The sequence below is a fragment of the Homarus americanus genome, unplaced genomic scaffold (assembly GCF_018991925.1).
Source record: "Homarus americanus isolate GMGI-L3 unplaced genomic scaffold, GMGI_Hamer_2.0 scaffold39541, whole genome shotgun sequence".
In the NCBI taxonomy this organism is placed as follows: domain Eukaryota; kingdom Metazoa; phylum Arthropoda; class Malacostraca; order Decapoda; family Nephropidae; genus Homarus; species Homarus americanus.
The window spans coordinates 13,941-85,211 of record NW_024748840.1 but is presented as its reverse complement, the minus strand read 5'-3'; the positions used below and the strand labels follow the sequence as shown (position 1 = coordinate 85,211).

General features: G+C 37.7%; 13 protein-coding genes and 1 long non-coding RNA gene across 19 annotated transcripts; 10 read left to right on the top strand and 4 right to left on the bottom strand.

Annotated features, from left to right (window-relative positions):
- The first annotated feature begins 8,111 nt into the window (after positions 1–8,111).
- On the top strand, positions 8,112–9,076 carry LOC121880447 (neuropeptide-like protein 30). The gene is made up of 3 exons (XM_042387636.1): positions 8,112–8,156; positions 8,449–8,684; positions 8,923–9,076. Exons 1-2 carry the CDS (start codon positions 8,142–8,144, stop codon positions 8,680–8,682), a joined length of 249 nt encoding a protein of 82 aa, XP_042243570.1. The 5' UTR covers positions 8,112–8,141; the 3' UTR covers positions 8,683–8,684; positions 8,923–9,076.
- A 2,312-nt stretch (positions 9,077–11,388) lies between these two features.
- Positions 11,389–12,004, top strand: LOC121880445 (neuropeptide-like protein 31). Its single transcript, XM_042387635.1, has 2 exons — positions 11,389–11,465; positions 11,766–12,004. Exons 1-2 carry the CDS (start codon positions 11,454–11,456, stop codon positions 12,000–12,002), a joined length of 249 nt encoding a protein of 82 aa, XP_042243569.1. The 5' UTR covers positions 11,389–11,453; the 3' UTR covers positions 12,003–12,004.
- Positions 12,005–14,839: 2,835 nt separating this feature from the next.
- On the top strand, positions 14,840–19,630 carry LOC121880444 (neuropeptide-like protein 31). 2 transcript variants are annotated; one of them, XM_042387634.1, is made up of 3 exons: positions 14,840–14,916; positions 15,340–15,578; positions 19,485–19,630. In XM_042387634.1, exons 1-2 carry the CDS (start codon positions 14,905–14,907, stop codon positions 15,574–15,576), a joined length of 249 nt encoding a protein of 82 aa, XP_042243568.1. In that variant the 5' UTR covers positions 14,840–14,904; the 3' UTR covers positions 15,577–15,578; positions 19,485–19,630. The 2 variants fall into 2 exon arrangements, with proteins under 2 accessions (XP_042243568.1, XP_042243567.1); XM_042387633.1 differs by lacking the exons at positions 14,840–14,916; positions 15,340–15,578 and adding exons at positions 18,493–18,569; positions 18,869–19,107.
- A 2,781-nt stretch (positions 19,631–22,411) lies between these two features.
- Positions 22,412–22,829, top strand: LOC121880450 (keratin-associated protein 19-2-like). Its single transcript, XM_042387640.1, has 2 exons — positions 22,412–22,441; positions 22,598–22,829. Exons 1-2 carry the CDS (start codon positions 22,430–22,432, stop codon positions 22,826–22,828), a joined length of 243 nt encoding a protein of 80 aa, XP_042243574.1. The 5' UTR covers positions 22,412–22,429; the 3' UTR covers position 22,829.
- Positions 22,830–24,189: 1,360 nt separating this feature from the next.
- Positions 24,190–25,425, top strand: LOC121880437 (neuropeptide-like protein 31). The gene is made up of 2 exons (XM_042387624.1): positions 24,190–24,273; positions 25,228–25,425. The coding sequence occupies exons 1-2, from the start codon at positions 24,190–24,192 to the stop codon at positions 25,423–25,425; spliced, it is 282 nt and encodes a 93-aa protein (XP_042243558.1).
- A 3,962-nt stretch (positions 25,426–29,387) lies between these two features.
- LOC121880442 (shematrin-like protein 2) lies at positions 29,388–30,082 on the top strand. The gene is made up of 2 exons (XM_042387630.1): positions 29,388–29,441; positions 29,648–30,082. The coding sequence occupies exons 1-2, from the start codon at positions 29,430–29,432 to the stop codon at positions 29,975–29,977; spliced, it is 342 nt and encodes a 113-aa protein (XP_042243564.1). The 5' UTR covers positions 29,388–29,429; the 3' UTR covers positions 29,978–30,082.
- A 4,139-nt stretch (positions 30,083–34,221) lies between these two features.
- LOC121880448 (keratin-associated protein 19-2-like) lies at positions 34,222–35,375 on the bottom strand. Its single transcript, XM_042387637.1, has 3 exons — positions 35,270–35,375; positions 34,721–34,956; positions 34,222–34,378 (listed from the first exon to the last, which is right to left on the bottom strand). Exons 1-2 carry the CDS (start codon positions 35,279–35,281, stop codon positions 34,723–34,725), a joined length of 246 nt encoding a protein of 81 aa, XP_042243571.1. The 5' UTR covers positions 35,282–35,375; the 3' UTR covers positions 34,222–34,378; positions 34,721–34,722.
- Positions 35,376–37,284: 1,909 nt separating this feature from the next.
- Positions 37,285–39,411, top strand: LOC121880436 (neuropeptide-like protein 30). The gene is made up of 2 exons (XM_042387623.1): positions 37,285–37,374; positions 39,214–39,411. Exons 1-2 carry the CDS (start codon positions 37,285–37,287, stop codon positions 39,409–39,411), a joined length of 288 nt encoding a protein of 95 aa, XP_042243557.1.
- An 8,399-nt stretch (positions 39,412–47,810) lies between these two features.
- Positions 47,811–51,658, top strand: LOC121880454. The gene is made up of 3 exons (XR_006091541.1): positions 47,811–47,862; positions 49,365–49,779; positions 49,914–51,658. It is a non-coding gene; the product is annotated as an uncharacterized LOC121880454 (long non-coding RNA).
- Positions 51,659–53,969: 2,311 nt separating this feature from the next.
- On the bottom strand, positions 53,970–54,451 carry LOC121880451 (holotricin-3-like). 2 transcript variants are annotated; one of them, XM_042387641.1, is made up of 2 exons: positions 54,419–54,451; positions 53,970–54,292 (listed from the first exon to the last, which is right to left on the bottom strand). In XM_042387641.1, the coding sequence occupies exons 1-2, from the start codon at positions 54,428–54,430 to the stop codon at positions 54,065–54,067; spliced, it is 240 nt and encodes a 79-aa protein (XP_042243575.1). In that variant the 5' UTR covers positions 54,431–54,451; the 3' UTR covers positions 53,970–54,064. The 2 variants fall into 2 exon arrangements, with proteins under 2 accessions (XP_042243575.1, XP_042243576.1); XM_042387642.1 differs by having other exon boundaries at positions 54,422–54,450.
- An 834-nt stretch (positions 54,452–55,285) lies between these two features.
- Positions 55,286–55,825, top strand: LOC121880449 (glycine-rich cell wall structural protein-like). Of its 2 annotated transcripts, none has more exons than XM_042387638.1 (2): positions 55,286–55,375; positions 55,502–55,825. In XM_042387638.1, the coding sequence occupies exons 1-2, from the start codon at positions 55,364–55,366 to the stop codon at positions 55,730–55,732; spliced, it is 243 nt and encodes an 80-aa protein (XP_042243572.1). In that variant the 5' UTR covers positions 55,286–55,363; the 3' UTR covers positions 55,733–55,825. The 2 variants fall into 2 exon arrangements, with proteins under 2 accessions (XP_042243572.1, XP_042243573.1); XM_042387639.1 differs by having other exon boundaries at positions 55,345–55,372.
- A 2,137-nt stretch (positions 55,826–57,962) lies between these two features.
- Positions 57,963–68,182, bottom strand: LOC121880435 (shematrin-like protein 2). Its single transcript, XM_042387622.1, has 7 exons — positions 68,077–68,182; positions 67,735–67,950; positions 61,666–61,888; positions 60,850–60,989; positions 60,319–60,426; positions 58,535–58,579; positions 57,963–58,408 (listed from the first exon to the last, which is right to left on the bottom strand). Exons 1-7 carry the CDS (start codon positions 68,086–68,088, stop codon positions 58,196–58,198), a joined length of 957 nt encoding a protein of 318 aa, XP_042243556.1. The 5' UTR covers positions 68,089–68,182; the 3' UTR covers positions 57,963–58,195.
- On the bottom strand, positions 61,566–62,106 carry LOC121880452 (holotricin-3-like). 2 transcript variants are annotated; one of them, XM_042387644.1, is made up of 2 exons: positions 62,015–62,106; positions 61,566–61,888 (listed from the first exon to the last, which is right to left on the bottom strand). In XM_042387644.1, exons 1-2 carry the CDS (start codon positions 62,024–62,026, stop codon positions 61,661–61,663), a joined length of 240 nt encoding a protein of 79 aa, XP_042243578.1. In that variant the 5' UTR covers positions 62,027–62,106; the 3' UTR covers positions 61,566–61,660. The 2 variants fall into 2 exon arrangements, with proteins under 2 accessions (XP_042243578.1, XP_042243579.1); XM_042387645.1 differs by having other exon boundaries at positions 62,018–62,045.
- LOC121880443 (holotricin-3-like) lies at positions 64,106–64,707 on the top strand. 2 transcript variants are annotated; one of them, XM_042387631.1, is made up of 2 exons: positions 64,106–64,204; positions 64,328–64,707. In XM_042387631.1, the coding sequence occupies exons 1-2, from the start codon at positions 64,193–64,195 to the stop codon at positions 64,565–64,567; spliced, it is 252 nt and encodes an 83-aa protein (XP_042243565.1). In that variant the 5' UTR covers positions 64,106–64,192; the 3' UTR covers positions 64,568–64,707. The 2 variants fall into 2 exon arrangements, with proteins under 2 accessions (XP_042243565.1, XP_042243566.1); XM_042387632.1 differs by having other exon boundaries at positions 64,155–64,201.
- Positions 68,183–71,271: the final 3,089 nt, after the last annotated feature.

The following is a 71,271-nucleotide window of genomic DNA, read 5'->3' as shown; positions in this document are numbered from 1 at the left end:
CTCTTACAAAATCACACCACACTCTCTGTCAAGCACACACACTAGCTCTCAATCACACACACACACTGTCAAGCACACACACTAGCTCTCAATCACACACACACACTGTCAAGCACACACACTAGCTCTCAATCACACACACACACACACACACACACACACACTGTCAAGCACACACTTAAACTCTCTCTTGCGTATTAATAACTCCTCAGTTTAATCACTCCAATAGGAAGAGTCTTTTGGGAGGGAGGAAGGGAGGAGAGGGAGGGAGAGGGAGGGAGGGAGGGAGGAAGGGAGGGCGGGAGAGAGGGAGGGAAGGAAGAGGAGGAGGAGGGAAGGAAGAGGAGGGAGGGAGGGAAGGAAGAGGGGTTGTAGTTATGATTACAAATCTTATCATTATGTTTAAGGACTGTAGGTATAGTAACAATTAATGACATAATCTTTAAATTAACTTTAAAATTAAGTTAAAATTCACGTGTAAATCATTCAATTCATCTATTGTTAAAGAGTTAAAGATAAAATTTAGTAATAAATCGTAATTTCAGACTTAAAGGTGAATGACGCGAATGTTATTAAGAATATACAGATCATAGGTACAGGGAAGCTGAGTGGATATAGACCTCGTCTTTTATACTAATGGTCACTGGTTCGATCCCAGGTCACATCTATATTAGTACACATAAATTCTACAAGTTGGAGAAGTAATGGAATTTAGTGTCAGCCAAGCAGCCTCCTTGGACACTGAAGGCTTAGTATACAGTGAGTTATATCTACAATATCCTTAACGGGCCGTCATGCATATGGGTCTCACTCTCAAGGATAATCGTAAATTTATATTGTGGAGGATAAAACCAAGTCTCGGTGAGCGCTGACATTATCCTATTGTCAGGAACCGCAAGAGAAAACAGTAATCATTGAGAACAAGAAAAATACACCCCCCAGAATTTTTTTTCGTCGAGTTCCTTAAATCCTGAAGTATGTGTGTGTGTGTGTGATAGTGTCAAGCTGTCACGTTGTCTTTGTCACCTAGAATCGATGACGCAACTTGTCCTTCCCAAGAAAGAATCAGTGACGCTGTGTTGCTTTTTGCCTTGGTCGTTCGTGCACTTCATTTTACCGTATCGTAACAGCAAATGCCTTTCCAATTCGGGTAGAAACCACTAACCGCTTCACTACGGGGACGCCACTTTTAATGTTTTAGCGATTTTACTCAGCTCAGAAGGGAACCACAAGAGGTTAAAGTATCTTAGCAACTTATTCTAATCTAACCAGAGAGAGAGAGAGAGAGAGAAAGAGAGAGAGCTAGTCGTGTATGAGCGAGAGACAAAATTTGAAAAGAAGAGAGAAAAAAAAGAACCAGGTATGAGAGGAAGAAAGAAAGACATAAAGTAACAAGTAAAACAATATATCAGACTAAATAACGAAAAGAAAACAGCCACTTTCCTCTGGCTTCCCAGTATAGAAATGAAAAGTTGTACCGGGAAATCTAAAACGCTTGACCCGGGCCTATCTTACGTCCCCAAAACTCACGTTCGAAAAATGTCACGTCCGCCTTCGTAACAATTCAGATATTAAACAAAAAATCATAAAAAAATTATATAACAGAAAGTCGGAATGAATGTATTTTATGGCGATTGAAAAATAGAAAAAAAATCCTCAACTGAAACGAAAAACAATAATATATGTATTATTTTAACTGTCGTGTCTCGTTATTATAAATTAAAAATATATATTATATTCTGACATATAGGCAAACAGCAGCAAATCCATTTTTATCATCTCCTCTGTCTTGAGATTCAAAAATAGAAAGAAAGAAAAATTTTAAAGAAAAACATAGCTCTAACTTCCAATAAAACACCTCAAACACAGGCACAATTCTCCTCTATTTAACTGCATTTAATTCCTCTAAATCTCGTAATCATTCATGCATTACTGTAATATTTCTCCGTGATTATTAATAAATTATTTTTTTTGTAGCTACATTAAGTATAGCGTTTGAAAAGACGTATATTTTTTACTAGTTCATATTTATTTACCTAAGCCAACATATATATATATACAGTACACCATCGTCTATGTGAACTAAATCTCTAAAATCTACCTGGGTCACCAAAAACAACAACAAAGTCAAAAACAAAAAGAACAACAACAATAATAATAATAACAATAAAATAATGCCCCTATATAAGTTGTAATATAAGTAGAGTGAAAGCGAGTGAATTATTATTAAAGTACTCTATATATTTACTAACTCGCTCCATTACGCCTGAAACTCTGCCCTGAAATCAGAAATACACACAAGGCAAATAGCTGACGTCACGGGGCAATACTGGTGAACGAGGGAAAACAAGAATTAAAATATATGCAAAATTTGGGTCTCATTTGTTCGTGTTGTCTTTGGGGGAAGAGAATGACTTGTCTTGGGACCGGTTTGTGGAGATTCTGGATTACTGGAGATTCTGGATTACTTGAGATTCTGGATTACTTGAGATTCTGGATTACTGGAGATTCTGGATTACTGGATATTCTGGATTACTTGAGATTCTGGAATACTGGATATTCTGGATTACTGGAGATTCTGGATTACTGGATATTCTGGATTACTGGTGATTCTAGATTATTGGAGATTCTAGATTACTGGAGATTCTGGACTGATGATGCTTCGGAAATTAAGATGACTTACCAAGTTCGTGTATGTTAATTTTGACCATTAAGTGACGTTAGATAAAAAAAATTAGTTCATGTAAAGTCTCAAGTCGATTTGGAAGCCATTTGGGACATGGATGTACCTTAAGTTAAGTGAGGTCTTGCGTCTTTACTTTCAAGGAAATTCCAGCCACAGACAACAAGAGGGAAGGGTCGTGACATTATCAGTCTCCGAGGGTAATGGTATTTGGATCACTTGAAAATTAGGCACCCTAGTTGATCTCACTTAATGATTATACACTCGAAATCTAACCTAACTTAACCAAACCTAACCTAACCTAACCTAACCTAACCTAACCTAACCTAACCTAACTTAACCAAACCCTATCTTAGCCAACCGTTCCTAACCTAACTCCCCTCCCCCCCATGATACGATTAGAGTGTTGAATCATCAGGTAAAATAAGCTGGGGTATCTAATCTTCATGTTAGGTTAGGTTAGGTTAGGTTAGGTTAGGTTAGGTTAGGTTAGGTTAGGTTAGGTTAGGTTAGGTTAGAGGGTGGGAAATACTGGGGTGTCAAATATTCATGTGTTTATATTTGTTTTCCTTCTCTCATTAAGCAAACCGTATCTAATTATGATACCCTAAAGTTTCAACACGATAAACACGTCATTTAGGCCAGCATTTCCGCTTCGTTGGTTATATAGAGCAGGTGACAGGGTCCTCTCACAGGCAGGTGAGGGGGAGGTAAAATTTGGATCGTGCGAAACGAAAAGTCTGTCTGGTGGTCTCCGGCTGGGTAGGGTGGGTGAGACTGCAGGATGTCTGGTCTGACTTTCTTACGCAAATGGTGTTACTGTTTGCTTACGAGAATGAGGTTATGTGTGTAGTGAGAGGAAGGAGGGAAGGAAAGGCTGTGTGTGTGTGTGTGTGTGTGTGTGTGTGTGTGTGTAGGTGTACTGTGAAGTAGGTATATAAGCAGAGGGGTTTCTGGTTAGGTTAGGTTAGGTTAGGTTAGGTTTAGGGTGGTTAGTCTTTAATGTGATATAAACTGGGGGATTAATCTTCACGTGACCCCTTACATTAATTACAAACAAACAGGTTTGGTGAATATACCAGGTTAGCAGAGAAGTATTAATCCACCTGTGAGACACCTGACACCTGTACGACATTAACACACACACACACGCACACACACACACTCACACACACGCACACACACACACTCACACACACACACACACACACACACACACACACACACACAGCCATTCTCACAAGCAAACAGTAGCCACATTTTGCGTAACACAAAACAGAACCAGTTTGTAGAGTCACGGCACCAGTGAGGGCAGCCACCACCTCCTTCCCACACAGTGCCAGGCCGGGCCAGTCTCACGCTGGAACAACAACAACAGTAGTGTGCTTATTATATAAACACATATTTCCACTCTTTTATTGACATAACCCCGAAACAAAACCCACATCACTGTATTTTATTTCGTTTTCAATCACCCTGCGACACTCTACTTGAAACAGCGAGAAAAATAAATTTTCCTTGACTTTTTTCACTTATTATCACGTGTGAAATGACTCACTGTACGTGCTTAACATACTTGGTTGTTGAGGAAAAGAAAGACATTAAAATATCTAGTAATAATGATAACACCGGAAAAACTTATATGCAGGCTTTACAGTTATTGCTCTGGCATGACTCAGCACCACAGCACACATCATGATTAATCACACAAACTCTCTGTTTCCTTACATGAATTGTGTATTATATTAATGTAAATACAGTATACATGCATACAGTACACAGTATACTTCTTGTATTACCATAGAGTATAGTACAATGTTTGTAATGATTTCGAACATTTTTTAACTTTTAATTATCCTCTAAAATATATTTCTAACATTTTTTTTACATTATGGTGTAATAAACGTTTCTACAATATAACTTTAATAACATCATGTAAATATATATTATCAAGATAACGTAATATCATTTCTACGATATCTGTAACATTTTGTACTTGTAGTAATATCTGTCACAAACTGTACCAACTTTGTATTTTGCCAAGAGGTATAATTTGTATTTTTAATCGATATAATTCTTAAATATCCATGCAAGTACCTAAAATATTATTGAGGACATAATTTTGATCACAGATTTGTTAAGAACTAATGGCTCACCGCATGAAGGCGAGGGTGACTGTAGAGCAAGATGAGTGTTTGTGAAAAGACGAACCTCACAAGATATATATAAAACTTAATAAAAAAACACTTAAACCAGCCAGCCAAGACATCGATTATTAAACTGACTAACATACATGACAAAGAAAAAAGAAATCAAAGAAAATATAAATAACTGGTCGGAATCCCTTCAGTCAACTCAGTAGTCCCTAACTCACTGTCTATATCTTCCCTTCATTTAACACTCTAACAGTTGTAGGTTGTAAAGATTCATTCACTATTATTCACTCATTATTCACTCTGTCTCTATTTACTGTAACGTCCATTCACCCACCATTCACCCACCATTCACCCACTATTCACCCACCATTCACCCACCATTCACCCACCATTCACCCACTATTAACCCACCATTCACCCACTATTCACCCACCACCTTCACCCACCATTCACCCACCATTCACCCACCATTCACCCACCATTCACCTCATCATATTCCTCTTCCTCCTCTATCATGGAGTCCCCTTCACTTCTCACCAGCCACCAACAACTCATATACCAAAGCTCTTATAGTTACGCTCCCTCCTACTATCTGATGAAGTACCCTGGTAAACCTAATTGGAATATGGGGTCACTTGTCGGCTATAATGTTTTAGCAGATATTAAACAAATGAAGGAAAGAAGAGGCGTTTGTGCGTATTTTTGGCTTTCGTGTTTATTATTATTATTATTATTATTATTATTATTATTATTATTATTATTATTATTATTATTACTACTACTACTACTACTATTGCGTCTTGTCACCAGTAAGAGAGTTAATGATACGTCAGGAACTACAGTACAAAAAGAATGATTCACGAGACTGAAAATAACAAGCGCTGAGTCATGACAGGGTGGCGAGTGACCTCCAGCGGGTCAGAGCCACACCTTAACCTCTTCTTAATATTTAACTGGAAAATATATCTCAAGGTTATGTACTGTTAATCTTGTCTTTTGATGAAGTTTTTATTTTGTTTTTCTCTCGTTTTATTATGTTTTTTTTTGTTTTATCTTGTGTTTTTTTTACGAATTTATTAATGTGTTTGTTTATGGAGTTTGTTGTGTGTGTGTGTGTGTGTGTGTGTGTGTGTGTGTGTGTGTGCTTGTTTGTTTTGTTTGAGAATGTTATGTGACAGGGATTTAGAGGTTCATGGAAGGTGTAATTACGTTTTGTGTGTGTAGAGAAAAATATGACTCAGTGGTGGTGGCTATGAAGGTGGACTGTGTGTCTCGAGGTGAGTGCTACTGCTAATACTACTATTAAAGCTACTACTATCACTACTACGGCTACTACTACTACTAATGATTGCCCCTCATGTAACGAGGATGGTCGGACCAAGGGCCACCTAGGCGTGAATTTGTTTAAGGTGTAGAAGCTATCGCCAGTCACAGCAACCACGCCCTAAGCTAACGGGCTGCATGTCGGAGAAGACCGGACAACTCGCCAACTGCACTGGCTAACCATTAACCCGGAACTCGATCCGCAAATCGATTAACAGTCAGGTAAACAGAGGCAAATGGCATAAAGAAACGGACCCTGGTCCGCTCGCTTGCGAGGCGAGCATACTGACCATTACACTACAGGTCGCCATATTACTACTACTACTACTATGATAACTACTATTACTATTTCTACTACGTCTACTACTGCGTCTACTATTACTCCTATGTCTACTACTATTTCAGTATGGTTTCCAACTTACCATTATCGCCATACTTTTGCCACACATTACATTACTTAACTATACTCATGCAAAAGTATGTACCTATGCGTCATTCAGTGTCTGTTGCCCCAGAATCAGCGACTGTTGTTGGTTTAGGGGCCAAAGATCTTGTTCCCTGAGGCACAGCAAAGTAGACCTGAATAAAGAGAAGGATAGGCGACACTTCAACCAGACCACGATGTAACTTCGTGGTTGTTGCTGCTGCTCTGATAACATCCCAGTCAGTTAGACATTGAAATATTTTGCACTAGGTCCCATTCCGCCCGATGCTGTTAACACCAGAGCAATGAAGCTGCCTTGATCCACGTTCTGGTTTCTCTCTGCATTTATTCTGTTCTTTTCGTTCTCGTTTTTTGTGTGTGAAATGTCAAGAGCCAGTCATGGAGACATGCGGCCAGGGGATCGATTATCCTGATATCAAAGAAGGCTCGTTGCTCCCTCGTCCAGAATCCTCGAGCACCTACGTCCACAGGGCATCACTAGTTGTGTTGACAATCCGGTGAAGGAAACGCTCCCCATCTAGTGATAGGAGGGTCGGTTCTACAGTGACGTCGTGGCATATCTCCTTCAACATATTTGCTATGAGGTTCTTTATTTCATTGTGACTCATGGAAACGAATGAAACTTCCCTTCTTGCACACCATGACATTTTTTTTTACGTGTCCTCCAGCCTCCCCCAATAGCCACACCTTCGCCGCCATTTTATTACCTTAAAATTAACTATCCTAATACATAAGTAGCTACCCTGGCTGTGTTGAGTTAGTTGAGCCGCAGATCTATGTGGCATTCAGTGACTGTTGCCTCGTAGTCAATATCTGCAACTGTTGTCGGCTTTGGGGCCGATGCTCTAGTTCCCCTGAGGTAGAGCAAAGCAGACCGAAGGAGGTATCTCAACCAGGCTGTAACATAACTTCTGGGCTGCTGCTTCTGTTCGGATAACACCTCCGCGAGTCTGGCGTAGAAACATCTTGCACTTGGTCCCATCCCACCAGAGGTTGTGAACACTAGAGGAGTGAAGCTGCCTTGATCAACGTTCTGAATTCTCTCCCTATATGCCCTTATCTTGTCGTTCTCGTTCCTCCTGTGTGCAGCATCGAGAGCTAAGTTACGGTGACATAAGGCAATGGGATAAAAAATCCTGATGTTGAAGAAGGCTCGCTGTCCCCGCGTCCAGAATCCTCGAGCACTGACGTCAACACGTGCTTCGTTGGATGTGTTTGAAGTCCTATTTTTTAATTAAGGCAATACATTTGTTTTTTATTCTCTAACTTCTTTCAGATTTTTCAAGCATAAAACCATAAAACTGACAAAATATAAAGTTAAAGAAAATCAATTGTTTAGTCTCTTTCCATCAGTTCATTTACAATTATTCAAAGTCTGTGTCAGTGTTTGTACCGTGGTGAAGGTCAGAAAGGAAGGTCCTGTGTCGAGATCACTGATGCATTTCCTCCCTTCACTGCCAGATGTCGCTAGTGCTGGGTTACAGTATATAAAGTCAAGCACTTCACATGTCTGGTCATATCCGGAGCATTCATAATGGCATTCAAAGCTGTGAGTTCCTGTAAACATTACCTGGTAGACCGAATCTTACTACACTACTGCAATTTGTCGAGTCACTTAAGCATGTACTGTATATTCACGTTCATGTTTGTTTAAACTAATATGCTGTTAAGACCGGTAGTTTAGTTCAGTAATTCTCTCAATTGGGCTGCTGTTGTGCCTTAGAGTAGAGAGATATTTGTTACATTTATGAGAGAGAACACACACACACACACACACACAAAGCTGTATTATGTAGACTGTTAATGAAGCAACACAGGTGTAGCATCATGTTGTGTTTCAGGTGATCGTTGTGTTGTCCGTCTTCCTCCTTGTGGCCGCTGCCATGGCCAGCCCCATGCCCGACCCTGGCTATGGTGGCTATGGTGGAGGATATGGCGGCTATGGTGGCGGCTATGGCAGCGGATACGGCTATGGCGGCGGATACGGCCATGGTGGTGGATACGGTCATGGAGGTCGTGGATATGGCGGCTATGGTGGTTACGGCGGTGGATACGGTTATGGTCATGGTCGTTAAAGGTGAGGTTAATTTATTAGTGAGTTACTGTGGACTTCCCAGGTATCTGTTGACGAAATAATAAATCATTTTTGTAAAGAAATTAGGAAATAAAACTAGAACCAAAATCACACAATGAATCTAGCAAAACGAAACTTAATATTAAAATAAATTACAATAAGATCTTTAATAAGTATTGATAGCGTCTATATGCAGAAAAAATTATGAATTAAAAAAACTAATTTATGTTTTATTTTTCAGGTCAACAACAAAAGAAAACACAAAATCCTGATAAAAAATTTTGTTTATTTTATTTTATTTTATTTTCTCTATTATTTCCTCTTTTATTATTTATCAACTTCCTCATTTATTGTAAGACTCGACTTTGTATATGTGAAATAAAAGTCACTGATTATACTTGTGTTTTATGCCTCTAAGACCCAAACCCAACAAATACCCAAACAAATATTCTTTTTTTTTTTTATAATATTACAAACTCTTACTTGAAAATTTGAATATTTGAACAGAAATGATCACAAAACTTTATATATGAAAGACTACTATAACAAGACCATAGCAATTCATGTAAAGCTTCTAAGTTCTAAATGCCAACAAATATAAAATCACAGACCATAATTCTATAATAATGTCATATTTTTGAGGCGGCCATCTCGGTCACTGTATGATAGATATATACACAATACTTATTAATACATATATGGTGTCTCCAACAGGTATACAGTAGTGAATCGTTGTAATAGATGTAACACGTATATAGTGAACCCTAACATGTATAGTGACTTCTGAAGTAACATTACAGGCGTGACACTTATATAGTATACGATTTTTTGTCAATAATACATTCACGATATAAATACTATAGAGACAAATGAAAGTTAAAACAATACGTAAACATTAACCAAATTAAATAATCTTCGATACTCACTTCATGTTTAAAATGATATAGAAATAATCTAATACAATTGAAATATAAAAGAAACTAATATAAAATGAAAAAAATTAAACATTCAATTCAAAACAATAAGATATTAGTTATAAAATGACTTAGTATTAAAATAATTTACGTCAGTTAATGGTTCAAACAGTGTGTCAAAGATGATATGCGTTAAATGGCTTTTATACTGTATCTCTCTTTGTAATCGCTTGTTTATAATGTGTATATTTTACTCATATAGAAAACGCGCTTACAGACTGTGGGGGCGGCCAGACGATTTTATTCAGCACAGAGTGACCCGCCCGCCCGCCCGCCCCCGCCCCACGTACTCAAAAAGTTAAAGCTCAGTGATACATTATACCAACAACCTTATCCCTGATTGTATATTCATTAGCCATTAAGATAAAAATATGATGATTAGATAGAAAATTTGTAGAGAAAAACCTTATATCTATCAGACAGGTGTGTAAAGGTATATGGCAATAAAGTTAAAGTAATGAGTAGGTGGGAACGTCAAACTAGAAAGAGATTGGATTCTACAGAAGATTAAACACCTAGGATTATTTCACCTGATGTTTAAATACCCGAAAGGTAACCTAACATAACCTAACCTAACTTCGTCTAAACTAACCAAACTTTGCCTATCGTAACCTAACCTAACCTAAACAAAACACGCCCAAAACCCTCTATTCAGATCTAAATACAAAACAAAGACAGTCGAACAATGAATTCAAGTGTTTCTCCTTTGACTTCAACGATAAGAAACAACTATTAAATAGATTGACGAAATTAGAGGCCTTGCAACGTTAGTCATTTGGCAATAAAGGTTTAAGACGGAAAGAAAACTTATAAATAACTCTCTTCTAGAAATCTGAATCATGTCTAAATGTACTAAGTTTGAATTGTCTTCGTACTGAATGGTATTGAGAGTGGCTTTAAGCACCAGATTTAACATGACTAAGCCAACACACTGTCATTGTCTGGTATATTTTCTTAACTAACACGTAAAGTCTTTTTTGTTTACAACAGTGACTAATACATTCTGGTCAAGTGTATTCAGATCACAAACAATTTATTCAGCTTGAGGGAACAAGACTTTTATATCTGGTATAATCTAACCTAACCTAAGCTAATCTAACCTAATCTAAGCTAACCTAAGCTAATCTAACCTAACCTAAGCTAATCTAACCTAATCTAACCTAACCTAAGCTAATCTAACCTAACCTAAGCTAATCTAACCTAATCTAACCTAACCTAAGCTAATCTAACCTAATCTAACCTAACTCAATAGAATCCAAAGGAATTATTTTTTTTTCGTCTTTTTGTCAGGATTTACATTTCTAGAAAGTAATCAAACAACAAACGCTATTGCTGAAGATCATGGAAGCGTCACCATTCACTCATTTGGTCTCACTAAACTAGAAACATATAATTATCTCAAAAGTTCTTACAAATAAAACCTATACAACATAATAACAATATTTTCTGAGAGATAATGTGATAATATCGAAGAATATGAGGAATGCATATTAAATGGTTGTATAATCTACTTCATTTCAACTTTCTTCTCAGTAAGGTCAAATTATTGTTGTTTCCCCACAGCTAAGCCTAAACTGGAGTCCCTGAACTAATGCTAAAGTATTTCCCAGGTAAACTTTTGTTCTACATCACGATATTGTTTCTCTGCGTCCCAGGTGAAGGTCAGGAAGGAAATTGTTTGTTGATATTGTGAATGATTTGGTTTCCGGCGAGGTGTCAGACGTCGCCATTGTTGAGGCGGGTATATATAGGAGGAACCTGGCGGGGTACACTCAGTCTCACCCGGAGCTTCAACAAGATGATTAAGACTGTGAGTTTTATTATGTGTTGCTGAGATACATCATGGACTGATCACCCGGCCAAGTCTCTCTAATATACATATCTATTTATATTTCATGTTCTTAGAAAAAGTTTACTGGATTTTAAATTCTACTTAGGTTTAGTTAGAAATTCTCTAACGGATCAAAATCTTATTGGGTAAAAAACATTTGTAATATTAAACATTTAAAACTTGAGCTTAATTAAAGTTACCTGTTGTAAGGTTTAAGACCATAATGTTGTGTTGACTGTTAATGAAGCAACACAGGTGTAGCATCATGTTGTGTTTCAGGTGATCGTTGTGTTGTCCGTCTTCCTCCTTGTGGCCGCTGCCATGGCCAGCCCCATGCCCGACCCTGGCTATGGTGGCCATGGTGGAGGATATGGTGGAGGACATGGTGGCGGATATGGTGGAGGATATGGTGGTTATGGTGGCCGTGGAGGTGGATATGGTGGCTATGGAGGATACGGTCATGGTGGAGGATACGGCTATGGTGGCTACGGCGGTGGTTATGGATATGGGCGTTAAAGGTGAGGATAATAATCATTACTATAATTTTTAGCATCACCTTCATACAACGAGGAAGGAAAAAATAATCACAACTCAAACTAAATAAGACTTTTATAAGATTATTGATATATGAAAGTAACAAATCTCTTCAGTTCATTACATAACATTGACAAACTTGACCATAAACACAAAAATGTTTTTATTAAACCTTAGAATTAATATATTTATCTATATTTTAGTTTATTAAATTTAAGAATTTTTAATATATACAAAAATAAACCGATTTAATGATTGTTACTTTTTTTTTCAGAAGAACAACGATAATCTTGGAAAAATAAACACATTAATCTTTATTATTCCAACGATATTGTCTCAATTTCTTCGTCTCTTTCGTCAAGTTCTTTATTGACCCATGTAATATAGTTCAAGACTTTTATATGAAATAAATATAAATAAAAAAGGTTGTTTTATAATAATGAACCAGAATATATATGTGTATTAATGTGTTATGGGAGTCACTGGTATACAGTATATTCCATTAGGTTAGGTTTGGTGACTTTAACAAATATGATGATATCAACAACTATGGTGACCTCAATACGTATGGTGACCTCAGTACATATAGTGACCTAAACAAATATGGTGACCTCAATAAATATAGTGACCTCAACAAATATGGTGACTCAAAAATAATAGTGACCTCAACATATATGGAGAATCAATATATATAACGAATTAAGCAAATATAGTGATCTCAACAAGTATGGTGACTTCAACAAGTATGGTGACTTATAACTTGTAGAATAGTTCCTCAGTAGGGTGTTAGTGAGGAGATACTTTGTACAATACTCAACAAGCTTTATGGTGTAACTCATTCATGTATCTGACTTGTTAATGATAATACGAGAAATAGATGTAAAACCAAGAGAGAGAGAGAGAGAGAGAGAGAGAGAGAGAGAATTCATGAGTATTTTCACTTAAAAGGTTTTTTTGGGGGAGAGACTCAAAGCCCTGACAAAAAATGCAGACTCGGATTACCTGAAGACAAGACACTCAAGCTCATTTCACCTGAAGATTAATCACCCTAACGCTACACGGGGATTACTTAAGTTAAAGTTAAGTTAGATAAGCTTGGGTTAAGTTAGTTTAGGTTACATTAATATTGGGTTCATTAATCTTCAAGTATGATAAGTTGGGGTGACTTAAATTAAGGTGAAATAGCCTGGTACCTAATATAAAGGTAATCCATAAAGTGAACAGCGTACTAAACAATAATAATAATAATAATGGCTTGATTAATCAGATATAATTCCTAAACAACTCTTAATAACTTTACAATATAATATGGACCAAACATAAGCACTTTATCGATTCTTTATGAAGTGAGACGACATGACGGGAAGCACCAAAGTGTGTTCTCACCACGAGTCATTCTACTAGAGAGATATTACTCAATAACATCGTCAAACAAGTTATCAATGATTTAGTTTGTATATAAACAACAGAAATAAACAATAAATATAGACAGTGAAAGTAAACAAGTTATTTACTAGACAGTGATGGTAAACAAATGATTGGTAAACAAGAAGTCGAGGTGATTGTTGTCTGGGTCGGTTGTACTCCAGACTAAGTGAAACATTACCTAATACTGATGGTAAGTTCTTTGTCAGATGAACTCAATTACAAACTTGTCAGGGCGGATATGTTCATTTCTCTTGTCTAAACTTACTCCTTATTACTGTGTCTGGTTTAATCTATCTATCCTTCACTGTTTTCTCTCACATTTAAATTATTACCAAAACATTTAACGTGATGGAGAGTGAATTATACATCTGCTTAAGACTTACGTATGATTCAGACTTCCAACCATAATAATGTTCTTTGAGTATTGGTCAATTCATTCGTTCTGGAATTACTGCCTTGGCCTGGGGTTCGAATTTGGGAACTTTAAATTTGTACTGAAGATCAGTTCCCTCTCCACTTAGCCATGATCTTCACAGTTCAATATTATGATCTAAAAACCATAAATTAAACATTTATGATGATTAGATAAACTTTTCATGGTCATACGTCAGTCATGGGTGTTAACAAACATTAGTAAGTTGTAAAGGTTTAAAATATTATGACAATTAGTAATAGAACTTAATATACCTTCGCTGTTCTAAATGATCAACATAAACAGGTGACATAGTGTTCTTGTTCCTCAGTAATGAACAAAGTGAGTCATTCTCGACACTAGACATTTGTGAATGATAAAATACCACCGGGATTATTTTATAAAAATATAATTTCAGCTTAAGAAACTCGAAAGCACAAATGCTCAGGTATTTTATTAATACAATATACGGTTCAGTATTTCTTTCCTCTAGAAAAAAATGTCGTCGTAGGCTGGAAAAAAAGTATAACGTGTCTGAGAAAATGTATTAATACATTCCTAAAAAAATATGTACAAACTTCACCAAATAAATATATAAAAGTTTGTTGTCGCGTTCTGACCAACACTTAAAGATCATGGCAATATTATCAACACCAGAGAACGTTTCAACACCTCAGGATATTAATTCATATTAGATATATTGACGTAAATGTGTATCAAGTTGTTTCTCTATTTCTTATGTTGATATTAAACATTATTTTAACTTTCTTCTCGTTACGTTCAAATTAACTTTAGTCTCTCCACTCTTAAGCATTATAGCTGTAGTTCTTGATCTATTCTTTAAAGTATTTCTCAGGTAAGCTTTTGTTCTGCTTCACGATATTGTTTCTCTGCGTCCCAGGTGAAGGTCAGGAAGGAAATTGTTTGTTGATATTGTGAATGATTTGGTTTCCGGCGAGGTGTCAGACGTCGCCATTGTTGAGGCGGGTATATATAGGAGGAACCTGGCGGGGTACACTCAGTCTCACCCGGAGCTTCAACAAGATGATTAAGACTGTGAGTTTTATTATGTGTTGCTGAGATACATCATGGACTGACCACCCGGCCAAGTCTCTCTAATATACATATCTATTTATATTTCATGTTCTTAGAAAAAGTTTACTGGATTTTAAATTCTACTTAGGTTTAGTTAGAAATTCTCTAACGGATCAAAATCTTATTGGTAAAAAACATTTGTAATATTAAACATTTAAAACTTGAGCTTAATTAAAGTTACCTGTTGTAAGGTTTAAGACCATAATGTTGTGTTGACTGTTAATGAAGCAACACAGGTGTAGCTTATCATGGGTAAAAAACATTTGTAATATTAAACATTGAAACTTGAGCTTAATTAAAGTTACCTGTTGTAAGGTTTAAGACCATAATGTTGTGTTGACTGTTAATGAAGCAACACAGGTGTAGCATCATGTTGTGTTTCAGGTGATCGTTGTGTTGTCCGTCTTCCTCCTTGTGGCCGCTGCCATGGCCAGCCCCATGCCCGACCCTGGCTATGGTGGCCATGGTGGAGGATATGGTGGAGGACATGGTGGCGGATATGGTGGAGGATATGGTGGTTATGGTGGCCGTGGAGGTGGATATGGTGGCTATGGAGGATACGGTCATGGTGGAGGATACGGCTATGGTGGCTACGGCGGTGGTTATGGATATGGGCGTTAAAGGTGAGGATAATAATCATTACTATAATTTTTAGCATCACCTTCATACAACGAGGAAGGAAAAAATAATCACAACTCAAACTAAATAAGACTTTTATAAGATTATTGATATATGAAAGTAACAAATCTCTTCAGTTCATTACATAACATTGACAAACTTGACCATAAACACAAAAATGTTTTTATTAAACCTTAGAATTAATATATTTATCTATATTTTAGTTTATTAAATTTAAGAATTTTTAATATATACAAAAATAAACCGATTTAATGATTGTTACTTTTTTTTTCAGAAGAACAACGATAATCTTGGAAAAATAAACACATTAATCTTTATTATTCCAACGATATTGTCTCAATTTCTTCGTCTCTTTCGTCAAGTTCTTTATTGACCCATGTAATATAGTTCAAGACTTTTATATGAAATAAATATAAATAAAAAAGGTTGTTTTATAATAATGAACCAGAATATATATGTGTATTAATGTGTTATGGGAGTCACTGGTATACAGTATATTCCATTAGGTTAGGTTTGGTGACTTTAACAAATATGATGATATCAACAACTATGGTGACCTCAATACGTATGGTGACCTCAGTACATATAGTGACCTAAACAAATATGGTGACCTCAATAAATATAGTGACCTCAACAAATATGGTGACTCAAAAATAATAGTGACCTCAACATATATGGAGAATCAATATATATAACGAATTAAGCAAATATAGTGATCTCAACAAGTATGGTGACTTCAACAAGTATGGTGACTTATAACTTGTAGAATAGTTCCTCAGTAGGGTGTTAGTGAGGAGATACTTTGTACAATACTCAACAAGCTTTATGGTGTAACTCATTCATGTATCTGACTTGTTAATGATAATACGAGAAATAGATGTAAAACCAAGAGAGAGAGAGAGAGAGAGAGAGAGAGAGAGAGAATTCATGAGTATTTTCACTTAAAAGGTTTTTTTGGGGGAGAGACTCAAAGCCCTGACAAAAAATGCAGACTCGGATTACCTGAAGACAAGACACTCAAGCTCATTTCACCTGAAGATTAATCACCCTAACGCTACACGGGGATTACTTAAGTTAAAGTTAAGTTAGATAAGCTTGGGTTAAGTTAGTTTAGGTTACATTAATATTGGGTTCATTAATCTTCAAGTATGATAAGTTGGGGTGACTTAAATTAAGGTGAAATAGCCTGGTACCTAATATAAAGGTAATCCATAAAGTGAACAGCGTACTAAACAATAATAATAATAATAATGGCTTGATTAATCAGATATAATTCCTAAACAACTCTTAATAACTTTACAATATAATATGGACCAAACATAAGCACTTTATCGATTCTTTATGAAGTGAGACGACATGACGGGAAGCACCAAAGTGTGTTCTCACCACGAGTCATTCTACTAGAGAGATATTACTCAATAACATCGTCAAACAAGTTATCAATGATTTAGTTTGTATATAAACAACAGAAATAAACAATAAATATAGACAGTGAAAGTAAACAAGTTATTTACTAGACAGTGATGGTAAACAAATGATTGGTAAACAAGAAGTCGAGGTGATTGTTGTCTGGGTCGGTTGTACTCCAGACTAAGTGAAACATTACCTAATACTGATGGTAAGTTCTTTGTCAGATGAACTCAATTACAAACTTGTCAGGGCGGATATGTTCATTTCTCTTGTCTAAACTTACTCCTTATTACTGTGTCTGGTTTAATCTATCTATCCTTCACTGTTTTCTCTCACATTTAAATTATTACCAAAACATTTAACGTGATGGAGAGTGAATTATACATCTGCTTAAGACTTACGTATGATTCAGACTTCCAACCATAATAATGTTCTTTGAGTATTTTGCTTTGTTTATTCTTTGTGGGATAAGATAGTAATTCTCAGTGGGAATTAGAGAGAGTATAATGAGGTGAGGGAGAGTGGTCAATTCATTCGTTCTGGAATTACTGCCTTGGCCTGGGGTTCGAATTTGGGAACTTTAAATTTGTACTGAAGATCAGTTCCCTCTCCACTTAGCCATGATCTTCACAGTTCAATATTATGATCTAAAAACCATAAATTAAACATTTATGATGATTAGATAAACTTTTCATGGTCATACGTCAGTCATGGGTGTTAACAAACATTAGTAAGTTGTAAAGGTTTAAAATATTATGACAATTAGTAATAGAACTTAATATACCTTCGCTGTTCTAAATGATCAACATAAACAGGTGACATAGTGTTCTTGTTCCTCAGTAATGAACAAAGTGAGTCATTCTCGACACTAGACATTTGTGAATGATAAAATACCACCGGGATTATTTTATAAAAATATAATTTCAGCTTAAGAAACTCGAAAGCACAAATGCTCAGGTATTTTATTAATACAATATACGGTTCAGTATTTCTTTCCTCTAGAAAAAAATGTCGTCGTAGGCTGGAAAAAAAGTATAACGTGTCTGAGAAAATGTATTAATACATTCCTAAAAAAATATGTACAAACTTCACCAAATAAATATATAAAAGTTTGTTGTCGCGTTCTGACCAACACTTAAAGATCATGGCAATATTATCAACACCAGAGAACGTTTCAACACCTCAGGATATTAATTCATATTAGATATATTGACGTAAATGTGTATCAAGTTGTTTCTCTATTTCTTATGTTGATATTAAACATTATTTTAACTTTCTTCTCGTTACGTTCAAATTAACTTTAGTCTCTCCACTCTTAAGCATTATAGCTGTAGTTCTTGATCTATTCTTTAAAGTATTTCTCAGGTAAGCTTTTGTTCTGCTTCACGATATTGTTTCTCTGCGTCCCAGGTGAAGGTCAGGAAGGAAATTGTTTGTTGATATTGTGAATGATTTGGTTTCCGGCGAGGTGTCAGACGTCGCCATTGTTGAGGCGGGTATATATAGGAGGAACCTGGCGGGGTACACTCAGTCTCACCCGGAGCTTCAACAAGATGATTAAGACTGTGAGTTTTATTATGTGTTGCTGAGATACATCATGGACTGACCACCCGGCCAAGTCTCTCTAATATACATATCTATTTATATTTCATGTTCTTAGAAAAAGTTTACTGGATTTGAAATTCAAATTAGGTTTAGTTAGAAATTCTCTACCGGATCAAAATCTTATTGGATAAAAAACATTTGTAATATTAAACATTGAAGCTTGAGCTTAATTAAAGTTTCCTGTTGTAAGGTTTAAGACCATAATGTTGTGTAGACTGTTAATGAAGCAACACAGGTGTAGCATCATGTTGTGTTTCAGGTGATCGTTGTGTTGTCCGTCTTCCTCCTTGTGGCCGCTGCCATGGCCAGCCCCATGCCCGACCCTGGCTATGGTGGCCATGGTGGAGGATATGGTGGAGGACATGGTGGCGGATATGGTGGAGGATATGGTGGTTATGGTGGCCGTGGAGGTGGATATGGTGGCTATGGAGGATACGGTCATGGTGGAGGATACGGCTATGGTGGCTACGGCGGTGGTTATGGATATGGGCGTTAAAGGTGAGGTTAGGTTAAGTAATGTAATATTGTGTAGTAGAGGCGAGTAAGATGAACACTTATTGTGAACATAACAAGTGGTGAGGCGGGAAAGAGACTTATCTTCGCCACCTTAACACTGACACCGTTACCACACTGCCTTCCTTTCAACCAAATAATGGAGATTTCTGAAATAATATTTAAATTCCCTTTCTTCACGCCAGAGTTAATAGTTTCTTACATGCGGGAGAATTTACTTGAAGAGACTTAAAGAGAATTTAGTTATTACACTGTGTATCGCACATCTTTATGAATAACTTCTTAGAGTTAATATAATTAATGTATATTATTGTAATTAAAATAATGAGAATTATAGACGCTAATAAATGTTTATTTTTCAGGTCAACATTGGCAGTATCAACATCCGGATAATAATGTTAAATTTATTCTCACGATATTATCTCACATTTCTCAAGTTTCTTCCACATTTACCCATGTTAAAAAATATTAATTATTTTTACACATAATAAAAAAAATCCTAAAATAATGAGTGTTTTCTTTCTATGGTCTTAAGTAGTAAACTATGTGGTGGAGACAACCTTTATTTTTTCGTTTAATTTCTTAACTGTGGGTTCATAAGGTACTTGGTTACTAAGAATATAAGACATTTTATGCAGTAATATAATCAGGACTACATAAATCCTAATTATAGTATCTATAACTGGGATTTATCTAGTTCCTTAGTTGTATAGGTAATGATGTGATTGGAAGACATCAACTCACTCCCAAGGCTCGGGATTAGAACATTATGCTTGATTAGAGTCAATGCTACAATCAGTCATAGACCAAATGGATAAAGAATTCTTACATTACGTTCTCTTAAGACTTAAATTGTTGTTAATTAGTATATTTACCGACTTACAATACGCATTTTAAACACCTTGGTTATTGAAGCGTAGTGATGTAATAAATTAATAAGACCTATAATACCCAAGAAGCATTATAACTCAGTGGATCAGGTGAAGTGAAATATTAGATCACCTGAAGAATCTCCACCCCAGCTTATTTCACCTAAAGATTAACCACCCTAACATTATTTAGGTTAAGGTAGTTTAGGATAAGGTAGGTTAGGTAAGCTTTAGGGTGATTAATCTTTAGGTGAGATAAGCTGGGGTGGAGATTCTTCAGGTAATCCGAAATATTAGTAAAACTATAATGATTCACGTTGAGGTAACTAAACGGCGAAGTGTATAGAGCAGTGGTTCTCAACCAGGACCAGGGGGGAATTCAGGTTTTCAGGGGGGGAAAACTGATTCGGGAGCAAGAGATATGTTCGATGAGAAATCAATCACAGAATTTTGGCCCTTGATGTGCGATTCCTACCCAAAAGTGGCAGAAAGAGCTATCCGTGCATTGCTTCCGTTTGTGTCGACATATCTTTGTGAGTCAGGCTTTTCAACTCTGTTGCAAATTAAAACGAAGCAACGTAGTAGATTAGAGGTAGAAAATGACCTGCGTTGTGCCCTTTCAAGCACTCCTCCGCGTATCCCAGAATTGGCGAAGAAAAAACATTCACAGGTTTCTCATTGACTGTAATCTTCATCTGAATAAAATTAATTACAAATTTACAATATCCTGGTATTCTATTGAACTTTTGTTTATTGCATTATGCTTCAGTTTGGTCTGTTAAGTAATTCATTACAAATATAAAAAAACTATTTTACTTTTGTTCAAGTTTTATAAATCCATCAACATTTTCAATTGGCATTTAATTTGTAAGACTCCACTATAAAAATAATCCATGTAAAATTGTAAATGTATATGTACTAATATGGAAAAAATAAAGGTTTTTCAGTATTATATGCATATTATTTGGAATGCACATTTTGAGGCAGACAATCTTGGAAAGGAGGGGGAATGACATTCTGACATATGGTGAAAGGGGTGCATGGGGCAAACAAGGTTGAGAACCACTGGTATAGAGGATTGTTGACGAGTAAGTTACAAAGACTCAATAAGTTGTCTGCATGTTATCTTATGTCATAAACATAGTTGTTTACGTAAAACTATATTATTATCACTTGTTAATTATATGGTAAACAAGGGATTATTAAAGATGGGTTACATTGTTAAGTCATGTATGTTTCGTCGTGCACAGAGGATTGTTAACTTCGACAACATTGTTAACACTGGATGAATAAAACTTGAATACTTTATTTCTACATAAGACATTCAACCTGACGGAGTTAACAAAATAGAGAAAAGGAAGTGTAACATAATTCACTATCAATATGTCTGAATTGTACCTATGGTGTAGGTCTCAGTGACTGATGGTGACTCAACACACACACACACACACACACACACACTAATGGTCACCAGTATGAACACAACACACTCTAATGGTCACCATTATATTTTTTACGGGTTCAGCCCACCCAGGCACAGGTCACCAGCCCACAATAGGGCCTGGAGGAGCGAGGAAAAAAATAAATGCAAAAATGAATTCAGAAATGAAAAAAAAGGATCAATAGTGAGAAACAATATATGTATGTTGTGTTGTCAATAGTAAGAGAAACAATTGAGACCCTGCAATTGTGTGTAAATGAGGCAGAAAGTCAGATCAGCAACCTGGGACTTGGTCACAATTTTCGTGATGCCATATAGCAGTAGGGTCTACCATTAGACAACACATTATGCTTCCAATATCTTCCCAGGCGGTAGTACCTCCCTGTTTGGTAGCTGCCTTCTACCTACTACCTTCTACCTTCCTGGAAACATATGGTAGTTGTTCCACTCACTCATCACCTCCGTAATACTAAATTACGCAGGATGATTCTACAAAGGTTCAAGTACAGATCTGAGAGTTGAGATCGAAAGTGAACCTTGTAAAAAAAATCTTTCTTCTCAACAACCATCTTATTCAAATTAGTTTACAATACAATTATTTTAGGTCAATAAAAGTATACTGTATTGTAAAGTTTCGTCAGGTTGGGCCATGGAGAATTTGCTCGGCTTTTGATACAATAGGAAGGATAGATAAGGTAAATTAACCACAGGTGTTCATCTGGATATTAATTTATTCTCACACGATTCAGATATTTTTCGTTTTTTTGCTGTTATATAATTCTGTTTTTTATGCTATTTTAATCAATGTTTCGTTAATGAGTTTATTTTTCAATCTTGTTTTTGTCTTTCGGTGTCTCGAGTTCAAAGAAAGAAAGGAAAATATTTTATTGACTTTACGATTATTTTTCTCGTGTTGCCAAATGTCTCCATTGTTGAGGCGGGTATATAAAGGCTGGTCCACCTGCCTCCAGTCAGTCGTACCCGAGGCTTCATCACCATGTTTAAGGCTGTGAGAAACAGTACCACTTTATTACTATCTACACTTATCTCAAATGACCTAAATTTAAGTTAAAATACGAAACTTAACTCTGAACTTCATATTTCTAATACTGTTGTGTAGTCTGTTAATGAAGCAACACAGGTGTAGCATCATGTTGTGTTTCAGGTGATCGTTGTGTTGTCCGTCTTCCTCCTTGTGGCCGCTGCCATGGCCAGCCCCATGCCCGACCCCGGCTATGGTGGCTATGGTGGATATGGAGGAGGATATGGTGGATATGGTGGATATGGTGGCCGTGGAGGTGGATATGGCTATGGAGGATATGGCCATGGCGGTGGATACGGCTATGGCGGTCGTGGATATGGTGGCTATGGAGGCGGTTATGGATATGGACGTTAAGGCAAGATTGATTAACTAATGTAATATATCGCTATAAAGGCGAGTAGGAAGATTATTTTAGTGTGAAGAAAACAAGATAACAAGTGATCAATATAACAATGATAACACAACTGTTATCATAAACCAGTTCCTTCTTTATAACTAATAACAACTAATTCATGACATATATATAACAAGAGTTACACATACTTTTAACCTTACTCGTTAAGGTTCACGTCACAACAGGTCATAAATTAAATCATCAGTAAAGTTCTTAATCAGTTGAAAAGTCTAAACTAACTGGGTGTTTATCTTTTCAGAACAACAGCGGTGAACAAACACAAATAATTGACTACCATTTCTCTTATTTCTACTATTTTATTTTATTTCTCCTTCTGTATCATTTATCTTCATTTACTTCTTGAAAGAAATTCTGAAATATTTTTATATGAAATAATAAAAAATAAAAGAATAAAGTCTTTGTTTATTTTACTTCAACGAGAGTATTGTAAATAACACTGTTTTATTTTTAAAATAGATAATTTATTAATGATATAAAGAAGAATATATGAAATTTTATACTACGAAGAGTTTTAACTTTATCTAAAGTATTAAAAAAAAAGAGTTTAAATATAGGAGATATATAAAGGTTATAGTATATAACTTATAATGAAGCATATATCAGGAGGCAGTGAAGCTCAGAGAGAGAGAGAGAGAGAGAGAGAGAACGCTGTAGATGAGACACATTTCTAAAAAAACCCGATTAATACCAAGTAATCTTTTTCCCCATAGAGACACAACATTAAGGAATACTTAACTAAAAAAACTTATGGTAAAGTTCTATCATACGTCGTCATAAGCCTCAGTATATTACACATTGTTCAATATCTCGAGGTTGTGTTTCTTACCCCTGGATATCTCTGACACTGTTGTTGGTAAGGTTTGGTAATTAGGATCTTTGGAACGTAAACCTGCTCGTTGCCATCTGTGCTAATGCGTGTCTTTTCTTGTGTTCGTATTTCAATAAGTATAAACTCTAGCCAAGGTCTTCCAATATCACTCTCACTGACCTATCAAGTCACTCTACGCTGTCAAGTTCTTCCAATATGACCGTCACTGACTTATAAAATCACTCGAAAACTTCCAAGGTCTTCCAATATGACCGTCACTGAGAAAACTTCCAAGGTCTTCCAATATGACCGCCACTGAGCTATATAAATACTCTCTATGGCTTCCTAGACTCTGGGGTCAAGATTCAGCCTTGGTGGACATGTGAACAGTCATATCGAAGTCTGTGTGTATCAGTCAGTTACAGGTAGGGTCAGGTTACAGGGTGTAGGTCAGGTAACCAATGGGGGTTCATTATAAAGTGCCAGGTACCAATGGGGTTCAGTATAAGGTGTCAGGTACCAATGGAGGCTCAGAATAGTGTCAGGTACCAATGTGGGTTCAGTATAAAGTGTCAGGTACCAATGGTGGTTCAGTATATAGTGTCAGGTACCAATGGAGGTTCATTATAAAGTGCCAGGTACCAATGGGGTTCAGTATAAGGTGTCAGGTACCAATGGAGGCTCAGAATAGTGTCAGGTACCAATGGAGGTTCAGTATAAGGTAGCAGGTACCAATGGAGGTTCAGTATAAGGTGTCAGGTCCCTCCAACTCCGGAATATTGTCTTACCTTCATCAATTAACACTTATCATACAGGTAAACAATATATCTATACCAAGCAGAAAAATACACGTACTGTACTTGTCAAGATTTAGGTCAATTGTCTGTCAGCGGAAATTATTGATAATTGTAAAGATAATAAGGAAACATGTAAATAAACATTAACTTCTTTATTTAGTTGTGTTGTTGTTGGACAAATACCAGGTGATCATTGCTTAGTGTTCAGGAGTTTTTAACTTTAAAATATATTCATTTTTGTTATATATTTTTGCTATTCATATTTTTTTACTCGCGTCGGTATTCCCGTTGTCTCAAGGTTAAGGTAAGAGAGGGAAATTTTTGTCTTGTTTAATCCAGGAGTTTTGTTCCTCGGTGTTGCCAAATTATCGCCATTGTTGGGGCGGGTACACAGTATAAAGGCTGGTCCAGACTCCGGCCAGTCAGTCGTCCCCGAGGCTTCATCACCATGTTTAAGGCTGTGAGTTGCTACAGGTTATATAACTATCCAGGATTTACTCATATAATTTGTATTAGAGTATGAATATTTATGTTAGAGTAAATGTAAATAAAAATCCTAAAGTCCTCAAAGAGAAAAATTGCTTATATGAATGTCACTTGAGCCTTCAATATATTTCAGGACATAATAAGGAGGTTTCGTCACATCTTCTGGCAACTTGTACACGATAGTTACCATAATGTTGTGTAGACTGTTAATGAAGCAACACAGGTGTAACATCATGTTGTGTTTCAGGTGATCGTTGTGTTGTCCGTCTTCCTCCTTGTGGCCGCTGCCATGGCCAGCCCCATGCCCGACCCTGGCTATGGTGGCTATGGAGGCTATGGTGGAGGATATGGTGGCTATGGAGGCGGATATGGATATGGAGGTGGATACGGCTATGGTGGTCGTGGATATGGTGGTTACGGCGGTGGTTATGGATATGGACGTTAAAGGTGAGGATAATTAACTAATGTAATATTGTGTAGTAGAGGAAAGTAAGAACATTATAGTGTGAACATAACAAATGACAAGACGGCAGAGACTTACCCCAGTCACATTAACACACTGAGACAAGGAAATATTCTTTACCTTATTTTAATTACTGACATTAATAACGATTAAATCAAGAAATAATTCCTCAGTTAATATGTCTACACTTCAGTAACTATGAAATACTAACTTCAACCTACATTAAAAGTTTATATTTTGTTAGTATATTAAGTCACAGTAGATTATGATTAACAAAATAATTCATCACGTAACGATAACAATGGTAAAATAATTCATCACGTAACGATAACAATGGTAAAATAATTCATCACGTAACGATAACAATGGTAAAATAATTCATCACGTAACGATAACAATGGTAAAATAATTCATCACGTAACGATAACAATGGTAAAATAATTCATCACGTAACGATAACAATGGTGTCTTAAGTAAGGAAGTAAACATACAACTATCTGAATATTTCTGTCTTTCAGGAAGTCAGTGGCAGCCCAGCACAACACCTTGGCCACAACCTCTGTTATAACCCCGAGTTTCTCCACAACCTCTGTTATAACCCCGAGTTTCTCCACAACCTCTGTTATAACCCCGAGTTTCTCCACAACCTCTGTTATAACCCCGAGTTTCTCCACAACCTCTGTTATAACCCCGAGTTTCTCCACAACCTCTGTTATAACCCCGATTTTCTCCACAACCTCTGTTATAACCCCGTGTTTAACTCCACAACCTCTGTTATCTGTTAACCCCGAGTTTCTCCACAACCTCTGTTATAACCCCGAGTTTCTCCACAACCTCTGTTATAACCCCGAGTTTCTCCACAACCTCTGTTATAACCCCGAGTTTCTCCACTGTTATTGTTATAACCCCGTGTTTCTCCACAACCTCTGTTATAACCCCGAGTTTCTCCACAACCTCTGTTATAACCCCGAGTTTCTCCACAACCTCTGTTATAACCCCGAGTTTCTCCCAGCTACTGTTATTGTCACCTAAACTCACATAAATGTTTCTACGACAAAAATAAACCACTTACTAAACTTGTGTCTTATTACTAGTGAGCCAACCTGAGCTGCTCTTACAGTGCCTGGTGATCTTATAATACATTACCATAAGCTGAGACAACTCACTATGATAGAAAATTTATAAAGATCAGTTTCACAATATCTATAATAATTCACCTTTTAACATTGATTTTGTTGTTATAATGTATTACAGCGCTTCAACTATTAAGATCTTTAGGTTTATTCATCATTAATTAAAAATTAAAGGAAATATCTCAATAATTCACTATTTATTTTATGATATTTTACCAAGTTTCTAAAACGTGTAACATTTACTTGGTGAAGTGAAATTTTTAAATAATATACGGTAAAAACATTAATGTGTGTATTAGCCCCTGTCAGACATCCAGTAATACTTCTATAAATGTGGGCTACATCAGTTAAGTTTATATAATTACATCACCCACGGTAACTAGCCTATGAGCAGTAAGTACATTAACTGCGTGGGTCACCAAATAGTAGTCGGCTTCTGGCAGTCTGTACCAATTTCTCACCCACATCATATGTGTGTTCACGAAGCTCGTTACACATTATTAACACCCACAGCTCATAGTGTTAATTACAGTAATATCCTAGTTATTGTACATTAGTTTATTTTCTTAATAAATGGAGAGAAGATCATTTGGGTTTAAAAACTTAACCCATAAACATTTATTTATGTTGCTTCTAGTGTACCTTTAATACTGACGCTACAGAATCTTCATTAGTGATTACAAGAGGTAAGCAGAAGGTAATATGTGTACTTGTCTGCAGCAGCTTTAGGAAACAAATATAAAGTAGAAAACTTCATTCTTACTCTACAATATATCATTAAAGGTGGAGGAGTTACAACTGTATTTTTTTTCCTGGTTTTTTGTAAAGAATAATTGCGGTCCGTGCACTCGTGAGGCCAATATTTTCGCATCTGTTAAGAAATGCCTCTCGGCGACCTTTCCATACTTTACCTCACCAAATCCACCTAACCTAACATAAAGTAGCTAATCAAAACTTAACCAAAGATGAAAGACTCCCCCCCCCCCCCTTGAGATTTAGTTAGATTAGTGCAAACAGGCAATAGTCAATCCATAGTTTACCATGATGAGATGTATCAAGTGAAACATGTATATGGAGCAAGTAACAAGATCACTAGATTACAAGATGTTGTAACCGCTAGATTAAGGTTAGGATATAAGTACCTCTGGCAGTATGTTCCTCACGCAGATGCAAACAAGACTAAATGTAAAGTGTGTGGCCAGACATATGGCCACACACTTGAACACTACGTCCTCGACTGTGTGAAGATAGAACCTTTTAGGGACAGGTCCAAGCACACTGTGTGTGAAATGGCACAACACTCATCTCTAATGGCAAGATAGCCGACATATTAAGATTGTATCCACTTTTTTGCACTTAGTAACTATATCAGTTCTCGTGTATAGAAGCAAATACACAATGTGCTTGAATACTTCTCACGTAAATGTGAATAACAAAGTGTGCGGCCAGACATACTGCCTCACACGCCTGTACTCACGCAGTTGTGAATAAGTTACCCTTTATGTATAGAACTAAACAAATAATGCAATTGAAATACTGTGTAACATTCAGTGCCATAATATCCTGACCGCGGGGGTTAATCATTATGGCCCGTTGTAAACTCTACTCTGTAATCCTTTTGCGCTACCGCTCACAGGATGAGTGTGGGGTGCGCAATAAAGTAGCCGCTGTACCCGGCAAAATCAAATCAATAGATTAGGTTAGATTAGCTTAGGATAGGATAGGTTAGGTTAGGTTAGGTTAGGTTAGGTTAGGTTAGGTTAGGTTATGCTTATAAAATATTTAAAAAATATCTGTACTTAGACTGTTACTTGTCTCTGTAAGGAATTTCAACTTGAATTCCTATTAACACACTATCTCCACTGACCTTTCATTACGAAGACGCCACTTTTAATATATCATTTTACGAATGCCTGACGACTTCATCCAGTACAGAGACCCTTCTATGCACAAGGGGTTAAGATCAAAGACATAACAAGACTTTAAAATCTCAACTGGGTAAGTATTCACTCTTAAATAACCAATACTCTGGCTACTTCACAATTGAATATTATTCCAGAACCTTGTGTTGAAAAATAAACTTCACACAGAACATTAAAGGTGAAACTACAGGTAATTAAACATATTGACATTATATTTTGGAGAATACTTAAAAATATGTGAATATTAGGGAAATGTATGTATGTATGTATGTAAGTATGTATGTATGTATGTATGTATGTATGTATGTATGTATGTATGTATGTATGTATGTATGTATGTATGTAAGTATGTATGTATGTATGTATGTATACTAATCCAATACATACACAAGACAACAACAGTAAGAACTACGAAACACATATCATTAAAAACTAATTATTTACAGTGTTAGATATCTTCATTTTTAACCTAACCTAACCTAACCTTCATTGTAACATAGGAACTAGAAATTAAAGCAAGAAATATATCTACATTTATATATGACAGACGGGTGTTGGCAGGAAGCTTAATGAGAGGAAAGAGAAATATGTTGCTGAAAAAACAAAACCACGAACGAGACCAGTCCAGTACAGGTGACTTAAGGTAATGACAGTCATGGGTGACAATATTCTTCACATTCAGGTCAAGTATGTATTGTGACTCTGTTTTTTATAATGACTAAAGCTTGAGAATTAGAATTATTTTTCTTTCTTCAATGAAAATTTCCCGTTTTTTTTTCATCTTATTGTCTTTCCAGGTCTGTTTTGTTGATATTAGGATTTTATTTTATTTTTTTACCTGAGGGTTGGTAAATGGTGCTAGTGTTGAGGTGGGTATAAAAGGGAGGACCCCAGGGAAGTGAACACCAGACATATCTGAGACTTCATCACCATGCATAAGACTGTGAGTTACTGCAGTATTTAATATTACTTCAAATTAATGTATAGAAACACCTTAGTTAAGTAATATATAATTGATTTTTATATGAATGTGAAAATTATTTCCTTCTAGATAGAGATAATTATTTTTGTGTATTAAAATTATGGAGGACAGTTGTTGTGTTGACTGTTAATGAAGCAACACAGGTGTAGCATCATGTTGTGTTTCAGGTGATCGTTGTGTTGTCCGTCTTCCTCCTTGTGGCCGCTGCCATGGCCAGCCCCATGCCCGACCCTGGCTATGGTGGTCATGTTGGCTACGGTGGTCGTGGTGGTGGATATGGCTATGGGGGTGGATACAGCTATGGTGGCCGTAGATATGGAGGCTACAGCAGTGGTGGATATGGCGGCTATGGAAGTGGTGGATATGGCGGCTATGGAAGTCGTACCTATGGTGGATACGGAAGTGGTGGATATGGCGGCTATGGAAGTCGTACCTATGGTGGCTACGGAAGCGGTGGATATGGTGGTTACATTAGCAGCTATGGATACGGGCGGTAAAGGTGAACTATGAGAGCCACAAACACACAGTCGGCCACCAAGAAGGAACTCTCTCCAGGAACTTGTTGTAACTATAATGTCAATAAACTTTATTTATGAAGAAAATATCCCTAGTCTTTACTTTATAATTATTACCATAAACTAACTTAAAATATAACTTAAAACCATAATATAAAATAGGAGCTTTAATTCTGGTTCCTCATTACCGTCACATTATTATAATTTTTTGCTGGACTGTCGAGATGTGAAATTAGTTTAGTAAAAAAAAATAGATTATTAATTTACAACACAGTTTGGTTATTACAGTCACAAATTATTATTTTACAGGCAGGTATAATTCGTAGTTAAAGCGTAATTATTTTCAATAGTAAGGATATATTTTGTTCATATGAATATACTGCCGGTGTGTCAAGATTAACGATATGCTTTAGGGGTCACCATGTATGCTTTTAGGGTCACCATGTATGCCTTAGCGGTCACCATGTATGCTTTGGGGGTCACCATGTATGCTTTGGGGGGTCACCATGTATGCTTTGGGGGTCACCATGCTACCATGTATGCTTTGGGGGTCACCATGTATGCTTTGGGGGGTCACCATGCTTTGGGGGGTCACCATGTATGCTTTGGGGTCACCATGTATGTTTTCATGTATGCTTTGGGGGTCACCATGTATGCTTTGGGGGGTCACCATGTATGATTTGGGATACCATGAATACAGACTACCTGCTAACCCGACTTGGTGATACATTATCTCTGTGGATCGTTCTACTGTTTACCACTGAGCTCAGAGTTCCATTGTGGATCTGTAGTATGGTATGGTATGGTATGGTATGGTATGGTATGGTATGGTATGGTATGGTAGAGAATCATGACTGTACCCCCCCTCTTCTCCCTCCCTCCCACCCCCATTCCGTTTCAATGCCCCAAGGATAGGGAGTAGAGAGGCGGGAGAGGGAGTAGAGAGGCGGGAGAGGGAGTAGAGAGGGAGTAGAGAGGGGGAAAGGGAGGAGAGGGGAGAGGGGTGTATATTGAAACTTTAATGCATTGGTTTTGTTTTTTATTTGTTTCTTTGGAGAATTAATTGTTACTTAGACGCTCCATAGAAATTAAATCTACGGAGAATATAAATTGTCAGTAACCTCCTTTATTACACTCTGAGATACTAAGTTTAAGACATATTTGGATGTAAAGACAAAATTAAAGGTATGTGTGTGTGTGTGTGTGTGTGTGTGTGTGTGTGTGTGTGTGTGTTTAAATATCTTATCTAAAATGCCCAATTACTCAGACATCTTAATTACCCTTAACTCACAGGAATAAGACAAACTTTTTTAATATCCTTGGTTAATTTATTAGAAGAAAAAACAAACAAACAAAAGTTAAGACACAAAATCACAATATATCAAAAGAGACATTATTGACCTGCCACAGTGCTGGGTCTCCGCCACCTTGCTGAAATAGAGAGAGAGTGAACTAATTTTAGATATTATCCATTAAAGACTGTATTCTCGTAGGAAGTGGAACTGGGGACTAGGAATTGGGACTAGGACCTAGGAATTAGAGCTGAGGACTAGGAATTCGATTGGGAACTAAGAATTGGAACTAGGAACTAAAAATGGGATTAAATAACCAACATTCTTGATAAACTTTTACTTAATACTTTAGTTTTCTTTTTTTTTTTAACGTCCACACTTTCTTCTCTATGGCAAAATATTTCATTAATAAAATTATCCTCACCTTTAACGTCCATATCCATATCCACCGCCGTAGCCACCCGTTCCAACGCCGTAGCCACCATATCCACCACCATAGCCGTATCCGCCACCATATCCTCCACCATATCCACCATATCCTCCACCATATCCACCATACCCACCATAGCCAGGGTCGGGCATGGGGCTGGCCATGGCAGCGGCCACAAGGAGGAAGACGGACAACACAACGATCACCTGAAACACAACATGATGCTACACCTGTGTTGCTTCATTAACAGTCTACACAACATTATGGTAACTATCGTGTACAAGTTGCCAGAAGATGTGACGAAACCTCCTTATTATGTCCTGAAATATATTGAAGGCTCAAGTGACATTCATATAAGCAACTTTTATCTTAAAGGACTTTAGTATTTTTATTTACATTTACTCTAACATAAATATTCATAATCTAATACAAATTATATGAGTAAATCCTGGATAGTTATATAACCTGTAGCAACTCACAGCCTTAAACATGGTGATGAAGCCTCGGGGACGACTGACTGGCCAGAGTCTGGACCAGCCTTTATACTGTGTACCTGCCCCAACAATGGCGACATTTGGCAACACCGAGGAACAAAAGTCCTGGATTAAACAAGACAAAAATTTCCCTCTCTTACCTTAACCTTGAGACAACGGGAATACCGACGCGAGTAAAAAAAATTGAATAGCAAAAATATATAACAAAAATGAATATATTTTAAAGTTAAAAACTCCTGAACACTAAGCAATGATCACCTGGTATTTGTCCAACAACAACATAACTAAAAAAAGAAGTTAATTTTTATTTACATGTTTCCTTATTATCTTTACAACTATCAATAATTTCCGCTGACAGACAATTGACCTAAATCTTGACAAGTACAGTACGTGTATTTTTCTGCTTGGTATAGATATATTGTTTACCTGTATGATAAGTGTTAATTGATGAAGGTAAGATAATATTCCGGAGTTGGAGGGACCTGACACCTTATACTGAACCTCCATTGGTACCTGACACTTTATACTGAACCTCCATTGGTACCTGACACCTTATACTGAACCTCCATTGGTACCTGACACCTTATACTGAACCCCATTGGTACCTGACACCTTATACTGAACCTCCATTGGTACCTGACACCTTATACTGAACCTCCATTGGTACCTGGCGCTGTTCTCTTATCACTATACAAGACGAGGGTCACTGACTGCCTCACGTGGAGTATATTACATTCCTATTACATCATTCACACGCCATGCTGCTGAGTCTGCCCTATATTTGTCCATCAGTCGACTAGTGTTATATTATATTCTTTAATAATAAAATGGTAATAATTTAGAGTGTCTATAATTTATCTGCCTCGTTTAATAGGTAGATCATATAGGTTTTATTTTACTTGACGTATATCGCTTCATAACGTTATTATCATATTTTTATAAGAAATATTTAGAGTTGAATGTGGATATATGGCGCGGATATATATTTTTACGATTATCTTATTATTCAATTCAATGATTTCCAAACTGTGTACCGGGGAGTTTATGCCGTTAGCTGGGGGGGAGGAACTCAAAATAGTTTGTTTAACGTTGCTGAAAATGGGAAATATTTGAATAGGTTAATACAGTGTCCGTAAAACCTATTTACTGACTCACAACGACAGAGCTGATGTGAAAACTACAAATATGGAAAGTATTTTAGGATTTTTTTATTTTTTTAGTTTTCCTCAAATCAGATATATTTCCTGGTAGCAATAGAATGGAAGTCAATAATGAACAATTCGTTGGAAAAATTATATATGCAGTTTTTATTTAATTAGAAGGATATTGATGTCTCAAAATTTGAACGGAAAGGAAATTAATTTATTGTTAACACTCTCTTTGTGTTGATATAATTTTTGGCTGCATGTTAAAAAGTAGTATCCTATGTTGTCCAATAAAGCCATCAACACTCTTTTACTGTTTGTGACGTTATTACTGTATGAATCGGGATTTTCTGATGCTGCTATAATGAAGAGAGTGTGTTGTTCTCAGACGATTATAGAAAAAAGCCAGTCAGTCTGTATTTTATCACTGACTGTTATTCGAAAATCATTTGTGCTGACAAGTAACGTTCACACATCACACTGATAAACATAGATGACTCACAATTTAATCTTTATTAATTAAAATTATCAACATTTTAATATATATTTTTAATAATCACTCGGCACTCTTAAAAATATCTTTACTGAAGGGTTCGATGAATTTCAGAATGAACACTGTGACTCCTGTTGTCTCGGTAGGGTTGTCAAAATCCTTCCTCCGTTGTGTCATATTGTCTCATACAAAATCGTCAACATTAAGAAGTACAATAATCTTACTGTTGTCATTTACGAGAATTATCTTAATGTAAAGAGAGTCTACAGACGAGACGCCATAGACACTGTCGAGTCAGAAAGTCACCGCTATTCAAACCTTGGAACATATTATTGGAACACATTACTCTGGTCCATAAAAATACAAAATATAAACATTATAATTTGTTTTATTTCTTTTCATTACATACAAAAATATTCAAGGTTTATATGGAGGGTAAATGAGGAACTAAACGATGGAAAACAGCATTGGACAAAACACTTTAAAATAATAAACTCGGGAAGTTGTGCTGGACTGCCTCCTGGCTGCTCTGAAAAACACAAATTATAAAAAAAAATTAGCATATCATTCATAAGTTTTTAAAATTAAATTCATGTTGATTTTTATTAATGTTTTATCATTAACCTAACAATGATAATTTTAGTATTATGTATTGCGAATTAAATCATAAGTATTGATTATTTTTAGGTTATAAATTTTGTCATATATTTTGTTAATTATGATGGAGCATATTGATCATAATAAATGATTTTAAGGAAACTACTCATGGAAAAATTTACCTTGTAATATTAAAGAATGAATAAGGGTGAAATAAGAAATGCCTGTATGTACAGTTTTCTCTAACTAAGACAAAATATTACAGCAATCTTACCTTTAACGTCCATACCCATAGCCACCGCCGTAGCCACCATATCCACGACCACCATATCCGTATCCACCTCCATAGCCACCATATCCACCACCGTAACCGTATCCACCACCATAGCCATATCCACCATATCCTCCACCATAGCCTCCGTATCCTCCATAGCCACCATAGCCAGGGTCGGGCATGGGGCTGGCCATGGCAGCGGCCACAAGGAGGAAGACGGACAACACAACGATCACCTGAAACACAACATGATGCTACACCTGTGTTGCTTCATTAACAGTCTACACAACATTATGGTTTTTCTCTAAAATTAGACTCTAGAAAGAAAGAAATCATTATTTTTTTATATTTGTTATGCTGTTCGGTAACTACAGTAAATAATCTAAATTCTTACATGGAATCTTATAATATTATCTGAATTATCTTTATCACAGTCTAAAATATATATTGATGAGGAATAAGTTTTGAGAATAAAATAGTTAAAAGAACAATCAACAATCTCAGGTGAGATGAACAAAAATTATCTGATGCAAGATACTAGATACTCACAGCCTTATACATCTTGACGAAGTTTTGAGTCTGACTGTCTATCCACCGACAGGAGTCACCTTAAATACCCCGCCGTGGAATAAAAACAAAACAAAACAGAGGTTTGTGGCAACTGAGGGAAACTTGTCATAGTGTCAACAGACCACAGATATACCTGCCTGCCCGACCTTCACCTGTGCGGGTCTCTGGAAAACAATAACACACCACAGAGAGCATTCACAGCCGGAAAATATATGAACAATGGGCGAAGAATTGGAGCTCATGATCGCAGACTGACGGGGTAGACAAAGGTTGTACTGACCTCAACGAGAAGAAAACGAAAAAAAGAAAAGAAAAAAATGAATGAATGAATGATTTTACTTTATACATATCATAGACTAGTGGTACCAACAGAGAGATATTTAGGTATTTATTTTTTAGATGGACCACCCAAGTTTATTCTACCTTAAAATTAACTACCCAATGCTAACCTAACCTAACATACTCCCCGGATATCGTAAGGGCATTTAACCTTAATGTGAAATAAACTGAGATGACTAATCTTTAGGTGATTATTTCAGACTAAATGACGTTTACAAAAAAAAATACAAAATCAGAAAATATGCCAAATGTTGCGTTACCGTAAATATTACACAAAATACAGTTATGCAATATATTAAAAACAATGAGATTAAATATGGAAATATTATAAAACAGTTGTAATAATAATGATATCCAAAATATTACTGAAATATGTCCTTAAAATCTGAATAAGGTTAGATTATTTATAGTGTTTCATTATTTAAAAACATATAATATTATTCTGTATTCTAATCTGTCCAATTCTTTATCCCAATACACACATAAACATTCTTAAACTACGAAAAATTCCAATAGTTTGGTTTATTTGCACACGCAGGTACAGAATGATTATCCCACGAGCAACAATGCATCACAGAACTCCCACGCGACTTGTACAACATAGAACCTTGTCATTATTCAACACCACGCCTTTCGAAGCGTTATAAAACCCATTCTAAGACGTCTATTATTTTTTCTCACAAGGACAGTGAGTATCAGTGCGTACGGGAGACGAGGGTGTGGCCGAAGCGAGTCAAGCGCTTGTAGTGTGACAAAGTGAGGTTGGCGCTCGGTGACTGTGAACAAGGTTAGGTTGGGGCCCCTGGTATGAGTGTGAACGAGATAGGGTTTCCTCAGTATACAGGGTGGTGCACAAATCACTTTACCTAGAACAAAGCAACAGAGACATTATTATGGGTAAAACAAATTACACACACCATCCTGTATAGAAATAATCACACTTGCTTAATATTTCCAATTATTTTAAAATTAATTCGCAAAGTTTCTTTCTTATTAGATACACACTAAGGAAATTATAGATAGTTAGAGAACAATGGCTTTCAAGAATTTCAGATATCAACTTGGAAATCTGTGAAAATAATAATTGTTGATATACTTATATGTGGACAAAGAAACAGTTTGATATTAAATGAAATCATGATCAATTAAAATATTCGATACAATACAATAATATGTATAAAAAATCGCAATTTAAAAATAAATGTAAAAACGAATAGCAAAAATAACAAGAAAAAATATATAAAAAGTACAAAAATTAAAATAAAATAAAGACTTTAAATAAATAATACAAATAACAAACAGAAGAATAAGATAACAAAGACAAATAATCAATAAAAAAACAATTAAAGGATAACAAGATAGATAACAAAAACAATAACTAACCAAAACAAACAAAAGATAACAAAACATATCACAAAAACAATAACTAACCAAAATTAACAAAGATAACAAAATAAACAAAGACAACAATCAAGAAAAAACAAAACAAAAACAAAAGAACCAAGAGAATAGTTAAGTAAATCAAAGAAGAAAAACGACAATACTGAAACACTTCCCCATGTAAGAGTTTGTTTACAGAGTGACTGGTCGACTTTAGAAAGATATGAATCATTTGCCAGAGACCAACACCTTCTATAATTGGAATTGGTGTCAGTATGAGCCATTTAGGACCAACACCTTCTATAATTGGAATTGGTGTCAGTATGAGCCACTTAGGACCAACACCTTCTATAATTGGAATTGATGTCAGTATGAGGCAATTATTAAGGACCAACACCTTCTATAATTGGAATTGATGTCAGTATGAGCCATTTAGGACCAACACCTTCTATAATTGGAATTGATGTCAGTATGAGCCATTTAGGACCAACACCTTCTATAATTGGAATTGATGTCAGTATGAGGCAATTATTAAGGACCAACACTTTCTATAATTGGAATTGATGTCAGTATGAGCCATTTATTTAGGACCAACACCTTCTATAATTGGAATTGATGTCAGTATGAACCAATTATTAAGGACCAAAACCTATAATTTTAACCTATTCTCCCATTTTCTATTTAATATATCAAAGTAATTTAACCTAATTAACCCATTTAACACATTTAGCTTAATTCTAATTAAACCCGTTTGACCCATTTCCTACTGAAGCTATTTAATTTATTTCCTAATTAATGTAACTCACCTTGAACTGCTTAATAGGTAAGGACTGAGAAATGGAAAGGGAATTATTTATACCTTCGTCCCTCCCTCTCTCCCTTCCCACCCTTCTCTCCCTTTCCCCTCCCCTTTATCATAACTCCTTGAGGCAGCGCTAGGGTGTTTAATCCCCAGGTGAAGTAAGTTGAGCTGTATCCAGGTGATCCCACATATATTAATACACACACATACTATATTTTTTTAGGTTGGGTTTGGTTAGGTTAGGTTAGGTTAACACAATCGATGCTATGGAAATGATTTATGTCTATTTCAACCCCCAACCATTCGTTAATTGATGACGACACAATATTATAAACTCTACGCACATAAAGGCCATTTTTATAATCACACAACACAATATAAAAAGTTCAGAACAAGGACAAATATTTTAACATAGTCACCCCGTTACGCTCTTACCGTTTTCCTTACGTCCTTCCAAAACCTTGATGACTCTCTACCCAGGAAAACATGTCAAGCTAAATAAGTCGTAAATTATTATTAAAATCTTTTTTTTCCTCCTTGTTCTGCTTTCATTTTTTATCACCTTATTGTTCTTCCGGTTGGCCTCTAAAATGTTAACCTGGCCGAGGAAAATATGCGAGGGTGTGTCTGGGTGTGTCTGGGTGTGTCTGGGGGTTCCAATATTTCGAATACATTCTTTTATGGATTTTTTGAAGTTCATTGTTCACGAGGGAGTATATAAGGAGGTGGACTGCAGTGAGGACCTCAGAGTTAGTTTGACGCTCATTCTGTACACCATGATGAAAGCTGTGAGTATACCTTAACTTTTATGTTCCACGGGATATTTTGTGATCATGTGAATATTTATATGTAGATTAAATTGTAAATATAATTACGTTTTTATGTGTAATAATACTCTTGCTAGTAATGTATGGTATTTTTTTAATTAATATAAAATCGAGGTTATGGAGCAATACTCTTATATTCTTTGTGTATAATTGATAATATTGAGTAAGATATTATTTTATTGTTATACATAAAGAATTAGTTATTTTGTTGGTAAGCTTATATCCATAATTAATTATCATCTTTACTTCAGGAATAACAAAACAAAAAGATATTCCTCATTTTTATATCATACAAGGTACAGGAATTTGACCTTTATCCAATTACAAATGCAACCACAAGCAGGTACTGACTATTGCTCGTAATTTTCAACACACACACACACACACACACACACACACACACACACACACAGACAAACATACACACACACACACAAACACACACACACACACCCACACAGAGACACACACACACACACACACACACACACACACACACACACACACACACACAGAGCTGTATTATGTAGACTGTTAATGAAGCAACACAGGTGTAGCATCATGTTGTGTTTCAGGTGATCGTTGTGTTGTCCGTCTTCCTCCTTGTGGCCGCTGCCATGGCCAGCCCCATGCCCGACCCTGGCTATGGTGGCTATGGTGGAGGATATGGTGGCTATGGGGGCGGATATGGAGGTGGATATGGCTATGGTGGTGGATACGGTTATGGTGGTCGTGGATATGGTGGCTACGGCGGTTATGGATATGGACGCTGAGGTAAGTAGCTGATTCAATAACCGTAATATTTCCTCCACATTAAATCTCTTCAAATAAAAAGACAATAAAAAATATATTAATATATTTAAACAACTCAGACAATATCAGCAAATATCAGAAAAAATACGGCATATAATATAAAATTCTACAGTGCATAATTATCAAGAGAATCACGACCAAGTTGAGAATTTTCAATACATCCGGTAAATTCTCACTTTTATTCATTATATTTCACCTATGATAAATCTTCAACACATCGTTCATATTATTGGTTTATTTATTATCGTTTAGTTTATTAAAATAATTCTGTGTTTTTTTAGTTTTTTTTTTACGTAAATATAATCACTGAAATAATTAATTGGTAATATAACGGTGTTGTACTGATAGATGATAAGTTGAATTATATATAAGATTATATTTGATTAGAATTAAGACGATACTGCAATTTTTAATATGTAAGAATAATAATTAATTTTTAAGGAGAAAACTAAACAAATTATCAGATTCTAATAAACCATGACTTCTCTTTTACTGTACAGGACGACCGAAAGTGATCATCTCAACCATCCTGGGAATAACATTAAGACGTTCTGACGTTGGCCAGTTTTGTAAATGTTCATATGAACCTTTTTCTCACCACCAGTTTAGTAATTATATGCAATAAACTCTAGTAACTAAGACTAATTCTGTTTACAATGAACCTCCACTGGGGATACAGCACACTAGATACTAAACCTTAGGTAGTATACGAAACAATGAGGTCTGCACTGCACTCTATCACCTTCTGGTCCTTAACTGTAAAGATAATGACCTATTGACTTCTGGATTTACTATAGTGATCCAGGCTTAACCAAAGACTCTCAGTGCAGGAAGTAAACGCTGTAACCACTTGGCCTCATCTCGTTTATATAATTTAAATAAAAAAAAGAGTAATTTGCCCTATAATAATCATTAAAACAGGTTCACATATCATGAGTGACTGGGATACACTACTAAGGTACAATAGGTAGCCTCTGTATTTGTTATATTACATCCTACTGTAACTCATCAGGTGTTGAGAGCTTCAGTAACTCCTAAGTACGGGAAAACAAACATCTTCTGCCCTTAACATTAACATAAAGAGAGACAGGTTTTGTTTTAGCTATGTACCCCCTTTTGGCACTTCACTCTTACTTCTTCTCAGTTTATTCTGAAAAGTTCCAAATTCGAAACAATTAAGCATTATTCGAATCGGCTTCATAAACAGGAGTATCATTGAAACAATACTCGAGACACACTTCATAACAGTGAGACAAAATGTATCTGTACAGACATTTTATAATAATATGTGAGTCAATAGAACAAATAGTAATAACACTGATAATATTACAATATATACACGGTAATATTGTCGAAAACGGAATGCCATGCTGCTAGAAGACTGGTTGAGAGCTTTATGGGTTCGAATACCGTAAGACACCCATATTCATACCGACGGTTGACTGTGTATTGTGGTGATCTGTCGGTGTAATGTCTGCAAGTCTGCCGAAGTAATCTGATGAAATGTAGATTTATAATGAGATGGTGTTAAGGATTATGAAGCGGTGGTATAATGCAAAATATTGTCTATATATCATGAATTTTCGTGGGTGTAAAGTGCAAAAAGGGGTATTTATATATATATTAAGTGATGGGTTTATACGTAAGGTAAGACTGAGGGTAAATCAAAGAATGAAGCAGCGAAACAATCATCATGATAGAGAGTTGACATTGCTGTAGTTTCTGTTAGGACAAGACCCATTAAGTACAGCAACATTTGGTAGTGAACAAGGCTAACGAATCATCAATATGCGAAGGTGTTGAAGGAAGATATATACAGAATGCCTCATTGATAAAACACTATAGGAAAATTAATAAAAAAAAAATTAGGTGGAGGGATTATAACAAAGTGACGAAAATGATAGAGAAATGAACACTTACTGTATATAGGAAAGCCAGATGTTACATGGAATAACTCAATCAATAATACCCAGTCATATAAGGAATAGCACCAGAGAGAGGCTACAGTTGCATAGGCTGTATGTATAAAACTCTACGGTGACCACAACCCACATTTAACTTACTCACTCCTCTATTTCTTTCTATTATTGACTCTTGATCTTTGACCTTCACGAACAGCGTCACTAAAATATTTCTGTGGCTTAGGAATCGATTCATTAAGTGAGTTAGTGAGAGTTTTTGTTACTTTAATTTGTAAGAAAGTTGTAAAAGTTTTGAAATTATAGAAACTCGGATATTAAAAGATCAACAGTAGTAAAGGATTAGGTTATGTTTAGTGATAGAGAAGGAAGAGAAGGATGAAGAGAGAAAGCAAAGGAGAAGGAAGAGAAAAATGAAGTTGAAATTAATTCTTATTATTATTGTTATAAACACATGTGAGTCATGGTGATAAAAATACCTCCCCCCCCTCACTCCCTCCCTCCCTCCCTCCCTGCCCCTTCACACACATATTGCGTCCTGACCACCAGAGGGTCAAGATATACTCAGCGCTCCGCTCTTTTGGCTGCCTGGTCCTGCACCTCAGCTCCCCCCCAACCCCTCCCCCCCAACTGAAAATTTACTTTCGGAAAGGAGAAGAATCAGTGTCATTATCCTTCACACCCACCAGTGAGGTCTAAGACTACCCAGCGGTAACCGCCCCTGGGAGCCAACCACCATCTTCTGACCAGGCAGTATAGTATTAAACAGTCTACTCACGGAACAACCGCAGGTCGGCTTTACACCTGACTGTGAGGTACCACAACAAAATTTAGTAGAGAGTCAGGTACTGTTACACCACATCATGCGGCCCATGACACAGCGAAGTAATAATACAGTTGCTACAACGTTATGTGAAGTCCCACACGTCAACACCTGTGAACGAGCTACTGCATCACGTGAGGTCCCACACGTCAACACCTGTGGACGAGCTACTGCATCACGTGAGGTCCCACACGTCAACACCTGTGAACGAGCTACTGCATCACGTGAGGTCCCACACGTCAACACCTGTGAACGAGCTACTGCATCACGTGAGGTCCCACACGTCAACACCTGTGGCGAGTTACTGCAGCACCACGTGAGGTCCCTCACGTCAACACCTGTGGGCGAGTTACTGCAGCACGTGGCCTACGTGATCTCACACAGAAGGGCAAGAGACCAGCCCCTTCCATCAACTGCAAACTATAAATTGAGTGTTGAATTTATGTTCCTTCTCCTTATATTAATGGAAGCTTTTGTTAAACGACCCACCCAACCCCATGTCTTTGCATGTAAAAAGTCATTTTTGTCTAATGTATGACCATCGTCATTAAACCGTTCATTATTATTACACACACACACACACACACACACACACACACACACACACACAAGCTCTTTCAATAAACCGTTAATTATTATTATTATTATTATTACATGCACCCACCTCTCTCTTCACAAGCACATTTTTCAAGAGTTATCCTTCATAAGATTGAGCCCGCTTGCAGTCACGTTTTCTGTGGTCATAAGTCACAATACTGCGCTGACACTTAAGAGCCTGTATTCACCTTAAGATATTTGATTAGTGATATTTTTTGTGATAATTTTAAGTGTTTAAATTGGTGGCTAGTGTGGGGAAAGAGTTAAGAGACAGACATCCTTGTGCATATACTCAGACCATCTGAATAAACACACACACACACACACACACACACACACACACACAATCCATTAATTATTTCATATAAAGAGTCTGTAATTCACATGATTCGCTACTCAACACGTACTCTCTAAGGCATCATTAGCATATCAGAACCTGTAATATACACAAGTAAATCTGGGTACATGAGTACTAACCATGGTGGCCCTGGTTCGAACCCGGGACCACCATTAAGTTACAATATACTGAAAAAAATCGCTAATTGTCTCTTTAACTTACTACCACCGTCACTAACGACAAGAACCATACCACAGATGAATCGCTAATCATCCCAAATACTATTCTAAAATAATTCTCTAATCAACACTTAATCTCCATGACCAACAATATAAATACTCAAATTAAAGTATTTGTCATTGTCATTCATCTTAATCGCATATTTTTTTTAACCCCATCTTCCTCGTGTGTGGTGTACAGGTCAGGAGATGTAGCAATCTTTACGTTTGTTTGTTTGGTAAACTTCCTTTCACAGTGACGAGCTGTTAAACTAGGGCATGGCCGAGGAGGTACTGTGAGGTATACCTGTGTTGTTGTTGATGTTGTAATTATTAAATTTAGTTATAGGAACAGTGGTGGCAGGATGTAGGCCACCAGGCTAGGGGTGAAGCTGCCATTCATGCCATGTGAAAGATATAACGAGGAACGTGACTGTGATGCTGTGCTCCTGGTAGACGCCTCTGATGCTTTCAAAGTCCTCAACCGCAAGGCTATACTGTACATCATCAAGAATAAGTGTTCAAGCTTTACAAAATATGTGGAAAATACCTACAGGAACTCGATAGACCTCTATATAACGAGCTTCAAGGCCCTAGTTAAAGATACTGCCATACAGTCAGGTCATAACCGTGCTCCAACATAGATTAAATTACGAGACAACCAAGGTCAAACAGGTAGTGAACGCCGATGATGGCACAGAAACAGGAAAAGTGGTGGGACCCGGTGACTACATGCGGCACGTCCAAACGCCAGCAAATCCATTCTCACTGTGAAGCCAGACTATTACGCATTGGACTACAGAGATATTCAATGGAAATGAGGTGAAAATAACAAAGGAAGGCCAAAGTCTCTTGGCCCGGTTATCAAAACGATTGATTTAAGATCAAATACGTAACTGAAAAGGTGAACGAGTGGGTGAAAAAATACAGTCTCTGTCAGGAACTGCTAAGAAAGTAATCGGCCACATTGCAAACAAGGAATCAGTAATCTGCCGGAGTCAAACACAGTGCAATTAAAATTACAAAAATAAAGCTTGAAATCGATTATCAAGAAATATAGAACTAAACAATATACTTTATCCAGAAAAGTTATGATATAAAATTATGTTTCTCATTTAACAACACAAAGGAAATGATTATTCTACGACTCACATAATATTCAACTTAATAGAATGTCCTGTGCATTTTTTGTGAAATTTTGTTCAAATTTATTCCTAGCTGCTTCCACAATTTCCTTTTTTTGTGACTGCTAGTGAGCTTTGAGCGGTACACTACAGTGCTTGCTCTTTACATAAGTCTGCTGGGAATTGTAGGTTGACCCCAAAAATGAAATCACTATGAAAACTACTGTGGTTTCAGGATATAAATACACAGAGAACCATCAGCTACATCTGTGCATTACCAACGTTAAAGTAATACAACGTTTCAACAATTCAGTATTAAAGAACAGACAGTGAGTTAATGAATACAGTAGACATCACGTGTTAAAGAGCCATAAGTGTTATCGGATATGGTGATTTTTTTAATGGGCTTCTCTATGACTTTCACTGAGTGTTGGTGAAGAAAGTGTTCGGCAAATGAGTGAGTAATGATGTAGTGAACGTTGCCAAACACAACAGCCACCTCCTCCACCACCTGCTCCTTCAACATCAGCAGGACGATGAGGAGGGGAGGAGTAGGAGGAGGAGGAGAAGGAGCAGGAGGAGGAGGAGGAGGAAGAGAAGAAGGAGCATGAGGAGAAGCAAAGGGAGGGGTAGGATAAGAGGAGGAAAGAAAGGAAGAGCATTTAGCCATCACATTGACCGCCTCTCCTGACCTCAATGATAGACACTTATCGCGTTTGAGGGATGATTTTCTTTTTCCAGTGTGACTTAACCTAATGATTCACTTATGGCCCCACCTTCTTAGATCGTAATTCAGTGGGTCGGAAAATGAACACGAGTTGATCACAAGGGAAGCTATCTCTATCTCTAGCACGTACTATATCATGCAACAAACACCATTGCTTGCTGACCTGAACGTTATGTAAGGAAGGGGAAAATAAATAATACTGTTTAATGAGGAATCCCAAATGCTCGCCTTTAAACAAATTACACTTATATAAGAGAGAACACTGAGAGGTGAAGATATAGGTCACAACTCTTCTATTTCTTAATATATATTCACCAAAATATGTAACATAATTAATAAATTGACGTTACGGTAAAATATAAACAACAGGGAATTTAAATAAAGTGGAAAAACTCAGAAAATATTATAAATGACCTCTTGTAAAAACCTTGAGAATCTTGACCTCGTGGTAGAAGGTTCAATGAAAATTTGGAACACGAGAAAATAGATAGGAATGACGTGAGATTAACAGAAATAAATGAAAATAAGAAAATGAAAGAAAGAATTGAACACACACACACACACACACACACACACACACACACAGACACACACACACACACACACACACACACACACACACAGACACACACACACACACACACAGACACACACACACACACACACACAGACACACACACACACACACACACAGACACACACACACACACACACACACACACACACACACACACACACACACACACACACACACACACACACACACACACACACACACACACACACACACACACACACAGAATATGCGTAAAAGATAAACAAAGGAATATTTGGTGATCACAGTATTACCTAAGACGAGAGAATGGGAACTGAGACACCGGGAGGAAAGATTCTCAAAGACTGTGTCAACAAACCGGAGCTCAGAGAGGAGTGGTGAAGGGAAGTAAGTGTGAGTTAGCAGGATTGGTGATTGTGATGGAAGGATTAGCATTTCTCCTAATCTGAGTTATTCTCGTGAGCTTCTCTAACTTTTGCAAATAGTTAACGTATGCTAGTGAGGCGTTACGGTAGTGCTGGTGAGATAGTGACCATCTTGGTGATTTTATTTTTTGTCATACTGGTGAACCCTTTTGAGCATATGCTAATGGACTCTACTTGAGTTGAACTACTAAGTCCTTGAGTACGATGCCGACCCATTGAGTACAGATAATTCGCCCATTGAGTACAGATAATCCGCCCATTTAGTAAGATGACTTAACCCTTAGAGAACAATGACTCAGTACCTTGAATACGATCTGTTACACATTTTAATCCCTTGTGCACGGTGATGCTTCTGAGCTGAATAAAATCGTCTTTTTTTAGCTAAATAAAATAACAAAAAGGATTAAAAACAGTTAATAATCATCTTGAGTACGATGGTATTGCACTCAAGGGGTCAAGCTATCGTGGTGAGTAATTCGGGTTATAATTATGAATCGGTCTTGTTATCTTACTCGAAATACGTGATATATCTTTCATACCTGCCATGACAAACGATGATACAGGAATAATTATCATAACCTGTAACATCTCATTCTCTTTTGCATTTACCTGGCGATTCACACCTGTCATTAAACTAATAATGAAAGTAAACTTCTTTTTTTTTGTCAAATAAAAATATAAAATTATATCTACTTATATTTGTTTCAGATAGTTGAGCCTTTTGTGCACGGTGTCGCCTCTGAGCTGAATAAAATCGTCTGGTGTTAGGTAATGAAATATTTAAAGTCGATCTAAAACTTAAAGAATAAAGGGGTTAAATTATCCCTGTCGTTTTCAGGCCGAGAGATATCATAATTTATCTGTCTGTTCTGATAATAAAAAATGATCATGTCAGTTTGATAAATTGAGAAAGATTAAGCGAAAGGATATTATAATTAGAACATAACTTTATGATATTATTTTGTAGACTATGTTCGCTAATCAACATTTTCCATACATCTTTGACATAAGTCTCGTCCTTCACTTATAAATATGTGTATCTAACTATACAAACTCATTTTTGTTCAATAACTCGAAAAAAATTCCCGTATATCGGAGTTAAATTTATCATATAGCTTTATTTAATTTAAAGTCTTAGTTGAGTTTTATGATTTGTATATTTTGTAAATATTTCTAGTAGTTGTGTCCACTATTGAGAAAATTTACGGTAGCCTGGACATTCAGTACCCTCACAAACCGTCTGCTTGTATACATACTATCATTAACTTACATCATAACTCGGTTCAGGGATTAAACAGTAAAATGTAAATAAGAGAGAATCCAGCGTAACAATTTCTGTATGGCGTAACTCAGCTCAAGAGGTCAGAAAGTAATATTACGCAAAAGGAGAGAGAGAGAGAGAGAGAGAGAGAGAGAGAGAGAGAGAGAGAGAGAGAGAGAAAACTCTTGAATTCTACCTCACCTGGTACGGGCGAGCAAGAGAATTCAGATAAGTTTATTTGCCATTTCATCCAGACAGGTTAAATCAATATTGACTCGTCGTTTTCAGTCTGTTGGGAGACTGTCGTCAGTGGTGACGTCATGAAGGGAGGGGAGGGGTCGTATGGGCAGGGTATATATATAAACCTGGTGTTGGAGGGATAGCAAGTCAGTGCCTTCACATCACCACCACGATGAACAGACTCGTAAGTGTTTTAATTATATCAAGTGTATAAAAGTATTAAATAGAAAATATCATATACAGTGCTACGTGTCTTGTAAGTAGAAAAGTTTATATAGTGTCTTAAGTATATATTAGAAATACTAAATAGATATAATAAGTTAGGTTTGTTATGTTCTCGTGTGTTTTCCATTGTTGTGGCGTTACACTCTACTCCATTATCATCTGTGACGATAAAGGAGCTACAGGAATTCTTATTGTCTTCTCTAATTTGGTTGACGGAAAGTGCTTAACTATTTATTATTTTTAAACTTTTTTTTTATAATTTTAGATCGACTTTTTACGATTGTTTGACGATCATAGATATATTATTTTAAGAACTACTGTATCTAAATGTTTATCATTTTGGGGTCAATAAAGTATTAAATGACCTTGTAAACAACCCTTATTGGAGAAAGATGTTTTAGAGAGTTTTTTAAAAGAAGTAAATTAAACAGAAAATAGCGGAGGACTAAAGCAATCGATTAAAATATTGTGTTGGTTAGTATCATGAGCTAATGATTACAAACTACTGGAAGATAATGTTGGGAGCGAGTGGCAGCTTGAGTGAGAGAAATTACGAGTTTCCATCTACAGGTCTATTGTTGACACTGTATAAGAAGAAACAGTGTGGTAAGCCTTCACAGATTACAATACATATTTAGAGTTCAGGAATTTCTGGGAATTTTACGAGAATTTGAACTCCAGATTTATTGAAAATCTGTATAATCTGAATTTCTTAGAACTTAAAAAAAATGACATTACAAACACAAACGATAAAACAATGTAATACCCGATTTCTTTAAAATATTACCCCAAAAAACATAAGATGCAAAAAATAAAACAAATATAAAATAATCGATTTCCTAAGAACTATAGAAAAAAAATAAAAAAAAAACAAGGAGAAATCTTACAACCCGAAAGTGAAAAAAATGTGATATATATGTGAATTTTAAAACAATATAAAAGGAGCTGAAGTGAGAAAAATAAACAAATCAGATTTAATAAGTAGCTTTTCTTAAACAAAAGACGTGTCTCAGGATTGCACTCTCTGACGATTGTAGAATTTCTTGTGTTTGATCAACTTTCACTCCTGGCTCCTGTGTTGGTTTTAGAATCTTTTGGTCTGAGTATAATTTCGCAAGTATAATAAAGTCTTTCAGTTAGAGAGAGAGAGAGAGAGAGAGAAAGAGAGAGAGAGAGAGAGAGAGAGAGAGTGAGAGAGAGAGAGAGTTTAACTTTCATTCAAGCGACGTTTGATTCAGTACACAGTCTAAAAACGTCACTAAATGGATAATAACGATACTATCATACAATAATATTAAAATTGAAATGTTAAAAATAATATTGCATTTAGTCAATGTATTACCTCATATACTGTAACCTAACTAAAGTATTAATATTTCCAAGAGGCAATGAAGTTTTATAGGTAGTCTGTTTACCTCGCCATGTTGACGAGTGACGGAATTCATTGTTTACTTTTTCCAGGTGATTGGTGTGGTGTTCGTGTCCCTGCTCGTGGCCGCGGCTTTGGCTAGCCCTAGGCCTTACCCTGGTTTCTTCTTTGGCGGTAAAAAAGGAGGTGGATTTGGTGGGAAATGTTGTAAAGGTGGGGGAGGCGGTGGGTATGGTGGCGGTGGTGGTGGATACGGGGGCGGTGGACACGGCGGAGGCGGTGGACACGGTGGTGGTGGATACGGAGGCGGTGGACACGGCGGAGGTGGTGGACACGGCGGTGGTGGATACGGAGGGGGTGGACACGGCGGAGGTGGTGGACACGGCGGTGGTGGATACGGAGGCGGTGGACACGGCGGTGGCGGAGGAGGCGGCTATGGCGGTGGTGGTGGCGGCTATGGTGGTGGTGGTGGATGTTGTGGTGGCGGCGGTGGCGGATATCACTAAGGTATGTACAGTGTATATACGTCTCCATGTATGTATATATGCTTAGTATGTATTTTATAGTTTAATAAGAATAATAATAATAATAATAATAATAATAATAATAACTACCTTCCCCCAATTTTTTTTCCATTTCAGATCAACCCTGTAAGAAAATTGCCCTCTCGGATGTCTTATGAAAAAAAAGAATATAATTATTTTGTATTTTATTCCAATAAAATCTACTAGTCCTTTTGTTTATCTATTTTCACTTTTATTAATCTATTACTTAATTAGAACAGCATTGGTGCTTATTAGCTTATTTGTGTGTTTAGATCGTTGAGTTTATATGATAATTTGTGGCTTTGTGTGTTTTTTCGCTTATCTACGATTATTTATTTATTTCTCGTGGTAACATGGAAACAAATGCTCCACCGCCTACTACCATGTTTATCTCTTTCAAGACACGCTCACCGACCTTGATAAGCCTGGCAAGTTATTTTCTTTGGTTGTGTATGATTTTGCAAAAGGCTTCGACCTTATAGACCACTCAGTTGTTATCCAGAGTCTCTTCGTATTAAGACTGCAATCCACACTTCTCCGCTGGTCGCAGAGTCCAAGGCCCTTTTAGGAAGCTTAGTGAGTGGAGCAGAACAATAAGTGTTGCACCTCAGGGTGCTCTATGTGGGCCCATCGCCTTGCTGCAAGAGACTCCCACAGACGCCTCAAGTACGTCGACGATCTTACCATCTATGAGTCAGCACCACCAGCACCCTAGGCCTCAGAAAGCGACATATTTACCAACAAGAAACCCCTAATCTACCGGGATCTAACGATAACCGATACCAGCATCCCGGCAGTGGAGTCACCATCATCAACAACCTTTCATGACAAGACTACGTTAACAATATCACCACAAGAGCAGCCAAGTTTCTTCACATTCTTTACACCCTCAGAAAAGTTAATGCTCCACCACAACTGATCAGAGCATACGTCATGTACATCCGACCCATCCTGGAACACTGCTGCCCACTCCTCCTCGCCGGGCTCATACTACAGCAGGTGAAGCAGACAGAAGGAATTCAACGTCGGGGTTATGATAATAGCAGTGAGATGGAACACTAGGTATCAAAACGCCCTTGATATGTTCGAACCGACTACATTGGGACAGAAGTACGAGGATCTGTGCCTGAAGTTCGATCATGGTCTACTGGAAGAGCCACGCCATTATGACCTACTGCAGCCACGGAGGCAAGAGGTCAGTGCCACGGTAACACGGGGCTCAGATCATGTTGAAAACTTATGCTGTGGCACCAGATTCAGGAAATCGTGTATCCTATGTAGTGTATCCAAACTTAATTCACTTTATTTATGACTAAAACTTCATCTTTGTAATATTTTAATTCATGTACCCAGAAACTTAACCTTTATGTATTTATCATTTGGTGGAGATTTTAACCTTAACTTGTATTATTGTGGTGATCTTATACAACATTTATGTACACATGTTTCTTATACACTTTACGTAGCCATGTAATGTTTATCAATCTTTCTCTCTTTTTCTATCATTAATTATCTATATTTACCTATAATTATCTTTCTCTATAGTTGTATATTTTTTTATTTCTTTATACATCCATTTCCGTTCTTTCTTTATTTATATTCCTTTTAGCTATTCATCTCTCTCTCTTACTCTTTCTTACTCCATCTTTCCTTTATTTCTATCTACTTATTCTTCTCGCTTTCTCTCTTTATCAATCATTTTATCATCCTCTTCCTCTCTACCTATATTGATCTTCTCTGTTTCCTCCTCTCTCCCGTTACTACACACATTCCTCCGCCTTGCATATCAAATTAAGTTCCACCAGTTATTGTATTATCTGTCCAATAAATTATTTCAATTCCGTTTTCTCTTCATCTTCCTTATTAACTTTAGTTTTGCCATTCATCATTCTATTCCATAAGTAGATAACGAAGAAGAAAATGAAAGAAATCTGTTTTTTTTTCATTGTTATTGCTGTTGTTCTTGTCAGTATGTTGTTTTTAAAATGTGTTTAGCCCTTTGAGTGTTCATAAGAATATTTCGTCCTATTTAAAGGGTTATTGCACTCAAAGGGTTAAGTCATAGCACTCAAGGGGTTAAATCATCGTACTCAAGGGATTAAATCATCGTACTCCAAGTGGTTAAATCATCGTACTAAAGGGGTTAAATCATCGTACTCAAGGGGTAAAATCATCATACTCAGGGGATTAAATCATCGTACTCAAGGGGTTAAGGTAACCATTAACAATAACAATATGTACAATAAACTAGGAACAATTTTATCTCTCATTCTATAAAGAAAATTAAAAATAAAATGAACCTCGAAGAAAAATGTGTGTGTGTGTGTGTGTGTGTATCAGTTTAAAATGTTAATATTGAGACTTGGAAATAAATGAACTTCAGTATTTGTTTACAGCTGTTTACACTGTCATCAAGGGGTGGTGTGGATGTGGACACTGTCTGTTTACTTTGAAAGTCTTGTTTATTGGATGACATCTAGTCTCTGAGGATGTCCTCTTTGTGTGTATATCGACTGTGTGTACACGAGGGACCTACTGGTACACACAGTCGTAAGCAGAAGGATACAGAACCTCAACTCCTGTACGGTTACACACACACACACACACACACACACACACACACACAAATACACATACACACACACACACACACACACCAATCCTAGTAAAGGCCGGCGAATCAGAGAGCCGACTGATGTAGCACAAACATTAAAACAACACTGAGAACTCATCTTCCACCACCCCCCCAACTCAGACCCATATTAGACCACAAACACATAATCGCATAAACACGAAGATTACACGACGGAATTGCATCATAACACACAATAGTCATCACCACACTCACACAAGAACACATCCTTACCACATCACTCACCCCGACGGAAGTTAACAAGGTACTAGAGACAACAAAGAAGAAAAAACCCCAGGTGGCAGCAACATAGGACACCAAATCCTCAAAGGCTTTCCCCCACAAATATTCACAGCCATCAACTTCCTACTCAACTTGCTACAGGATACAACCCTAAACTCTTTAAAACAGACACAGCCATAATGATCCTGAAACCAGACAAAAACCACACAGACTCACAAAACTACAGACACATCAGCCTCCTAGAGGTATTGGGCAAAACATTTGGCAGACTACACAACCAACCCCTCAGGTATCACCTTGAAGATGGAGAACTGCTTTCACTTCACACAAGATGCACTGAACCTAATCACAAATTGCCTCCACATGAATAAAGGAGCATACAAGACAACATTCATCACCAAAGACGTACAAAAATCTCTCGACACAGTCTGGCACGACGGACTAACATAAAAAAAATTTGCACAAACTTCAACCTCCCAATAAAATCACTACAGCTCCTATGCAACTTTCTAACAGACAGGCAAATGAGAATTTCATTAAAACTCCTACACTCAACCTACTTCCCACTGAACTATGGAGTTCCGCAAGGCTCAGTCCTCTCCCCAGCACTATACCCTGTACATACTTTACACTAATGACCTGCCTGACTCCATACCTGACTGTATGTAAAGGTGATTATGATTGGTGGATCTGTTTTCGGCTATATCACTGTCAGGATAATTATTAAAGAAACCAATGGTAATTTTCTTTAATAATAAACGAGTCATTGTTATTTAAATTCATGAGAAGTTTCCAAATTTTTGTATATTTGCCTAAATAATGAAGACAATTTTATTAATGAATTGGCAACTCAACTACAACCACAGCTGCCACAAGATCCTCACATCAAATTTTCCTCATTATTTAAACAAATATAAGAACATTTGGAAACTTCTCAGGACCTTAAATAACAATGAATAGTTTATTATTATAAAAATTCTACCTTTGGTTTGTTTAATATTTATCCTGACAGTGATACAGCCGAAAACAAATCCACAAATCACAATCACCTTTACACACAGTCTTCCTTTACCAAGTATTGTCAGGTAAAATTGCGAGCACGAGACCCAGGGTGGGATCGGTGCATCTTTGGTTGACTGTATACCATATCAAGCTGCTCGAGTTCACATATTTTACTCACACCACCTAACTAAAACTCTGATGGTGCAATACCAATATCGTAATTTAATATCCATAACAGCTATCATAACACAGGTGAAGACAACAAAAGACACACAGGAAGTAAACATTTTTATTGAAGAAAAATAAAAGTTATTGTGAGTTGTTTGAGAACTGTAGAATATTACGCCTCTTAAAGTTTAATGTTTCTTCACTAGCGACCATATCCATAGCCACCATGGCCATGTCCACCTCCGTGTCCTCCTCCGTGTCCATATCCACCTCCATGTCCACCGTGCCCATATCCACCTCCATGTCCACCGTGCCCATATCCACCCCCATGTCCTCCCCCGTGTCCACCATGGCCACCATAGCCAGGGTCGGGCATGGGGCTGGCCATGGCAGCGGCCACAAGGAGGAAGACGGACAACACAACGATCACCTGAAAAAGACGATAACATTTCCCAGTCAATAATTTAGGTGTAAGTTAAGCACAAGTACAAGTTTGTCGAGGTTCACAAAGTGTTTAGTGAATTTATTTGATGTAGTGAGTTTTTATGTGGCTTACCACCTTGTACATGTTGAGTGTTGGCAGGTCCGGCTGAGACTGACTCTACCTATGTCTCCTGCCGCCTTTATACTGCCCCCTCTGATGACGTCACCACGCTCACCTGTGAACAGGTGATGACGTCATAGCATTTACAAATCACGTTGCTATTGCCCTATGCCAGCCACAGGTCAGCAACACTGTAAATGTATTCATTGTTGTCATAGAACATTACGAAAGATGATAAGAAATTTGTCCTTTTCATGATAGACCTCACCTCGTGACACACGCTGGTAATAAATCGCCAAATTGTGATCACTACAGACTGGGGTTAAGTTGTCTAAGGTTAGGTTAAGTTAGATTACGTTACGTAAGGTTAGGTTAGGTTATATTTGGTTACTTCACATTGGAATAGGTTAAGGTTTGGTTACATTACTTGAGGTTTGGTTAAGTTAGGTTCGAATATTAAATTATGTTAAGTTACGTCTGGTTGGATTAGGTTAAGTACAATAAACTGTATTAAAGTGCACAGAAAGACCATCATTACTGCCTCACTACAGATAAGACTAAACACACACAAGACTAATGTATCTCTCTTAATCTATTACTCTTGATTAATTTATTCACTAAATAAGCATATGGACGAAAAGACCAAATTGTTGAGGCTCGGTAATACATCATAACATCAACATATAAGAGAAACATTATTATAAGGTAAACAAATATAAAAGTTTCCTTTTATTCTTCAGTTATCTCAACAGTCACCAGAGGCAACAAGAATGGAGGAAATGTAACACGACAGTGTAAGGTCATGACATTTATGTTAAGTTGACTGAGTGACTGATGGACTCGTTCAGCTGTGACTGGCGTGACTGATAGTGGTGATGACGTCATCAGAGGGGGCAGTATAAAGGCGACAGGAGAAATAGGCAGAGTCAGTCTCAGCCGGACCTGCCAACACTCAACATGTACAAGGTGGTAAGCCACATAAAAACTCACTACATCAAATAAATTCACTAAACACTTTGTGAACCTCGACAAACTTGTACTTGTGCTCAACTTACACCTAAATTATTGACTGGAAAATGTTGTTGTCTTTCTCAGGTGATCGCTGTGTTGTCCGTCTTCCTCCTTGTGGCCGCTGCCATGGCCAGCCCCATGCCCGACCCTGGCTATGGTGGCCATGGTGGACACGGGGGTGGATATGGCCACGGTGGACACGGGGGTGGATATGGCCACGGTGGACACGGAGGCGGATATGGACACGGTGGTCACGGCCACGGAGGAGGACACGGTGGTGGACACGGTCATGGTGGCTATGGATATGGTCGGTGAAGAAAATACTCAAGACCCATTACTTTCTACACATTATATCACCAATAATGGAAAAACTTCTGTTCTCCAGTGATAATAAAATCCGATTTTTTTCGAGTGCATTTTGCTGCCCTTACCTTCATCCTAATAATTAACTCGACATTAAAGTTTACCTTGAAATCACTCATGCTTCCATACCTGTACGAATGTAACGTATGACCTATCTGTAACCACGTCTCATATAAATGATTAAGGAAAGCCGTGGTTTGGTCTCATCAAGGCCGTCGGCTACTCACATACGAGTATATACACTACAATAGTGGAGCCAATCACGGTGTCCATACTACTAGACCAACAGGTGACACACGCACTGAACATAGACCGCGTAAAGTCATAGTTATATTATGTGTTTTGTTTGAAGACATCCCATCCTCTACCAGCATCAAGGACCTCACTGGGACGGAGTGTATACTGGTTCTGTTGGGATGTCCTTGGTCAAATCGACTTACTTCTCACTATTGTTTGTATCTACGAACTTGTAAGGTGATTTTACTGAATAAATATATGGTTATTTATCTATCTATCTATCTATCTATCTATCTATCTATCCATCCATCAATATATATTTTTATACCTATCTATAAAAATACGTCTCTTTAAATCTGAAGGAAATCGACTGAACTGCTATTAACCATTGAGTCACAGGTGTTTCTCTCTGCTGGCTGAATAAAATCATCTGGCGTTACCTAGAATAAACTACCTACGTAAGTGCGACACTACTCCTTAACTACTTCACTACAGTGACGCCAATTTTAATATATTATTTGGTTAACCTTAGACGATTTTACTCAGCCGACAGAGGCCCCTCATATCTAAGAGGTTGGTCAACACGCGTAGATTTCAAAGAATAATTCCTTCTTTTTTTTTGCCCAAATCCGACACTAAATCCTTTAATGATTAAAATAACTTAACATAACAATGAACATCTAACCAAATTAAAATCAAACCAGGATCAATATACAAACTTAGAATTTAATACACGTCAGGCCAGGATCAATGGACTGGAGTCAGATTATCATTACCGTTGAAAATAAATGAGAGAATAAACCCCCAAGAGAACATTATCTCTCAGTGTAGTAGAGAGGAAGATACAGTAATTATTAAGGTTCACCATTCTCATATGTTCCATCGTGTAGCATTACATCTCCATCCCCTACTGGACACATGGTTGTCTTATCAATATAGAATACGTGTTTAAAGACCTTATAGTAAAGCACAGAAATACATTATAACATTAATATTAACGTATATGTATCTTTTAATTGTTAATGGCTGGGGGGCGAAAATGTAATAATAATAATGATACAAAATTATAAATATAATAATAATTCATAGTATATAAAATTTATAATACAAAATTTTAAATAAAATAATAATGATAACAATAATAACAACACTAATAATAATATGATAATGATAGAGAACCATAAAGAAATACAAAAATGAAAAAGATCAATAGTGAGAAACAATATACAGTATGTATGTTGTGTTGTCAATACAAGAGAAACAATTGAGACCCTGCAAATGTGTGTAAACGAAGCAGAAAGTCAGATCATCAACCTGGGACTTGGTCACATATGGCAGCAGGGTCCACCATTAGACAACACATTATACTTCCAATATCTTCCCAGGCGGTAGTACCTCCCTGTTTGATAGCTGCTTATTACCTACTACTGACTTAAAGGTCTTAGTTCTTAACATTATAACATTTTAACATTAACACATCCTCACTTTTACATGTTAAACACTCCAAATTAACTCTCCAATTATGTTAAAAATTATCATACTATTTATAATAATATTTTCGTTATAATTCTCTTCACATAATCCTATACTACATTTTCTTCATCGCATTGTTATAAAGTTCATGATAATAGTTTCCGATTTTTCATCAACTAGACATTATTAATTAAATTATAGCAGGTGTAGATAACTCCACAACGTATCTGAAATGTTTATAATCAGATGAATGAGCGAGTGAGAAAGATATCAACAATATGTTTAACAATGAAGAATTGTTGACCCATTTTCCCTCCTTCCTTATTATTTATTATATAATTATATATTATTCACTTAATTAGTTTACGTTTATCCTCTTAGTAATAACGAGTCCATCTGTCAGTCTGTTGATCACACATTAACTCACAGCAGGTAACATAATGAAGGTAATAATAATAATAAAAAAACATGCTAGTAAAATGTTTTTTATTTTTTCTACAACTCGAGAATTCGTGTTGGTCACTGTTTTAGAAGTGTCGAGTAAAAGTTGTTATTGATGTTTATATCTCTTGTTTGAAAGAGAAGGAAGGGAGGAAGAGGAGGAGGAGGAAGGGGGGAGGAGGAGGAGGAGGAGGAAGAGGAGGAAGGGGGGAGGAGGACAAGGAGAAGTTACCATGTTTAACATAAAATTTTTCAATGGTTTCTTCATCGACCATAGCCATAACCACCATGGCCATGTCCACCACCGTGTCCTCCTCCATGGCCATAACCACCGTGTCCTCCGTGGCCATATCCACCCCCATGTCCACCGTGGCCATATCCACCTCCGTGTCCTCCATGGCCACCATAGCCAGGGTCGGGCATGGGGCTGGCCATGGCAGCGGCCACAAGGAGGAAGACGGACAACACAGCGATCACCTGAAAAAGACAACAACATTTTCCAGTCAATAATTTAGGTGTAAGTTGAGCACAAGTACAAGTTTGTCGAGGTTCACAAAGTGTTTAGCGAATTTACTTGATGTAGTGAGTTTTTATGTGGCTTACCACCTTGTACATGTTGAGTGTTGGCAGGTCTGGCTGAGACTGACTCTACGTCTGTCTCCTGCCGCCTTTATACTGCCCCCTCTGATGACGTCACCACCACCATCAGTCACATCACACACGTAACTATTGTCCTCCATCAATCACAGGTCAACAAATCAACAATGTAACTTTCTGCTCTCAGTGTAAAAAACTAACTCCCGAAATCCAGTCGTGCTTATCTCTTGAGATGAAATCAAAACATAACCTGACAGGAACATAGAGCTAAATATTTACCATTAACTCTATTACTTAATGACTATCACTAGAGTAGCTCGTTCACAATAAAATGATATGATAATATATATAATATGTGTAACAGAATGTGTTAGAGCAACTTTATTAACCTGACCAGAAAACAATCAACCATATGTTTTTTTCTTTTCCACCCACTAAGCACACGCTGATTTGTTTACTTACACCAATTTACTACAGGTCGTCCTGGCTAGTGTTTAACTGGTCTGATATTACTAATTATCAAAAGATGTACAGAAAAAATCTAAATCAGTTATCATTATGTATATATTTTTATATCGGAACAAGTTATGAATACAAGTATTGTACGTACAGTGGTTATAGAATACAGGTTACAGTGGTTATAAAGTACAGGTACTATAGTTATAAAATACAGTGATAGCGATTATGAAATACAAGTATACAGTAATTACTTCTACTCAGACCTCGTAGTTACAATAACGAAAATCTCTTCTGTCATGATAAAAAGAATAGCTAAAAACTGGTCATTGTTTATGTTGGGACCACCAAATAAATGATTAAAGAGATGACACGCCTTATACATAACAATATTCTCGACACTCCCTTAGCCTCACACTTGCTTGTTACAAACTGGCAATAATACGTCATCTATTCTGCCAAAGAACACACTCAAAAAGAGTATGTAACAGCATTACAGAAAAGACTAACACTGTGGCAAAGGGAGGATCGTGATGATCTCTTTTCAGGAGACAGAAACAGGACTCCCATGATGCGGCCAGGCAGGTTAGTAAGAAGAGCGCAAAGGAAATATGGCGTCGGCAATAAGATCTCACACAGATGAGTGTTCACGTGGGATGCTGCCTATAAACAGACAGATCATGACACTTCTGGAGGAGAAACAGCCTCATGCAAGCGATGATGAAGTTATCAGGTTACAGGGTCATTATGCCCCGCCAAACGCAGTTATGTTTGAGAAAATAACATGAGAGATGAATTGGAAAAAAACACTTAAGACCCATGGAGGGGCCAGCCCATCAGGACTTGATGTGAGTGGATGAGAGTTATCCTCAGCAATAACAAGTTTGGCGACGCAGCAAGTGACTTTGCAACGTCATTGCCGCCCTTGTAAGAAAGCTGGCCACCTCCTGTTACCACTACCTACGAGCTCTAACGGCCAGCCGCCTCATCCCCTCGGACAAAAATCCAGGATGTAGTACAATAAGGACGGAGGAAGTGCCGAGATGAGTTATTGGTAAATGTATAATGTGGGTGGTCAGGGAGGGTATCAGGGCAGCGGCAAGAAAACTGTAAGTACAGTATGTGTCTGCCACTAGGCTAAGGGAGAAGGTGCCTTTCATGTCATGAGAAAGATACAGTATTTTAAGATCATGACTTCGAAGTTGTACTCCTGGTAGACGCCTCCAATGTTATCAACGCACTTAACCGCAAGGCTATGCTGCAAAACATCAAGATCAAGCGTCCAAGCACTCCTTGCACTGCCACCGAGCCAAGGAGGAATCAGAATCACTAACCCAGGGGAGCTTGCAGCCACTGAACATCAGAACACTGTCACGCTCACGGTAGCCTTCATTGAGCTCATAGTAGTTCAAAATACCATAACTGATGTAGACACAAACGAACTACGCAAAATTCAATGTTCCATTAAATCAATACATCAGCAAATAAAAAGTGAAAAACTTCAACAACAGATGCAACAACGGCAAAATATTGTGAAGAGAAAAGTTCAGGTAGCACAGGAGGTGGGCGCCTCAAGCTGGCTAACAACTCTAGCGATAAGAGCAAATGGTGTCAGCCTCAACAAACAAAAATTTATAGATGCCACTGTTCTAAAGTACGATTGTCCAGTGTGTGTGTGTGTGTGTGTGTGTGTGTGTGTGTGTGTGTAAAATTCTAAGACATCAACACTGTTATGTTGTGCAAGAAGGAAGGTTTGTGTGCATGATGAAGTAATGGACCCCACAGCAAATTTGTTGATGGAGATATGCTGCAACGTCACTATGGAACCGACTCTACTCCCGCTGGATGGTGAGCGGTTCATTCACAGGACTGACACCATAACCACAGAAGCTTGAGTAGACGTCATTGCTTGAGGATTCTGGACGAGGGGACAGTGAGACTTCTTTAATATAATGATAATTGATCCTCCGGCCACATATCACCATATCCTGTCTAGCAGGGAGGACTGAGAACAAAAAGAACAGAGCGTACAAAGAGAATCCAGAATGTGGACCAGGGCGGCTTCACTCCTCTAGTGTTCACAACATCTGGTGGGATGGGACCAAGTGCAAAGTGCTTCTATGCCAGACTGGCTGATGTGTTATCAGAACAGAAACAGCATTCCAGAAGTTACGTTGGAGCTTGGTTGAGATACCGCTTATCCTTTTTTCCTGCTCAGGTTTATTCTGCTATGTCTCGGGGGAATAAGATAATAGGTCCATAAGCCAACTAGTAGTAGTAATATTGGTAAGATTGACAGTAGCTGTAGTAATACTAGTAGCTTAGTAGCATCATAATTATATAATTATTATAACACACACACACACACACACACACACACACACACATACATACATACATACACACACAAATACACACACACACACACACATACATACACACACACAAACATACATACACACACAAATATACACATTGTTACAATCTGATCTAAAGGCGTATGGATCAGGTGGTTTAACAATACAAACTTAATATTTACAACAGATATCATAGCACAGGTGAAGACAACAAAAGACACGCAGGAAGTAAAAATTTTTATTGTAGTAAAATAAAAGTTATTGTGAGTTGTTTGAGAACTGTAGAATATTACGCCTCTTAAAGTTTAATGTTTCTTCACTAGCGACCATATCCATAGCCACCATGGCCATGTCCACCTCCGTGTCCTCCTCCGTGTCCATATCCACCTCCATGTCCACCGTGCCCATATCCACCTCCATGTCCACCGTGCCCATATCCACCCCCATGTCCTCCCCCGTGTCCACCATGGCCACCATAGCCAGGGTCGGGCATGGGGCTGGCCATGGCAGCGGCCACAAGGAGGAAGACGGACAACACAGCGATCACCTGAAAAAGACGACAACATTTTCCAGTCAATAATTTAGGTGTAAGTTGAGCACAAGTACAAGTTTGTCGAGGTTCACAAAGTGTTTAGTGAATTTATTTGATGTAGAGAGTTTTTATGTGGCTTACCACCTTGTACATGTTGAGTGTTGGCAGGTCCGGCTGAGACTGACTCTACGTCTGTCTCCTGCCGCCTTTATACTGCCCCCTCTGATGACGTCACCACCATCAGTCACACCACACACCTGACCAGTGATTGATTTGGTTCAGTTCCAGGTTGATTGTAGGATTTTTATTACAATACAACGCGTAAGTAATGACCTTCTCAATGATACTAATATCTGTTAAGGTAAAATACTGTGTCTAAGGGGAAGTCCATTGGTTTAATACTTCACTACACGAGCGAGTGTTATAGTAGTATTTAAAATAGTATAGTAATATTTCTTAGATACTTTTATAAGACTTTATCATGCAGCAGCAGCAGCAGCAGCAGCAGCAGCTGCAGCTGCTGTAATAAATGGTATAGTAAATTCCGTATTGTCAGATATTTAGCACTTCACGATGAGAAAGACATGCATAAAAAATCCCAAACTTGATCACCAGATTAACAAAGGTTATTTTCATTACATTTTCATATAGTTTTTCAAATTTTTATATAACCTAGCATTTAATACAAACATAAGTTCGTTGCTACATATATCTCAAAACAGTTGCAGGAGTCAATTATCCACAGGTCGGGAAGGAAGCCACTAAGAAATATTGTCTTACAAGACCAACGCCCCCACATGACCACCAGCACACCCATTTGAACAAGTCCAGCGCGAAGAAGATTATCTTAACCAAACTTGAGAGAACAACATCTTCGGTAGAAAGTGTCCCTCCTGGATGTGAGTTGATGTTGTTGTTATAATGTATTACAATACTTCAACAACTAAGGTCTTTAAGCGTATATCCTAAGTTAGCAAATATATTGTGCATCAACCCACATATACAGATTAGCATTAGGCCCGTTAAATAATATTTTTTTTTAATAGTATCTAGTTTGCAAATACATAAAAAATTGCGTAATAAACAATATCTTTAATTAAGGATCATGGAACTTTCCTGATTATTAATTTTATCCTTCTAATACCTAACCAAACCAGGTGTGTTTGTTTGTTTGTGTTTGTGATATCAAGTAATTTAAACCCAGAAAGAGATCAGGTAAATATCAATGTTAGATCTATTCTCCGAGGCGTTCAAATTGTGCGTAAATAATATGTACTCTTGTCTTATATGATTCCTTAGTAAGCAGATGGCGAGTGAGGTGTTTGAGGGCTTATTGGTGTGTGTGTGTGTGTGTGTGTGTGTGTGTGTGTGTCTGTTTGCTATATCGATGAGATAATGTTTTCTATACGCTTTTAGATCCATCCATCCATGTGTTTATCCAGGTGTGTGTCCAGGTATACCACACCCACTCAGCACCACGTTGTACCAGCCCCAGCATCACCCTCCCCGTCACGCGTTGTAACCGTGACGGAACATGAAACACCCAAAACACCTTCAGTTACCTGGGTGTTCGTCACGGCTCCTGCCCCCCAACACCTGTACCGTCACTCAGAGGGGAAAGTACCTGCTCCAATTACCTGTATAGATCTTTAGCAATGAACTAATTCACTTCTTTCTTGAGAGAACATCTGTCTATGGCTTCCTAGACGGATTATATCTGAAGATTAGGTAACCAGCTTTTTTCACCTTATGATTAAATAACTTTAGACTAACCTAACCTAACCTAACCTAAACTAACCTAACCTAACCTAATCAATCCATCTGTCACGGAATAAAATTGACCTTACTTTTTCATGGAGGGTCGTAATTCTTTCATTATTTTAGTCTGTCGCAGCAGTGTGTGTGTGTGTGTGTGTGTGTGTGTGTGTGTTTGTTATAGTCAATGTTCAGGTATATCAACACGTAACAGCTTTTAATTATGACATAACACATTAATTAGAAAGACAATTTACTACTTCCTAACAAGCACCATTAAGACTCAGTAGTATGTAATAGGAGTCATTAAATAAATAATTACCACCAATTATTAGAACACAACTTTCCACTTCAACAGATCTCAAAGTGAATGAGATGTTACGCCTTTACGCTTTATTTATGCAGTGAAATCATATACTATAACGGATAATGTATTCAGGGTAGTTTAAATCAGTCAGGTTTTGGTGTGACTGATGGTGGTGGTGACGTCATCAGAGGGGGCAGTATAAAGGCGGCAGGAGACAGACGTAGAGTCAGTCTCAGCCGGACCTGCCAACACTCAACATGTACAAGGTGGTAAGCCACATAAAAACTCACTACATCAAATAAATTCACTAAACACTTTGTGAACCTCGACAAACTTGTACTTGTGCTCAACTTACATCTAAATTATTGACTGGAAAATGTTATCTTTTTCAGGTGATCGCTGTGTTGTCCGTCTTCCTCCTTGTGGCCTCTGCCATGGCCAGCCCCATGCCCGACCCTGGCTATGGTGGCCATGGAGGACACGGAGGTGGATATGGCCACGGTGGACATGGAGGTGGATATGGCCACGGTGGACATGGGGGTGGATATGGACATGGAGGACATGGTGGTTATGGCCATGGCGGAGGACACGGGGGTGGTCATGGTCATGGTGGCTATGGATATGGTCGTTGAAGATAATAATGAAGATCTTATAACGGACATGATCACTACCCAAGGAGAAATACTGTACGCCTTCACGACACACTGTACTCTACAACTCTTAACTAACATAACAAAGGTTTTGATTTAATAAAATAAAAACTATTTTCTTATCGAGTGTTTTCTTTTTATCAACGTGTATTATGACAACAGTTATGATATATTGCGTCAACATCGACTAGACCACGTGACCGACATACCTGTAATTAGTCTTTTACTACTATATAGGGTGATTCAGCAAAGAGTACATTAAATTAGATGATGAAATCCTTGGATAATTCTAAACCACAATGTCTCTATGGCAAAATGTCAAATTCTACATAGTTTCCATGTTAAAATACATTTAAGTTGTTGTATTAATGAGAGCGAATTTGATGTGAAACCCCCCATAGGTTTTTGTAATAATTTATTCACAGATCTGTACAGTGAGACCTCTCTTTCTTACAACCTAAAGGAAATGTTCAAAGTGGCCTCCTTCTGCCTCAATGCAGGCCTGTACACGTTGTACCATTGATTGTCTGGACTATGTTTAATTTGCTCGCACCTGTCACCAACACGTGGGCATAAGCAGAATCTGACATTTTACCATAGACACATTGTGGTTTAAAATTATCCAAAGATTTCATGATCCAATTTAATGTACTCTTTGCTGAATCACCTTGTATAGGGTAAACATAAACTCTTGTAGTATATAAGGTGACGCATCAGTTATTTTACCGAGAGCAGTTGTGGTGAAATTTTGAAACACCCTGCACATAAAGTGGAGAAAAACACACAAAAAACGGGAAATTTCTGTCTCCTTGGTATTGTGGTGTAGTCATTAGCAAAGAAACTTTTCCTGTTAGTTTGTCTATTGAGAGGAAATGTTACCATATGATAATTTTCTGGATTCTGATTGGTTAATGTTACGTAAACTAAATAATATAATACCTTATATTTCACAACAAAAGATATTCACCAATACATAGAACACTTTGCACAGAGTACAAAACAAAAACACTATATTTTTTCCTCCTATAACACGATCACATTGAAGAAGTTATCATGCAGTCATTTTTGTTGTAACATTCCTGTGTAGAATGTTGCAACTAAACCTCACCTGTGTGTATGTAGCAACTAAACGCCACCTGTAGAATGTAGCAACTAAACCTCACCTGTGAGAATGTTGCAACTAAACCTCACCTGTGTAGAATGTAGCAACTAAACCACCTGTGTAGAATGTGCAACTAAAATGTGTGCAACTAAACCTCACCTGTAGAATGTTGCAGCTAAGCCTCACCTGTGTAGAATGTTGCAACTAAGCCTCACCTGCCACCTGTAGAATGTTGCAACTAAAGCCTCACCTGTGTGGCATGTTGCCTTCCCCCACCTGTATAGAATGTTGCAACTAAACCCACCTGTATAGAATGTTGCAACTAAACCCCACCCTGTGTAGCATGTTGCAGCTAAACCTCACCTGTGTAGAATGTTGCAACAAACCCCACCTGTGTAGCATGTTGCAGCTAAACCCCACCTGTGTAGCATGTTGCAACTAAACCTCACCTGTGTAGAATGTTGCAACTAAACCTCACCTGTAGAATGTTGCAAGCTAAACCCCACCTGTGTAGCATGTGCAGCTAAACCCCACCTGTGTGGCATGTTGCAGCTAAACCCCACCTGTGTAGCATGTTGCAACTAAACCCCACCTGTGTAGCAACTAAACCCCACCTGTATAGAACGTTGCAATAAACCTTAACTACAGGTATACGTTTTAATTAATACATTTATAAATTCTTCTCAGTATCGCCTCTATCTCCTAGAAGCTAATAGAGCAAACCCTCTCAATAACGGACTTTTCAATAGCGGATATTCTCAATAACAAAAATCCTTCCAATAACTTGCTAGAATTGGTATTCTGGTGGTTTACTTCGATAAATAAAAGTCAGGTGGATTATGAAATAACCTTTACTACACTGTGCATCTCCCAAACAGACACAAACCGGCCACTGACCCACATCAGGACAGGGCTGAAAATATATAATAATAATAATAATAATAATAATAATAATAATAATAATAATAATAAAAAATACAAAAATAAAATAAATAAATCAAGATTGAGCAAATGCAGTATGTATGTTGTGTTGTCGTAGTAAGAGAAAACAAGACCCTGCAATTTGTGTAAATGAGGCAGAAAGTCAGATCATCAACCTGGTCACATATGGCAGCAGGGTCTACCATTATACACACATTATGCTTCAATATCTTCTCAGGCGGTAGTACCTCCTGTTTGATTGCTATATACTACGTACTACCTATTTGCAATGGTAGAATAAACAATAATTTAGTGAAGAAGAAAGGACAGTGAAAAAAAAGAAAAAAATCATCACTAATTGACAAAAAAAAAAATAATTAATGAGGCAAGAGAAATCTCACACTCATATAAATATTCTAAATTTTGTGAGTTTTTGTAAATTGAACTTAACCTCACCTAAGTATATATATATATATATATATATATATATATATATATATATATATATATATATATATATATTCTTATAGATAGGTATATAAAATATATATATGGATGCATAGATAGATAATAGATAAATAACCATATATTTATTCAGTAAAATCACCTTACAAGTTCGTAGATACAAACAATAGTGAGAAGATTTGACCAAGGACATCCCAACAGAACCAGTATACACTCCGTCCCAGTGAGGTCCTTAAGCTGGTAGAGAGGATGGGATGTCTACAAACAAAACACATAATATAACTATGACTTTACGCGGTCTATGTTCAGTGCGTGTGTCACCTGTTGGTCTAGTAGTATGGACACCGTGATTGGCTCCACTATTGTAGTGTATATACTCGTATGTGAGTAGCCGACGGCCTTGATGAGACCAAACCACGGCTTTCCTTAATCATTTATATGAGACGTGGTTACAGATAGGTCATACGTTACATTCGTACAGGTATGGAAGCATGAGTGATTTCAAGGTAAACTTTAATGTCGAGTTAATTATTAGGATGAAGGTAAGGGCAGCAAAATGCACTCGAAAAAAATCGGATTTTATTATCACTGGAGAACAGAAGTTTTTCCATTATTGGTGATATAATGTGTAGAAAGTAATGGGTCTTGAGTATTTTCTTCACCGACCATATCCATAGCCACCATGACCGTGTCCACCACCGTGTCCTCCTCCGTGGCCGTGACCACCGTGTCCATATCCGCCTCCGTGTCCACCGTGGCCATATCCACCCCCGTGTCCACCGTGGCCATATCCACCATGGCCACCATAGCCAGGGTCGGGCATGGGGCTGGCCATGGCAGAGGCCACAAGGAGGAAGACGGACAACACAACGATCACCTGAAAAAGACGACAACATTTTCCAGTCAATAATTTAGGTGTAAGTTGAGCACAAGTACAAGTTTGTCGAGGTTCACAAAGTGTTTAGTGAATTTATTTGATGTAGTGAGTTTTTATGTGGCTTACCACCTTGTACATGTTGAGTGTTGGCAGGTCCGGCTGAGACTGACTCTACGTCTGTCTCCTGCTGCCTTTATACTGCCCCCTCTGATGACGCCATCACCACTATCAGTCACGCCAGTCACAACTGAACCAGTCATTCAGTCACTCAGTCAAGGTAACATAAATGTCATGACCTTACACTGACCTTACATTTCCTCCATTCTTGTTGCCTCTGGTGACTGTTGAGATAACTGAAGAATAAAAGGAAACTTTTATATTTGTTTACCTTAACTAACGCTTGGCATAAAATACACAGTAACATAAAGACGACAACTCTCACATATATCTAAAGCCATACATCGATAACTTAACTCCCATTCCTGTGTTCAGAGTCACATTCGACGGCTCCTTCACCATGAACTAACACATCAAGACAAAGACACCGATCGCAAACAGGACACTTACAGGGCATATACAAATTCAGAACTGCATCAGTCAAACAATATATAGACTTTGAAGGATTGAAAGTTTAATTTTAGTGGTGGGGCTGAACTAGTTACCTGCTTTTTTAAGATCCTCAAAAGCCCCTAATAGGAAGAAAAATGGGATCACTATGACATCTGTACTCGCTGAAACAAGAATAGGCTACACTAAGCTTCCATTTTATAAAAAAAGGTAAAAATATCTAAAAACTACTACAGGAACGGTATGAGTCATCCTCACCGTTTTGTCGTTATCTTCAAACCCGACAGTGAACTCTCACCTGAACCGTCCTCAGTATTCCAAGCGTAGAGGACCTGCGTTGTAGAGGTGTGTGAGAGGTGGGGTTCTCATTCTCAACCCACCACTAAAATAGACTTTTCAATCCTTCAAGTCTATATTCTAGTGACTTGGGCAGGACAGTACCCCACTGCATGGGACTGGAGGAGGACTGCAGGTAGCATCAGAACAAACAACAAAAAGCCATTCCACATTGCAGAAACTTTATTGGTAATACACAAATGCCGATAAACTTATCGGCTCGTTTAATGGAAACCCAACTCACTCATGCCTAGATGAAAATACATAAATGCAACAAAAATCCTACTAAAAGAACAAGGAGATAACTTACAACTAAACTGCACCTGGCTACGCCATTGCATGTGAAAAAGTACGTACCTAAGATAAGATTCGCATTAGGTTAAACCGGTGTGTCCTCTAGGCCTCTAGGGGCAGTGCTAGGTACCTTGCAAAAAGATACTGTGAATTCCCACTGTCCTTCCTCACTCGTGCTAATGATTTTGTGCGTGGAAATGCTTGACTGAACGGAACCTAGCGAACTTCAAGAACTTCAGCCGCCTCGATGACCTTTTGTAAAATGAGAGCAATATGAGCCGGCGAACATGGCTGTAAGGTGTTGTGCCAGACAAACAATGAGGAGAGATTAGCGTCCTTAGTAGCTTGGATGTAAGTTCGCAGCGCGGCTACTGGACAAAGGGAGTGCCTTCTTCTATCCACGCCAATATAGCAACAGCGAGCTTGGAGATGGAGCTAGGGAGACGTGGGACGGGTCCGGAACAAAGGAAGTCCAATTTCCGTAGCGTGTCAGCGCCTTGAGTTGGGATGCACGAAGGCTTGATGCCAACGCACGAGGAACAAGGTTCAACTGGTCCTCCAGCAACGGAGCTTCTGTGAACCGTGGAGTTTGTAAATTAACAAGAACCTTCTGTTCTGACCAGAACGGCTTTTCCTGTCTCGGAGGTGGTCGCTGCAGGAAGAAGCTCCTTCTGATTAGGTTGAGAGACCTTTGGTGTAATGAAATGCGAAAACCATAGAGCAAAGGGTCAGCCAGCGCCGCTCAGGGACACGCGACCGTCGAGGTAGTTCTTCATTAGTTGTGGAAGAGGGAAGACAGGAAATGGAAGACCTTCTCTGAGATGGGTGACGATCCTTGCTCCCTGAGGAATGATTGAAAAGATTTCCAGCACTACTGCTACTGTCGTAAAGTTGACTGCCTAAGTCCTCGGATGATATCTTCCTTTACTTGTTCAGAGAACTGGTCCTTGAATACGGGTTGAAGAAATGCCTCGCGTGTAAGCTTAAGCACTTCCAGAGTTGCATGCTCCATCCACCTGTAGGCAGTTGTCCAGAGGAAGGAATTCGGGCACCACCGGAGGAGGATGATGCACCATGGCTGTGCCCTCCAAACAGAAGCTATGAGTGAAACACTTCCCCTGAAGAAACGAAGCTGGAGGCAGACTCGGAGGGGATCCTAGAAAGGGGTTGAGGAAACAGGTATATGAAGGCCCACCTGTTCCAGCACGTCGTAAAGGCATCTGGACCTTCGCTGGTGTCTGTAGTGAGCGGGTGATGTACCAAGGCAGCTGTGTGTTGGGAGCTGCGAACAGATCCACATTTGGTCTGTTCCATCTCTCCATTAGAGAGGCGAACACTGGCGGCTCCACTCTACTGATGTTGACATCATCGCCGAGAACAATTTCCGCTGCAGTTTCCCAATCCATTCCAGGCGTTGTATTTCACTAAAGATGACTTCGGGAAGTTGAATTTAAACTAATGTCCTGAGCTGTCTGAATGGTGGTGTTGTCCATGGTGGACGTCACGTGATTGGGTGGACCGGAAATTAGCCAGTCGTCCAAGTAGAACAGGGAATTGGCGCCCTTGGTAGTTAAGACATCTGTTACTATCCGGATCATCATGGTAAACACTCTTGGTGCTATGGAGAGGCAGAAGAGCATAACTTTAAATTGAAGTGCTTCTGCGACGGCTTGGAATGCCAGGAATATGCGGGATCGCGGAGGGATCCGGACGTGCCAGTACGCATTTTCCAAATCTAGCGCTGTTAATCACGATCTCTGACGTCACGGTCACCATTACGAACCTCGTGGCTATCACGAATCGGTTGAGTGAGCTTAGGTCTATCCCTAGTCGATCTTTGATGGAGTCCCGCTTGGGGACGGTGAAAGGTCTTGAAAGGAAGACTGGGGACCGGGGATGGTGTTGGTTCCTTCATTTGGTCAACATGAACTTGTACTGCCTCTGTAATGGCTGTGAGGGGTGGAGGGTGACGAAGAGGTGGTAAGCTTCTCCAAGTCCAGGAGAGTCCTCGTTTAACATTCCTTCAGGCCCATGTTCCCTGCGGCCGGGCCTCTTACTAGCCAAGCAGCTGGTTTGTGGGGCGACGATGTTGGTTGGGGGCCGTTTGTGTGTTCTTCCTATCTG

Excerpts from the sequence above, each read along its gene's own strand:
- LOC121880437 (XM_042387624.1), top strand. The coding sequence starts at position 24,190 with ATGGGGTTCAGTATAAGGTGTCAGGTACCAATGGAGGCTCAGAATAGT. Across the intron at positions 24,274-25,227 it reads GGTTCAGTATAAAGTGTCAG|GTGATCGTTGTGTTGTCCGT; the intron begins GTACCAATGGTG and ends GTTGTGTTTCAG.
- LOC121880436 (XM_042387623.1), top strand. The coding sequence starts at position 37,285 with ATGAGCCATTTAGGACCAACACCTTCTATAATTGGAATTGGTGTCAGT. Across the intron at positions 37,375-39,213 it reads CTTCTATAATTGGAATTGAT|GTGATCGTTGTGTTGTCCGT; the intron begins GTCAGTATGAGG and ends GTTGTGTTTCAG.
- LOC121880435 (XM_042387622.1), bottom strand. Across the intron at positions 61,889-67,734 it reads GTGGCTATGGATATGGTCGG|GTGATCGCTGTGTTGTCCGT; the intron begins TGAAGAAAATAC and ends CGTCTTTTTCAG. Across the intron at positions 60,427-60,849 it reads GTGGTTATGGTGTCAGTCCT|TTCGTTTGTGTCTACATCAG; the intron begins GTGAATGAACCG and ends AATTTTGCGTAG.